General features: G+C 37.1%; 3 protein-coding genes across 3 annotated transcripts; all 3 read left to right on the top strand.

Annotated features, from left to right (window-relative positions):
- The first annotated feature begins 17,705 nt into the window (after positions 1-17,705).
- On the top strand, positions 17,706-18,644 carry LOC129085078 (olfactory receptor 6C68-like). Its single transcript, XM_054591493.1, has one exon. The coding sequence runs from the start codon at positions 17,706-17,708 to the stop codon at positions 18,642-18,644; it is 939 nt and encodes a 312-aa protein (XP_054447468.1).
- A 13,877-nt stretch (positions 18,645-32,521) lies between these two features.
- On the top strand, positions 32,522-33,466 carry LOC129085077 (olfactory receptor 6C2-like). Its single transcript, XM_054591492.1, has one exon. The coding sequence runs from the start codon at positions 32,522-32,524 to the stop codon at positions 33,464-33,466; it is 945 nt and encodes a 314-aa protein (XP_054447467.1).
- A 34,948-nt stretch (positions 33,467-68,414) lies between these two features.
- On the top strand, positions 68,415-69,350 carry LOC129084519 (olfactory receptor 6C2-like). The gene has a single exon (XM_054590715.1). It carries the CDS (start codon positions 68,415-68,417, stop codon positions 69,348-69,350), a length of 936 nt encoding a protein of 311 aa, XP_054446690.1.
- Positions 69,351-72,089: the final 2,739 nt, after the last annotated feature.

Genomic DNA, 72,089 nt, shown 5'->3' with positions numbered 1-72,089 from the left:
TATATACCACATTTTCTTTATTCAATTCTTTATCAAAGGACAGTTTGGTTGTCTCCATGTCTTGGCCACTCTGAATAATGCTGCAATGAGCATAGGGATGCGTATATATTTGCAAATAAATGTTTTTAAGTATTTTGGATAGATACCAGGAAGAGAGATTGCTGGGTCATGCGATAACACTATTCTTAATTTTTTGAGGAACCTCCATGCTGTTTGCCATAGTGGCTATACCAGTTTACATTCCTACCAGCAATGAATGAAGGCTCCTTTTTCTCCACAACTTCTCTGAAGTGTGTTATTACCTGTCTTACTGATGACAACCATTTTAACAGGGGCAAGGTGGTATTCCATTGTAGTTTTTTTTTAATCTTAATGTTTTATTTCTATGCAAAATGCAACAACTAATTTTTACATATTTATTTGAGTGTGGTAAACATTCAAGTTTATTCACTTCCTCTGATGTCAGAAAAATGCAAAGTGCATCACTTTTCATTTATAAGAGCAGTGAATCTGGCAGTGCAATTGTACAAAAACATTTACACCATTTCTGTCTCTATCTCCACCTCTATCTGTACCTATATCTGTGTCTAAACAGACCAAAATAGAGATAACAGGATAAGTCACATTGCCTGTAAGTGACATGTAAAATCAGCATTGTAAGGTCACAAAACACAGTTAATTTTTTTACATTTTCTGCCCAAAGTACCCAAATGTTTAACAATTCCTATGTGTAAAATATAGGTGTTTTTTAAAATTAGTATCATGTAGCTTTTAACTTTTTAATGTGAAATAATACACATTTGAAAAGTATACAAACCATAAATGCATAGTTTAACAAACCATTGTAAACACCCATGTAACCATTACCCTTAATGAGCATTATACCACTGACCCCAGGAGCCTCCTGAGCCCCAACTTTTCCCTTTGTTCTAATGCTTTCCAGGGTAGAGACGCTATCCTGATTCACACAGTAATCACTTCCTTTCTCACTTTATATTCCTATCTTGTGTGTGTGTCCCTAAATATTACATTTTTGTTTTGCTTATTTTTTATCATTATATAAATATTTTAAAAATTCTTTTTCTCCTTGACTCTTTTAAATATTTTTTTCTTTAGTTGGTGCTCCATTAGATGTACACTTTGTTTTTTTAAGTATATTTTATTGATTATCCAATTACAATTGTCCCAATTTTTCCCCTTTGCCCCCCCTTCTGCCAGGAACACCCCTTCCCTCCAGCAATTCTCTTCTTTGTTCATGTCCATGGGTCATGCGTATAACTTCTTTGGCTTCCTCATTTCTTATACTGTCCTTAATATCCCCCTATTTTTTACCTACCAATTTTGCTTCTACATCCTTATACATTTTCCCCTATTCTTCCTCTTCCCCCTTCAAGCGTATAACCCTCCAAATAATCTCCATATCTATGATTCTATTACAACTCTAATAGTTTGCTTAGTTTGTTTTTGTTTTTGTTTTTTAGATTGTTGTTGATGTTTGTGAGTTTGTTGTCATTTTAATGTTCATAGTTTTGATCTGCTTTTTCTTAAATAAGTCTCTTTAACATTTCATGTAATAATGGCTTGGTGATGATGAATTCCATTAACTTTACCTTGTCTGGGAAGCACTTTATCTGTCCTTCCATTCTGAATGATAGCTTTGCTGGAGAGAGTAATCTTGGTGGTAGGTCTTTGCTTCTTTTCATCACTTTGAATACTTCATGCCAGTCCCTTCTTGCCTGCAAAGTTTCTTTTGAGAAATCAGCTGATAGTCTTATGAGAACTTCTTTGTTGAACAACATGATGGGTAAGGTATGAGGTGGAGACTCAAGAAGACTGGCAGGGCATCAATAGGCAGGAACACCAGAGGGATATTTAAATGGCCAGCTGGATCCCCCTGAGAAGAGTGGAGTTTAAACCATTAAGCAGGAACCCCCAGCCAAGAACACCAGAGACCAAAACTGAGAAAAGTGGCAGGGTTGCTCTCTGCCAGAGACAGGCGGCTGGAGATGCAAAGAGCCATTTAAAGGGCCAATGCATAACTTTTTATTTGCAGCTACTTACCCTAGGCTCTGGAAAAGGCAGGGGCAGAGTGGGCTAGAGATGCCTGAGGAGAGACTGGGGACAGAGGCTTTAAAGAGAGAACTGAGAAAGTAGCCAGCAGGATCCCAGTGCTATTTCTCATACTGCAGCAGCCATCTAGCTCAGACAGACCACTTCCCTGAGTGGCAGCGCTCGGAGTGGAAACAATAGCCCCACTCCAAAGAGGAACTCTGCCCAGCTCTGTGGTTCCTAAGTCTGACTGCTGAGTACAGAATGACTAGATTAACAACTGCAGGAGACAGGCACAGACAGTAGATTCCTGGAAGTCTCAAACAGACTGCTTAAGGTCAGATGGGGTCACATATGACATCATCAGAGGCAGATCCAGAAAGAAAAAAGAGAGAGAACCAACAAAAATGGCATAAAATGCACCCAAAGTGCAGCAAGTTCAGGAGATCAAGGAGACTGCACTACTGTGTCTCACAGGTTTCTTACCATAGAAGTTCACACTACAAAGTCACGAAGTCAAGACAGATCAATTTAAGAAGCAGAAGCAATTAAAAAAAAAAAGAGTCTCACAAATACTGGGAAGACAAAGAAACACCCCCCAAACGAAGAGAAAGGAGGAATCTCCACAAAGAGAACTAAATGAAATAGGAGCAAGTAAACTATGAGACACTGAGTTCAAAACAACAGTTCTAAGGAAGCTCAATGAGCTCAGTGAGCTCAGACAGAATTACAAAAAACTACAGGGAAACTACAATGAATTTACTTCAAACTATATCAGCATGAAAAAGACATAGAAACTATCAATAAGAGCAAGGAGGAAATGAAAAATACAATTTCTGAATTGAAGAACACAGTAGAAGGAATCAAAAGCAGGCTTGATGAAGCAGAGGATTGAATCAGTGAGCTGTAGGACAAGGTAGAAGAAAGCTCCCAGAAAGAGCAAGAAATGGAAAAAAGACTCAAAAAGAATGAAGAGGCATTTAGGGAAACGTAGGACAACCTGAAATGTAATAATATCCATATAATAGAGATACCAGGAGAAGAAGAGGAGGAAGAGCTAGAGAACCTATTTGAAAAAGTAATGATGGAAAACTTCCATAATTGGAGGAGAGGAGAAAGTTACACAAGTCCAGAAAGTGCAGAGGGTCCCATTCAAGAGGAACCCATATAGGCCCACTCCAAGATATATCATAATTAAAATGGAAAATATCAAAGACAAACAGAGAATCCTAAAGGTAGCAAGGGAGAAACAGGTAGTAACATAAAAGGGAGCTCTCATATGGCTAGCAGCTGACTTCTCAACAGAAACAGGACAAGCCAGAAGGGAATGGCAAGAAATATTCCAAGTCATGAAAAGCAATGGCTTGCAACCAAGATTGCTCTACCCAGAAAGGCTCTCAATTAAAATGGAAGGTGAAATAAGGAGTTTCTCAGAAAAAATAGAGCTAAAAAAATACACTTCCACCAAACCAGCATTGCAAGATATGCTAAAGGGACTGCTTTACGATGATGAATAAAATGAATGAGAAAGAGAAACACAAGCTCAAAGGGGGAAAAAATGAATAAGTACTTATCAATAATAACTTTAAATGTAAATGGATTAATTGTTCCAATCAAAAGACGTAGGGTAGCTGAATGGATTTGAAAACATGACCCACACATATGCTGCCTACAAGAGACCAACCTCAGAGCCAAAGACCTACACAGACTGAACGTAAAAGGATGGAAAAAAATATTCCACACAAATGGACAGGAAAAGAAGCAGGGGTAGCAATACTTATATCAGACAAAATAGATTTCAAATCAAAGGCCATGGAAAGAGACACAGAAGGACACTTTATAATTCTCAGAGGAAAACTCCATCAAGAAGATACAAACATTGTAAACCTATATGCACCCAACATGGGAGCACCCAAATATATACGGAAAACCTTGGAGGATGTCAAGAAAGATATAGACAGCAACATGCTGATAGGAGGGGATTTTAACACCCCACTGTCAACAATGGATAGATCTTCCAAACAAAATATCAACAAGGATATTGTGGAACTGAATGGTACATTAGGTCAAATGGATATAACTGATATAGAGAGAGAACTTTCATCCCAAAGAAGCAAAATACACATTCTTTTCAAATGTACATGGAAATTTTTCAAAGGTAGACCACATGATAGGACACAAAAGAAGCCTCAACATTTCAAGAAAATTGAAATCATAACATGCATTTCCTCAGACCACAAGGGCTTGAAACTAGAAATCACCCTCAAGGAAAAAAACTCAAAAACATTCAAATTCATGGAAACTGAATAGCATACTATTGAATAATGAATGGGTCAATAATGAGACCACAGAAGAAATAAAAAAGTTTATGGAAATGAATGGAAATGAACACAGAACAGTCCAAAACCTATGGGGACACAATGAAGGTAGTCCTGAGAGGGAAGTTCAGAGCAATACAGGCCTACCTGAAAAAGATAGAAACATTACATGTAAATGACCTAACCCTCCAGCTTCAAGAACTGGAGATACTACAATAAACAAAGCCCAAAGAGGGTAGAAGGAAGGAAATAATCAAGATCAGAGCAGAATTGAATGACATAGAGATTAAAAGAACAGTTCAAAGGATCAACAAATCCAGGAGTTGGCTCGTTCAAAAGATTTTTTAAAAAATCCTCTAGCTTTTAAGGAGACTCATCAATAAGAAGAAGAGGACCCAAGTAAATTATATCAGAAATGAAAGAGGAAAAATAACAACTGAAACCACAGAAATACAAAGGATTGTAAGAAATTACAATGAACAATTATATGCCAAGAAATTTGAAAATCTGGGTGAAATGGACAAATTTCTAGAAACATATAACTTTCCATCACTGAATGATGAAGAAGCAGGAAGCCTGAACAGATTGATAACAGCTGGTGAAATTGAATCAGTAATCAAAAAACTCCTGACACACAAAAGCCCTGGACCAGACAATTTCACAGGAGAATTTTAAAAAGCATTTAGGGCAGAGCTAACCCTTGTCCTTCTCAGACTATTCAAAAAAATCCAAGAAGAGGGGAGATTCCCAAACTTTCTTTATGAGGCCAACATCACCCTAATCCCAAAACCAGATAAAGACACAACAAAGAAAGAAAACTACAAGCCAATATCACTGATGAACATAGATTCTAAAATCCTTGACAAAAAATGTTGGCAAACCACATCCAGTGATACAGTAAAAAGATCATCCACCACGATCAAGTGCAATTCATCCCAGGGATGCAAGGATGGTTTGATATTTGCAAATCAATGAATGTAATACATCACATAAACAAAAGGAAAGACAAAAATCACATGATCACATCAATAGATGCGGAAAAAGCATCTGAAAAGGTATACCACTCATTTATGATAAAAACACTCAGCTAAATGGGAGTAAGGGGAGCATACCTCAACATAATGAAGGCCATATATGAAAAACCTACAGCAAACATCATACTCAATGGGCAAAAATTAAAAGCTTTCCCACTAAGATTGGGAACAAGACAACGTAGTCCGCTTTCACCACTTTTACTCAACATAGTGTTGGAAGTCCTAGCCACAGTGATCATACAAGAAAAAGGAAATAAAGTCATCGAAAAAAGGAAGTAAAACTGTCATTGTTTGCAGATGGCATGACGGTGTATATAGAAAACCCTATAGACTCCACCAAAAAACTACTCAACCTAATAAGTGAATTTGGCAAAACAGCAGGATAAAAGTCAATATTCAGAATTCAAAGTCATCTTGTACACCAACAATGATATAACAGAATCAGAAATTGGCGGGGGGGGGGGGGAATCCCATTTGCTATAGCAACAAGAAAAATAAAGTACACAGGAATAAACTTAACCAAGGAGGTTAAAAAAACCTGTACTCAGAAAACTACACAACACTCAAAAAAGAAATTAAGGAAGACACAAATAAATGGAAGCATATACTGTGTTCATGGATTGGAACAATTAACATCATCTAAATGTCCATACTACCCAAAGCAATGTATAGGTTCAACACAATCCCTATATACATACCAATGATGTATTTCACAGATACAAAACAAATATTTCAAAAATTTACATGGAAACATAAATGATTCTAAATAGCTGCAGCAATTTTGAGAAAGAAGAACAAGGTATGAGGGATCACAATAATTGACATAAAATTATATTATAAGGCCATTGTAATCAAAACACTCTGGTACTGGAATAAGAATAGACACATAGATCAGTAGAACAGAACAGAGAGCCAAGAAATAAACCCATGTCTCTAGGGTCAATTAATATTTGATAAAGAAGGCAGAAGTTTAAAATGCAATAAAAATATCTTCTTCAACAAGTGGTGTTGGGAGAGCAGGACAGCTACACGCAAAAAAAGAAAATGAAACTTAACCACCAACTTACAGCATACACAAAAATAAACACAAGAGGGATAAAAGACTTAAATATATGTTGTGATACCATAAAAGTCCTAGAGGAGAGCACAGACAGGAAATTCTCAGATATTCCACACAGCAATATTTTCACCAATATGTCCTCTAGAGCAAGGGACAAAAAGGAAAGAATAAACAAATGGGACTTCATCAAAATAAGAAGCTTCTGCTCGGCTAAAGAAAGCATCAGCAAAATGAAAAAGGATCCAACCGTATAGGAAAATATATTTGCGAATGATGTCTCGGACAAGGGTTTGATCTCCAAAATATATATAAAGAACTCACATGACTCCACTCCAGGGAGACAAAAAATCCAATTAAAAAATGGGCAAAGGACATGAACAAACACTTCTCCAAAGAGGACATACACAGGACCCAGAGACATATGAACGGATGCTCAGCATCACTAGCCATCAGAGAAGTGCAAATTAAAACCACAGTGAGATACCACTTCACACCAGTTAGAATGGTCATCATAAACAAGTCAACAAACAAGTGCTGGTGAGGTTTTGGAGAAAAGGGAACCCTAGTGCACTGTTGGTGGGAATGCAGGCTGGTGCAGCCACTGTGGAAAGCAGTATGGAATCTCCTCAAAAATCTAAAAATGGAAGTGCCTTTTGACCCAGCAAATCCACTTCTGGGATTATACCCTAAGAATCCCAAAATGCCAGTTCAAAAGAACCTATGCACCCCAATGTTCATAGCAGCACAATTTACAATGGCCAAGTGCTGGAAGCAACCTAAGTGCCCATCAGTAAAGGAGTGGATCAAAAACCTATGGTACAGTTACATAGTGGAATACTATGCCACAGAAAGAAGGAAGGAACTGCTTCCCTTCGCAACAGAATGGATGGAACTGGAGAGCATTATGCTAAGCAAAATAAGCCAGGAGGGTGAAAGACAAATACCATATGATTTCACCTATAAGTGGAACCTAACCAACAAAACAAACAAGAAAAACATAACCAGCAACATTGAAAGAAAAAATAAAACCAACAGTAACAAGAGGGGAGGAGAGAGAGTGGTAACACGGCAAAGAAGGGGAATGGTCAAGTCAAGAAACATGTATATAGGACCCATGGACAAAGCCAAAGTGGGTAAGGTTTCAGAGTCGGGGGTGGTGGTGGGAAAATGGAGACAAATGTATTTGAATAATAAAAAAAAATAAAAAGATTCTCTTTATCTTTAACCTTTGCATTTTAATTATGATGTGCCTTGGTGTGGACCTCTTTGGGTCCAAATTGTTTAGGACTCTCTGAGCTTCCTGGACTTGTATGTCTATTTCCTTCGACAAATTAGGGAAGTTCTCTTCCATTACTTCTTCAAATAAGTTTTCAATTTCTTGCTCTTCCTCTTCTCGTTCTGGCATCCATATGATTCTGATGTTGGCTCTTTTGAAGATGTCCCAGAGTCTTCTTAAATTCTCCTCATTTTTTTAAATTCATTTCTTCATTTTGTTCTGGTTAAACATTTATTTCTTCCTTTTCTAAACTGTTGATTTGAATTCCAGCTTCCTTCCCTTCACTGTTGGTTTCCTATGGATTTTTCTTTATTTCACTTAATTGTATGCTTAATTTCTCTCCTTATGTTTTTGCTGTATTCAGTGGGATCTTTGAGCATTCTGATCACCAGTGTTTTAAACTCTGCATCTGATAGGTTGGCTATCTCTGCATTACTTAGTTATTTTTCTGGGGTTCTGTTTTGTTTCTTCAATTAGCCATATTTCTTTGTCTCCTCATCTTGGCAGTCTCCCTGTGTCTGTGCACTAGGTAGAGCTACTTTGATTTTCTGTCTTAGCACTCCTGTTAAGTTGTATGGGGCAAAGCTTTATATATTTACCATGTCTGGACAACCTACTTCACTACTTTATGGCTCTGTGTGTGGAGGAGGGGTTGAAGAGGAGACAATGCCGCTGCTGGATGACTCCTGGGGGTTTTCCTGGCACTCACCCCTTTTCCAGTCACTTAACCCACTTCCGTATGCAACTGGTGCCTCTCCAGCTGCTTTCCTGATTGTGGTTCCCAGCGTAGGTGAGTTTTTGTACATTCTGAGCTCTCCTGAGAAACCAGCAGTTTCTTCTGCATTGGGTTTACAACCATAAGTTATGAGGTCTTATTTTCCCCATCCCTGGAACCCTGGGCTCTACAGTCTGGCCTAGGGCTGGGGTAGCTAGCTCACAAGGTGTCACCTTGATTTTTATCCACCACGCATGAATGTGGCACCACCTGTTGTGCCAGCTACCAATACCATGCCACCCCCGGCTCACCACGACACCATATCCACTCTACCTGGACTCCCCATCTCTGCTCCTCCTACCCATCTGGATGACTATAGCTTCTTTAAACCCTTGGTTGTCAGACTTCTGTACAGTTTTGGGTGTTCTTCTGAGTGACTTTCTAGCAGTTTTGGGTGGATTTTCATTTTTAAGTTAGTTGTGTTCTTTTATATGGTTGTGCAATAAGGCAAAACATGTCTACATATGCCTCCATCTTGACCGGCAACCTTAGATGTAGTCATTGTAGTTTTGATTTGCATTTCCCTAATAGTTAATGAAATTAAACATCTCTTCACATATCTCGTTGGCCATTTGAATCTCTTCTTGAGAAAACTGACAGTTCAGGTCTTCTGCCCATTTTAAAAGTAAACTGTTTGGTGTTCAGTTTTATGAGTTCTTTATATATTTTGGATATTAACGCCTCATCAGAGATTTTGTTTGCAAATATCCTCTTCCATTTTGTGGATTGCCTTCTTGTTTTGTTGGCAGTTTCTTCTCCTGTGCAGAAGCTTTTTAGTTTAATGTAGTCCCATTTATTTATTTTTGTCTTCACTTCCCTTGCCTTTCAGGTCAAATTCATAAAATATTCTCTAAAACTAAGGTCCATAAATTTAATGCATATGTTTTCTTTGATGTAATTCATTGTTTTAGGTCTTATATTTGACCCATTTTGAATTAATTTTTGTACATGGGAAAAAATTATAATCCAGTTTCATTGTTTTACATGTGGCTTTCCAATTTTCCCAGCACCATTTATCGAAGAGGCTTTCTTTTCTTCAGTGTGTGTTTTGGCTCTTTCATCAAAAATCACTTGCCCATATACCTGTGGTTTTATTTCCAGGCTCTCATTCTGATCCATTGGTCTGTTTGTTTTTCCCCCAATACAATGCTGTTTTGATTATTGTAGCTCTGTAGTATAATTTGAAGTCAAGTAGTGTGATAACCCCATCTTCATTCTTTTTTCCTCAGGGTTGCTTTAACTATTCAGGATCCTTTATGGTTCCATACAAATCTGATTATTGTTTTGTTCTACTTCTTTAAAACATGCCATTGCGATTTTGATGGGGATTGTATTAAATCTGTATATTGCTTTGGGAAATGTGGCCATTTTAACTATGTTGATTCTTTCAATCCATGAATACAGAATATCTTTCTATTTTCTTGTATCTTTTCAGTCTTTTTTAATTAACACTTTGTAGTTTTCAGTATATATATCTTATACATACTTCTTTAAGTTTATTCCTACATGTTTTTGTTGCAATTGCAAAAGGAATTTTTTTATTTCTTTTTCTGAAGTTCCATTGTTAGTATATAGGAAAGCAATGGATTTTTGTACATTGATTTTGTATCCTGCAACTCTATTTGTTTATTGTTTCTAATAGTTTCTTGGTGGGGTCATTAGGGTTTTCTGTATACAGAATCATGTTATCTGCAAAAAAGCGATACTTTTACTTCTTTCCCATTTTGGGTGCCTTTTATTTCTTTCTTTTGCCTGATTGCACTGGATAGGACTTCCAGAACTATGTTGACTAAGAGTGGTGAAAGTGGGTGCACTTGTCTTATTCCTGATTTTAAAGGAAAAGCTTTCAGTTTTTCAACATTGAGTATAATATTAGGTGAGAGTTTGTCATAAGTGGCCTTTCCTATGTCAAAGTACTTGTTATCAACAAGTACGCTGCTCCCACCAAAATTATCCTCCTCCCTGTTGGTTCATGTCCCTAGTTTGTATATATAAGTACTTTGGCTTCTCCATTTCCTGTACTATTCTTAACCTCCCTCTGTCTATTTTGTACCTACCATTTATGCTTCTTATTCCCTGTACCTTTTCCCCCTTCTCTCCTCTCCCCCTCCCTCCTGATCTCCATTTCTGTGATTCTGTTCCTGCTCTCATTGTTTGCTTTATTTGTTTTTGTTTTTGTTTTCATTTTAGATTCAGTTGTTGACAGTTTTGAGTTTGTTGTCATTTAACTGTTCATAGTTTTTGATCTTCTTTTTCTTAGATAAGTCCCTTTAACATTTTATACAATAAGGGCTTGGTGATGATGAACTCCTTTAACTTTACTATATCTGGAAAGTACTTTATCTGCCCTCCAATTCTAAATGATAGCTTTGCTGCATAGAGTAAACTTGGGTATAAGTTCTTGCCTTTCATGACTTTTAATACTTCTTGCCAGCCTCTTCTTGCCTGCAAGGTTTCTTTTGAGAAATCAGCTGATAGTCTTATGGAAACTTCTTTGTAGGTAACGGTCTCCTTTTCTCTTGCTGCTTTTAAGATTCTCTCTTTATCTTTATTCTTGGGTAATGTAATGATGATGTGCCTTGGTGTGTGCTTCCTTGGTTCCAACTTCTTTGGGACTCTCTGAGCTTCCTGGATCTCCTGGAAGTCTATTTCCTTCACCAGAATCGGGAAGTTCTCCTTCCTTATTTTTTCAGATAAGTTTTCAATTTTTGCTCTTCCTCTACTCTTTCTTGCACCCCTATGATTCAGATGTTGGAACATTTAAAGTTGTCCCAGAGGTTCCTAAGCCTCTCCTTTTCATTTATTTGAATTCTTGTCTCTTCATTCTGTTCTGGTTGAATGTTATCTCTTCCTTCTGCTCCCAATCGTTGATTTGAGTCCCAGTTTCCTTCCCTTTGCTGTTGGTTTCCTGTATATTTTTCTTTATTTCCCTTTGCATAGCCTTTATTTTTCCTTGTATTTGCAACAATACTCAACTATTTTTGTGAGCATCCTGATTACCAGTATTTTGAACTGTGCATCTGATAGGTTGGCTATCTGTTCATTGCTTAGTTCTATTTTTGGAGCTTTGATCTGTTCTTTCACTTGGGCCATATTTCTTTGTCTCAGCATGCCTGTTAGGCTGTAAGGGGTGAATCCTTAGGTATTCACCAGGGTGGGGCAACCCAGGTCACTGTGTTGTGACTCTGTGTGTTGGGCAGGGGCCACAGAGGGAACAATCCCACTGGCTTGGCTCTCGGTTGGCTTTCAATCACTTCCTCTGCTACCCACAAGCAAATTGGGCCTTTCTGGTGCTGATTTCTAGGTGGGTGGGTCTGGGTACATTCTAGGACCCTGTGGGTCTCTCCAACAAACTCTCCTGTAAGACTGGGAGTTCCTCCCACTGCCACATCCCCCTCAGGTTTTTACAGTCACAGGTTTTGAGGCTTTCTTTTCCTGCACTGGAACCCTGGATTGCATGGTCTGTCTCACTCCCCAACTGTTCCTTCTGGTTTATCCAAACATAAATGTGGGACCACCCGGTCTACCAGCCGCCATATTGCCACAAGCCTTCTCTGCCCCAGCTGCCTTCTCTGCCTCCTACCAGTTTGGATGAATGTTTCTTCTTTAACTCCTTGATTGTCAGACTTCCATACAATTCAACTTTCTGGCAGTTCTGGTTATTTTTTGTTTTTAAATTTGTTGCTGTCCTTTTTTTGATTGTGCAAGGAGGCAAAGAGTATCTACCTATGCCTCCATCTTGGCCAGAAGTCCTATTTGTTCTGACATATCTCCTTGGGCAAAAGAAACAAAAAAAATAAACAAATGGGACTACATCAAACTAAAAACTTTTGTACAGAAAAAAGACATAAACAAATGGAAAGACAACCTACTGAATGGGAGATGATATCTACCAATGATATATCTGATAAGGAGTTAATATCCAAAATGTATAAAGAATTCATACAACTAAACACCAGAAAAACAAACAACCCAATTAAAAAACAAGCAGAGAACCTGAATAGACATTTCTACAAAGAGGACAGGCATGTGACCAATAAGCATGTGAAAAGATACTCAATGTCACAAATCACCAGATAAATGAAAATTAAAACCACAGTGAGATATCACCTCACACCTGTCAGAATGGCTATCATCAATAAATCAACAAACAACAAATGTTGGTGAGGATGTGGAGACAAGGAACCCTAGTACACTGTTGGTGCAAATGCAGATTGGTGCAGCCACTATGCAAATAGTATGGAGGTTCCTTAAAATATTTAAATTAGAACTACCTTAAGGCCCAGCAATTTCACTTCTGGGTATATATTGAAAGAAACCCAAAACACTAATTCAAAAAACACACACACACCCTTATGTTCAATGCAACATTATTTACAATAGCCAAGATATGGAAGCAATCCAAGTGCCCATCAATAGACAAGTCAATAAAGGAGAGGTGATACATATATACAATGGAATATTACTCAGCCATAAAAAAGAATGAAATCTCACTATTTATGACAGCAGGAACTAGAGATTATTATGCTAAGTGAAATAAGTCAGACAGAGAAAGACAAATGCCATATAATTTCACTTATATGGGGAATCTAAAGAAAAAATAAATGAAGGAACAAAATAGAAACTAACTCATAGATATAGAAAGCAAACTAATGGTTGACAGGGGAGGAGGACTGAAAGGCTGGGTGAAACACTGAAGGAATTAAAAAGTACAAATTGATAGTTACAAAATTGTCATAGGGATGTAAAGTACAACATAGAGAATATAGTCAATAATATTGTAATAACTAAGTATGGTACCAGGTGGGTACTTGAAATACCAGGGGGATCACTTTGTAAAGTATGTGGTTGTCTAACCACTACACTGTATATATGAAACATATAAAATAATATAGAATGTCAAAAATAAAATACATTTTAAAAAGTTACACCTATACCTGACCTATAAACCAATGATTCCACTTTAGTCTAAGATATTTACCCAAGAGAAACGAAACCATATTTCTCTACAAATCTAGTATACAGCCATTTGTAGGGGCATTATTTGTCATAGTCACACACTGAAATCATCAACATTGGTCCATCAGCAGTGAATCCTAATCAAAAGTATAAAGGGATGAACTATTGGCACAGATAAAAACAGGGATAAATATTAAATTAATGCTCAGTGGAAGAAGCCGGGAGGGGGGGCAGGAATCTTGCATTATTATATTTAGTTAAACTTGCACAAGAAAACAAACTAATCTCTAGAGACAGAAAATGTATCCATGGTTGCCTAAGGAATGGAGGCATGCAGAAGGAGGGCACAGGGGTTTACAAAGATGTTTAAGGACTCTTTGTAGGGGAGGGGGTGATGGACACATTCACTCTTCTGATGGAATTAATGTTTCCACAAGAGTGTTTATATGTCCAAACTTATCAAATTGTATACTTTTAATATGTGCAATTTTTTTTAATTTTTCCTTCAATAAAGCTATTAAGAAAAGAAAATGAATTAAATAACCTTATACTTGTCCTCTTGTCTCCAAGGACCCTGGAGCCAAAGCAGCTTTTGTTAGTTATTTTGCTATGCCAAAGGACATTACTCCAAAGATTCATTAGTGACTCTTGAGTGTAAATCACCAAGGACTTTTTGTTTATTCATTTATTTCTAAGTAGACAAAACTAAAAAAAGTCAGGGTTGGAATCATTTGTACCTCCATCCCTGTCTAGAAATATCGGAATATCAGCTCTTTCAAAAGAAAAGAGAAGAGAATTTCTGGCATTCCACTTTGAGATGATTTTTCCTCGCCTATATATTAAAATATACAAGAAAATATTTCTTAGCCCTTTCATAAAAAAAAAAATCAATCCAATTTGTTGGAGACCACAATATCAGAGAACTTTCTACATGTTCAGAAAAACTCATTGTGAACATGAGTGGATCAGCAGAACCTGCTATTTTCAACTACGTGCCTTTAAGAATTACTATTTTTAAACTATTTAAGGACATTATGATTGACTAACAGAAAAGTAAGTATAACAAGTTTTGCAACATTAGTAATATTTCCCTTTGTAAAACTTTCAACATATTTCTCTCTGAGGGAAAATATTTCACTGGTCCACATTAAAATCAGATATATGAGTTATAACATAATTTTTTGAAGCTCTCAAAAATATATATCTTAATAGGATATACATGGATATATAAATAGGAATCCTAATATAAGAAATATCTAGAAATTACATCAGTTTCTTATTGACCTCAAATTGTAAAAGTAAAACACCCAGTGAGTGTGTGTGTCTGTATGTGTGTGTGTGTGTGTCTTCATCACTACCAAAAGATTGGCTGCAGTAACATCACTCATTAGAAATCTCTGCTGCTTTTCAAATAGTTACTGAAATATTAACAGAAGTCAGTTGGTTATAAGTCATTGTCCATTAATTTATTGAATTCTGTTTTATAATGCTTTGTAATATCTTGTAAGAAAAAATTTTTGAACCTCAAGTAATGTCCATAGCATGTTGAGCTGAGTAACGTTACATAGTGATGCACACGTGGCCTAAAAGACAAGGAGAAAGGATGACAGAAAAGTAGGTAGATTACAGCAATCACTCTTCACTACTTCTGAATTTAACTTAATATATGCATTGAATATGTCCCAGAATTCCCTAGTAGGGTTCTACTTTTCAGGCAAACCATGACTGTATGTCAGCACCTCTTTCCCAGGCAGATGACTACCACTCTGTGGATGTAACAGTATAAATTAGGCAAATCATAAGGTGTGGTTCTTCACTTACCTCAGTATGAATACAATACAATTAACAAACAATGAAAAGTAACTTCTTACAAATAAATTGTGATTTTGAAAAGAATTTTATTCATTCATTGATATAGAATTACAAGCATTGAAACACTGATTGAAAGCTAAAAATACTCAAGCCTCCGCTTTGTAATTAATTCTGATGCATGAGAAAATTACTGTGGAGCAGCTTTTCACATAAACTCAGCATCAAAAACACATGATCTCTGGATTTAACATTGCATTAATGGATTACAGTGAGGGTGGAAACACACTATCAATAAAAAATTCAATAACACTTTTGAAAACCAAGGAAAGAAATGAAGGTAGCTATTATTTTTGTCACAGTTGTAAAGACCACTTTATAAAATTACAATAATAATAGCTCTTCTTTTAAAAAAGAAGCAAAAAAACCACAAAATTTTTAGTAATGGATTCATAAATATAGAAAATTTAATAAGCATATTCAGTATCAGAGCATTATGAATTTAGGTCAAAGTATGAAGAAATCACTTTGTGTGTGCTTGGTAATTTTGAGATATGTACAAGGGAGAAATCAAAAAACACTGGAATTTATTTATTTTAAAAATGTGTATTTATTCTTACATGTTAAAATTTTAGTCACCTTCAAAGTATTCTCCATTTGATGAAATACACCTATGGAAGCTTTTTTCCACTGCTCCAAACAGTTCTGAACTCCTTGATTTTGATGCTTTTTACTGTTTCTGCCATTTTTTGTTTCACTTCTTCCACATTGGCAGAACATTTCCCTCAGAGGGCTTTTTTCACCCGGGGAACAAAAAAAAAATGTTGCTTGGGCATATTTGGGTGAATAGGAAGGGTGGGGCATGGAGGTTATGCTGTTTTTGTTCAAAAACTGCTGAACACTCAGTATGGTGTGGGCAGGTGTGCTTATAAATCACCCATAATGAAATGGGCAAGCATGTTGAAAAAATCTTCAAAAAAATTCACTGAAGCCAAACACAGCCTCTCCCAACAATATCAGCTGGTACACTGATACAGCTGGGTTCCCAGAACACTCGCCTAGCAGGGGAAGCCTGTATTACGAAGGGCCTGCCTTCCAGAAGATAATTCCAGATTTTTTTGGTTCTCCCTTAAATTTATTCACAAAATATTTTTAGACACTAACAATGTATGTAGAAATGTGTTACTTATCATTGCCATCAGAGTGAGAAAAACATGATCCCAACAAAGATATTCTCTGGCTAAAGCCTAAAATTGTGGCAAGTTTTGTTTGCTGTGGGACACAGGAGTGGGTGTATAGGCTAGGATAGTCATCGGAATTCCAGAAAACTTCCTAGGAGAAGCAGTGCTTCAAATGAAAATCAATGACTTGGTCTACTCAATTTAGTTAGGGAACATGGGAAAGAATGTAAAAGAGAACTGCTTACCATAAAAACTGGCACAGAATGCATGGTTCACAGTTGGAAACTGCTAGCACACAGGAAAAAAGAGGAGGTGGTTTACCATGGGGAAGATCATGACTTCTGTTTTAAGCATATTGAAATGGACATGCATGTGATTTGTGCAAGCAGTTATGTTTGGGAGGAAGTTCAATACATAAGTAGATATGTTTGGTAGTTAATTTGATATGTAAGTCAGAAACAATCCATTACTAGAAAGAGAAATTTAGGATTCATTAAGTGACAGTGCTATTTAAAATTGTAGGAACTGTGGAGAAAACAGTGAGAATGTATACTTAGAAGTGAAGAGGAAATAAATCCAAGGAATCAAAACAGGCAAAAAGATAACAAAAAAAAATTGTGTGTGTAATTTTTAAGTTAACTTATCAAATTAACTTAAATATAAATTTCATAAATATAAATGCAAGAAAGTTGTGTTTAAAACACCATATCCTGCATAACAGCTTACATATTGATAGAGAAATGTAGAACAGACAGAGGAGGGACCATGTATGCACTCTTGTGCATACGGTTTAGCCTTGCTTAAAGGAGAAAATACACTTATAACAAAAGGAAAAAAATCTTATTGTAAAGCTGGAACAGAGACTCCAAGTTCTGGCAAGATCTCTATAAAGCAAGTCCACATTATATATCATGCATTTGGACAAGGACCAAATCATTAACCAAAAACATAAATAATGCATTTTTTATCTTAGCTCTGAATAAGAAAATATTTGGGGAGAAGGAAAAGGACACTTTTGTTACAGATGAAATCACATCACATTAGCAAATAAATCCAATATCCATAGTATGATTCAAAATATAATATTAATAAATAAATAAACATAATATGAAATATAGGAAAGGTTAACAACTGATTAATTAAGTTAATTAAAATTACTTTTTTTTTTTTAAATACAGATATGTGATCTATATACTAATCTCTCCGAATTATTGGGCATGCACATTGGACAGAAATAATCACTAATGAAAAACTGTACAATAACATTCATTCTACTGGGACTGACAGATGACCCTCAGCTGCAAGTTCTGATTTTTATCTTTCTATTTTTCACCTACATGCTAAGTGTCACTGGAAACCTGACCATCATCACACTCATCTCTGTGGATCCCCACCTTAAAACACCCATGTACTTTTTTTTACAAAATTTCTCCTTCTTAGAGATCTCATTCACCTCTGCCTGTATTCCCAGATACTTGTATAGTATAGCAGCAGGTGACAAGGTCATTACCTACAATGCTTGTGTCATCCAAGTGTTTTTTACTGACCTCTGTGCAGTAGCAGAATTTTTCCTTCTGGCTGCCATGTCCTATGACCGCTATGTGGCCATCTGCAAGCCCCTGCATTATGTGAGCATCATGAGCAGCAAAGTCTGCAGGAGACTTACTTTTTCCTGTTGGTTGGCTGGCCTGTTGGTCATAATCTCCCCACTTAGTCTGGGGCTAAATCTGAAATTCTGTGATTTGAATGTCATTGATCATTTTCTCTGTGATGCTGTTCCCCTTCTGAAGATATCGTGTTCAGACACATGGTTCATGGAACAAACTGTTTTAATCTGTGCTGTGCTGACCTTCATTTTGACTCTTATGTGTGTAGTTCTATCCTATACTTACATTATTAAGACAATTTTAGGATTTCCATCTGCCCAGCAAAGAAAAAAGGCCTTTTTCACCTGTTCTTCCCATATGATTGTGGTTTCCCTCACTTATGGTACGTGTCTGTTCATCTATATGAATCCTACAGCAAAAGAAGAGGTGACTATTAACAAAGTGGTTTCACTGCTCATTTCTTCTATTTCACCTATGTTAAATCCTTTTATTTACACACTGAGAAATAAGCAAGTGAAGAAAGCCTTCAATGACTCAATAAAAAGATTTGCATCATTCTTGAGTATAATAAAGTAGCAGTCAATAAAGTTAAAATAAAAAATGAATGGCTGCTAAATCTTCCCATTGAAGTTCATAATTTGTTTACCTGTTAATAATCTATATTTCAGTTACATTATGTTTCTCAGTCCTCTTTAAATTTGCTTACATTGTACCTTAATTCACTCATTTGTTTCCTTTGGCTTTTTTCTCAATTTCTTGTAGGAGATTTGTCTCAGTAAAAAAACAAAATGAAGTATACTTCTCATACATTCATTTGTAGATAAATACAACCCCATATAATTAAATTTTATGGTATAATAAAAACCATTATTTAGTCTTCCATAAACTGGTAGCATAATACTACTGATTACTGTACTCACATGTGCATAAAATATTATACAACAAAATTTCAAGTAAGAATTATAATTTTATGATAAAATATTGACTAGGATGAATGCTAGCATGATGTAATAATACAAGAAACAATAGAGAGAAATGATAATAGCACTTTTGGTAGTCTAAGTAATTACATTAAAACAAGAATAACATATTAGATAAAACCTCACAAATATTATAGCTAAGAGTATATATATATATAGCTAAGAGTATATAGGTAAGAGTAAAGGTTAAAATGTGGGCAATCACAAGGTATCATAGATACAAATTTATCAGAAATGAAGATGAAAAATTCCATCTATGATCTGTGGATTGCCAGGAAAGCAAAGAAATAGAGGATGTAGAAGAGGAGCCAGTAGTTGAATTATGAGTTAAAGGGAATTGGGTTAAATGTCCATATGGAGATGGGAGTTGAAATGTCATAATCAAAGTGGTGAAAGCACATGAAACTAAAAGAATAGCATAAAGTCAAGGCTTTTAAAGTATTATTCAAGGGAGAAAAAATTGCCCACTCTTGTGAAAAGACAATATTCTCTAAGAAATTTTTCTGTCTCTTCTTGAGTTATGAGCTGTGAATAAGAAGGTGGAGACAGTTATGTTCCTCTGCTTTTACAGTCCAAATTCTATTTTTTAATTTACTAATATTATATATAAAGAATTAAATAGTGAATCCAATGTAACTCCATGGAAGATAAGACACACATATGTAATGAGATAGACATACTTCATAACAATTCATATAAAGCATAAAAAGCTGTACTCATAAGAATCCAAGAATAATTCAACCACAAATATATTCATTATTTTTTTAATTATTGGAACAAAAAATAAAGCAATACATGCTCATTGTATGACTTTTTATTTATTGTTGTTCAGTTCCTCATGTCTTGTCCAATTCTCTCTCTGTTCACTTAATCCTGGAAAACCTATCATTGCATTTCTATCCTACATTTCTGTGAATGACACTAAAATTATATCAACTGTTAAACCAAAGAACCTGAATTTCATCTAAAACACTTCTATTTTTCACTTTGGTTTTTAGTTACCAATACCTTGTGATTTTATATTTACAATATGTGAAAATAAAAGGAATCTATGATGAATTTTAAAAGAAATATCCAAAATGAGTATGAAGTAGAAAAGGAGATCAAAAAAATAAATAAACACGGCTCTTACACAGAGCTTCCATCAACTCCAAGCAGGAAAGAGCTGACCCTTTTACACAGATTGACCCCTCACATGAAACAGATAGCTAACTCATCAGAAACTCTTCACTAATGGAAAAAATCTGGGACAGACCAAGATGTGTGGCATGGAGGTGGGGGAACATACCCACCATCTTCCCTGGAGTCTGAACAACTCCTCCCAAGGGAGATCCAGGGTTCTCACCCTCCCAGTTGCAACAGGAGCCATTTCAGAGCCATCTCTTAGCCTGATCAGTGGCCAGGCTAAGACTAATGGCAGGACCACAGATAGAGGCAGGTGGAGGCAGTACATATGGTGCTTTTGGCCATTAGATGACCCACTCGTGGGGTTTGTGCAGATAGAAAGCTAGCAATGCAGAGCAGTAAGACTTGGATGCTCCAAAGTCTGAAAAAGATCCCTGCAGACAGGGGATTGTTTGTAGCTTCAAACAGGCTGCCTAGAGCTAGACAGGGACAACATCCGACATTGGTTTACACCAGCTTCAGGCAATACCAGAGCCATACCCAGAAGAAGAAAACAGCAGGTAAGAACTAACCTCTGCTAAGACAAAATCCACTTCGTTCTTTTTCTTTTTAATTTTTTTTATTGTTGTTCAGAAGGGTAGGAGATCCTTCTTTCTTTCTGCTGCATACTATTCCATTGTGTAAATGTACCATAGTTTTTTGATCCACTCATTTATTGATGGGCACTTAGGTTGCTTCCAGCCCTTGGCCATTGTAAATTGTGCTTCTGTGAACATTGGGGTGCATATGTTCTTTTGAATTGGTGTTTCAGGATTCTTAGGGTATAATCGCAGCAGTGGAATTGCCAGGTCAAAAAGCAGTTCCATCTTTAGTTTTTTGAGGAAATTCCAAACTGTTTTCCACAGTGGCTGCACCAGTCTGCATTCCCACAGTGTACTAAGGTTTCCTTTTCTCCACAACCTTGCCAGCACTTGCTGTTGGTTTATTTGTTTATGATGGCCATTCTGACTGGTGTGAAGTGGTATCTCATTGTGGTTTTAATTTGCATCTCCCTGATGGCTAGTGCTGCTGAGCATCCTTTCATGTGTCTCTGGTCCCTGTGTATGGTCCTACTTGGAAAAGTGTCTGTTCAGGTCCTTTGCCCATTTTTTTAATTGGATTTTTTGTCTTCCTGGAGTGGAGTTGTGTGAGTTCTTTATATGTTTTGGAGATCAAACCCTTGTCCAAGCTGTCATTGGCAAATATATTTTCCCATATGGCTTGTTCCCTTTTCATTTTGCTGATGTTTTCTTTAGCTGTGCAGAAGCTTTTTATTTTGATGAGGTCCCATTTGTTTATTCTTTCCTTTATGTCCTTTGCTCTAAGGGACATATCAATGAAAATATTTCTGCATGGAATATCTGAGATTTTCCTGCTTGTTTTCTCCTCTAGGACTTTTGTGGTGTCCTGATTTATATTTAAGTCTTTTATCCATCTTGAGTTTATTTTTGTGTATGGTGTAAGTTGGGGACTCTGTTCCTCTTGAACAGTTCTACTCACGCACAGTATGCTCAATGATCCACATTCCAAAGATGTCCTAATCCTTGGAACCAGTGAATATTACCTTACATGGCAAAAGAGACTTGATAGATGTCTTAAAGTTATGGATCTTAAAATGAGATTATCCTGGATTATCCAAGAGGCCCAACGTAATCACAAGGAAACAGAAAAATTAAACTATTAGTAGGAGATGGAAACAAGAAGCTGAAATAATACAAAGACATGACTGGGAGCAAAAGAATCCAAGTGACCTCTAGAAGCTGAAAAAAATCAAACAGCTTCACTCCTAAAGTCTCTAAAAGAAGTGCACCCCTGCCAACAACTTGGTTTTAGACTTCTGATCTCTACAACTGTAAGAAAAGACATTGTTGTTATTTTAAGTCACTAAGTTTCTGGTAATATGTTTCAGCAGCAGTAGGAAACAAATACATCAACCAAGAAAGGGGGGGGAAAGCATATATTTCAAAACAGTTGTGTAAGCACATCCAGATTAATTTTGGCTATATTTGTTTAATTAAATTTATTGGGGTGACATTTTGTTAACAAAATTATATAGCTTTCAAGTGTACAGTTCTATGATACACCATCTGTATATAATACTGTGTGCCTACCACCCAGAGTCAAATCTTCCATCACCATATATTTGACCCCCTTTAGTTTTTACTACCTCCCCTGTCCCTTTTCCTCTGTAACCACTATACTGTTGCCTGTGTCTTGAGTTTTTTTTTTGTTTGTATTTCTTGTTTGTTCATTTGTTGCTTTTAGTTTTATATCCCACATATGAGTGAAATCATCTGGTACTTGACTTTTTCTGTCTGACTTATTTCACTTAGCATGATATTCTCATGATATTTGATTGTCTCAAATAGCAGTATTTCATATTTTATTATGACTGAGTAGTATTCCATTGTATATATGTACCACATCTTCTTTATCCAGTCCTCTATCAAAGAACAGTTTGGTTGTTTCCATGCCTTGGCCACCATGAATAATGCTGCAATGAGCATAGAGGTGCACATACCTTTGCAAATAAGTGATTTCAAATTTTTTGGATAGGTACCCAGAAGAGAGGTTTCTAAGTTATATGGTGACTCTATTCTTAATTTTTTGAGGAAACTTTGTACTGTTTTCCATAGTGATTGTACCAGTTTACATTGACATCAGCAAGGAATGAGGGTTCCTTTTTTCCACAACCTCTCCAATAGTTGTTATTATTTGTCTTGTTGATAACAGCCATTCCAACAGGTGTAAGGTGGTATCTCATTGTAGTTTTGATCTGCATTTTCATAATAGTTAGTGAAGTTGAGTATCTTTTCATATATCAGTTAGTCATTTGTATGTCTTTTTGGGAGAAGTGTCTATTCAGGACCTCTGTCCATTTTTTTAATCAGATTGTATTACAAAACATCATCAAATCTGTAACAAACCACAGAAGACTTCAAATAGTCAAAGTTATCCTGGGGAAAAAGAACAAAGCCAGAGGTATCACACTCCCTGACTATAAAGCAATAATAATCAAAATAGCATGGTTTGGCAGAAAAACAGACACAAAGACCAATGGAACAGAATTGAGAGCCCAGAAATAAACCACATGTACCCAGGTAAATAATATTTGACAAAGCCAAAAATGTACAGTGGAGATAAGAAAGCCTCTTCCATAATTGCTGCTGGAAAAATTGGAAAGCCACATAGAAAAGAATAAAACAACTACTGTTTGACCCCATATATAAAAATTAACTCAAAATGGGTCAAACACCTAAATATAAGACCTGAAACAATAACTTACATTGAAGAAAACATAGATACTAAACTTATGGACCTTGGTTTTATAAAGGATTTCATAAATTTGACTCAAAGGCAAGGGAAGTAAGGGCAAAAACAAATGAATGGGACTATATGAAACTACAAAGCATCTGCCCAGCAAAAGAAACTGTCAACAAAATACTCAGCCAACTTAATGACAGAAGATATTTGCAAACAATAGCTCTGACAGGGTTTAATACTCAAAATATATGAATGTTTTATTAAATTGTAAAATATTGTTGATTTGCAACCTCAGGAGCTTTCCAGGTGAAATCTGAAACAGGCCCCCATACACAAGGGAAAGGAAAGACTTAAGAAAGAGATGGACCACTCCAGATTGGTAGGTAAAAGTTTTAATAAGCAAGAGAATTTACATATAAGACTTGCCTTAGGAGGCCCCAACAGGAGGACTTTGCACATGCCCACCAGAACCTTAAAAGTTCAAATAGAGACCTTAACTGGATTTAGTCACATGTACTATCTAGGTGATCTCAACAACACATTGCTCTTTCAAGGCCATGTCCTTGAAAATGAAAAGCAAAGGCCTGCAACCAAGACTGCTCCACCCAGCAAGGCTCTCAGTTAAAACGGAAGGCGAAATAAGGAGTTTCCCAGGCAAAAGAAGGCTAAAAGAATACACCTCCACCAAACCAGCATTGCAAAATATGCTAAAGGGACTGCTTTAAGATGAAGAAAGAGTCTATTAATACCCAGTTCCTTTCACAGTTGCCATACTTGATATTACCAATATTTTTTTAATACGTATTAATCTGATTGTGACAATGATTTGTTATTTTAATTGTTCCATTATTATTTGTTGAAACTAAACCTGGTTTTGTATAATTCTTACCTATTTCTATTATTTTTTAAAAAGCTTTAAATGACTTTTTGGTATTCTTTATCCATTTTTTAATTAAATGTTTGTAGAATTTTTTCCCTAAAAAAAAAAAAACCATTAACCCTTTTTTAGATGTGCTGCAAATACTTTCCTATCCTATTACTTGTCCTTTAACTTTTTTTATGTGTATATTATTGTACAGTCTTAAATGTTTAATATAGTCATTGTCAATGTTTTAACTTATAGCTTCTGGGTTTGAGTATTTTCAGAGTAAGAAAAATATAATTTTCTCCTAAAACTCCTTAGATTCTACATATTGATTTTTAACTCACCTGAATATTTCTTGTATAATGTGTGAAATAGGGCTCTATATTTGTTTCATTTCAAGTAATAGTGGTCCATGCACCTTATTTGTTGAATAAGCCTTATTTTCCCCATTGATTTGAAATATCAACCTAATCATATATTACATTGTTAGACAGATATATATGTTTGTCTCTAGAATGCTCATTTATATTTCATTGATCTACTTAATTATTTCTGTGCTGGTGTCATGGTTTAATTGCTGAGACTTTATAACGGTTTTAAAGTTTTTAATATTTTATAATTAACACTGACATTTAAAAAAATAAATAAAATCAATCTGCATTTAGGACAGAAGGAAAAGGAAAGAGAGAGAGAGATGAAACTCCTACTTTTTGTGACAACAATGGATGGAATTGGAGAATATTAAGTTAAGTGAAATAAGCCAGCTGATGAAAGACAAATACCATATGATCTAACCTATGAGTGGAATCCATTCAACAAAATAAACTAATGAACAAAATAAACCACAGGCATGGAAACATGGAGCAGACTGAAAGTGACCAGAGGGGTTGGGGAAGGAGGGCAATGGTGGAAAGAAGGGGAAGGGACTAGACAAAGAACATGTATGAATGACCCATGGACATGGACAATGGAGTGGGAATTGACTGTGGAAGCAGGGGTGTGAGGGTGGGGTGGGTGGAGGGGGGTAAAGGGGGAAAAATAGAGCCAACTGTAATAAAATAAACATGATTTATAAATTTAAAAATATATAAAAAATAACACAAATTTAAAAAATGATTCCCTCTGTGGAACAGTAGTCAGAACATACACTCCAAGGGCTGGGGAGCAGATGAGGAGCCTCTAATTGCCTGGGGCCAGTTCACCATCAATTGACAGTCACATCCTCTCCGTAACCTTCAAAAAAATGGACATAAATATAACTTTGCTTTAGGTATTAGTTAATCAATGGTAGCACATTTCAAGAGCAATTATTTTTCATTTTAAATTATTCCTTTCAGCTTTATTGAGGTATAATAAAAAATTATATTTAAATGTACATCCTGATGATTTGATATATGTATACATTGTGAAAGAACTCCTCCCATCTTATTAATGAATACATTCATCATTATATATGAACAATAAAATTCTACTCTCTGAGCAAATTTCAGTTTTACAATACAGCATTATCAACTATAGTCACCGTGTTATACATTAGATTCTCAGGATTTATTCATCTTATAACTGAAGGTTTATATTCTTTTACCAACCTCTCCCTATTCCCCCTACTCTCTTCCTCCTGGAAACCACTTTTCTACTCTCTGTCTTTGAGTTTTACTTCTTATTTAGGTTTTACATAAAAGTGATAAGTGGTATTTTGCTTTCTCTGTCTGACTTATTTAGCATAATGCCCTCAAGTTTCATCTATGTTGTCACAAATGGCAGGATTCCTTTCATTCTGATAGCTGAATAATATTTCATTTTATGTATATATCACTTTTTTTTAATTCATTCACATGTTGATGACTTTTTTCCACAACTTGGTTGCTGTGAATAATGCTACAATGGACATGGGGATACAGATATCTCTTAGATATTCTTGTTTTACATTTCCTTTGAATATATACCTCATGTAGTAGTGTGATTTTTATATTCTTGAAGATCTTCCATATTGTTTTGAATAGTAGCTGCACCAATTTACATTCCAACCAAGAGTGCGCAAGGATTAATTTTTCCCCACATCCTCACCAACACTTGTTTTCTTACCTTTTTGATGCTTTCCAATTTAACAGTTGTGAGACGATGTCTCATTGTGGTTTTGGTTTGCATTTCCCTGATGATTAGTGATATTGAGCGTTTTCTATATGCATGCTGGTCATTTGCATGCCATCTTTGGAAAATATCTATTCAACTTGTTTGCCCATTTTTTAATTGAATTTGTTTGGGTTTGTTTTTTTGTTTGTTTTTGAGTTTGTTGTTGGTTTTTTGTTTTTGTTTTTGTTTTTTTGATGTTGAGTTGTTTTGTTACAGAACAAGTCAATGCTGTTCCAGAACAGCAGTGGGTTTCAATTGCTTACCACTAAGAAGCATAACTCTAGAGACAAGAGTTTGGTGAAAAAGGACAGGAGTTTTTTATTTAAAGGCTATACAGTTTTAGAATAATGCCATATTTCTGCTATTAAGTCCCACTCCCTTTAAAACACCCAAAAACAAATAACCTTGCCACCTTCTGCCAAGCCAGACCAGTTTCAGAATACAAGGTCTGTCGGGAAGAAGTTGTTAATATAATAAGAACATCACAACATCAATGTAACATCAATGTAACCTGGCGGCCAAGGAGAGTGGACTGGAATGCTCATGTATGAACAATGATGACTAGTCAGTAGGGGCTGCAGACGCTGCTTAGTGAGTATGTGTACTGTGTGGTCATCACATTCAAAATGACTAAGCAAGTAGAACAATGAATCTTAATCACATTTTGCATTAAGTTGGAACATTCCTCCACAGAAAATATTCAGGTGATTCAGAACATCACAGGTATGGGCAACTGGTGATGGCAGCTTCATCACGACAATGAGCTCACTCACGCATCACATCTCATGCAGAGTTTTTTGGTGAAATATCAAATCATCCAGGCGACTCAGCCTCCCTACAGGCCAGATTTTATGTCCTGTGACTTCCGGCTTTTCCCAAAATTAAAATCACCTTTGAAAGGAAAGAAATTTCAGAATTGATGAGATTCAGGAAAACAAGCCAGAGTAGCTGATGATTATTGTGAGAACTGTGTGAGATCCCAAGTGCCTATTTTGAAGGAGACTGAAGCATCACTGTCTTACATGCAATGTTTCTTATATCTTGTATCTTCAACAAGTATCTATTTTTCATATTACATGGCTGGATACCTTCAGCAAAGACCTTGTATGCTACTTAAAGTTACTATCCTTCAAGAAATTCAAAAGTCTGTAGCTCAGCATTCCCAGTCACAGTTTGGCTCCAAGCATCTTTCATGAGTCTATGTGCAACTGGCTGGACAGGGTCCCACCACACAGCCAGCACTGCCACTACCTTCTGTGGTCGAAGGGTGCTGAGGATATTTCCAGACCACATGGTCTCCAGGGATTCACTGGTCTCAGGACCCCAGACTGCCTGCAACTGACAGGGCTAGTCAAGGGAAGGGGAAAAAAGCCTCATGTTTCTCAGTGCACTCCAGTTTTAAACTCAGCCCAGAAATCCCTACATGACTGAACATCAGGTTTTTTCATAAAGGTGCATCAGTTTCTGCCATTTTTGTCAGCTCCCCAGCATCTTTGACCCTCTTTTTGGCTGCCATTTTTAGTAAGGGCAAAAGTTTCCCAGCCATGCACAGGTGCACAAGCTTCTGTCTGGGGTGGGGCATCTGCCCGCAACCCAGCAGGCACCCTGTGAGCTTCCCCCCGGCTATATGAAGAGTGGCTCAACTGCTGGCAGTTACCACAGTCACCGTTGCTTTTGTTTACAGTTTGCTGCAGGCAACAGCCTCCTTCCAAAGCCCCACACTTCAGGAAGGTACAGCCACTTGATTGCTTATTAACCTGCCATCCTGGGCGCCTCCTAGCCACTTGCACTTTTGCAACTCCATCCCTTCTGATGAGGAGGTACTGGCTCTTGTTGGGTCTGGGGTCCTTTGCCTGAACTGGGTTCTATGCTTTACAGCGATTTCTGTTCCAACCTACCCCATTACAGTTAGAATACTTTATATATTTTGAATATTAACTCTTTGTCAGATATATAATTGAAATATATTTCTCCCATTTGGTAGCTTGCCTTTTCACCTTGCTAATGTTTTCCTTTGCTGTGCAGAAGCTTTTTAGTTTGATGTAGTCCCACTTGTTTATTTTAGCTTTGTTGCCTTTCCTTTGGTGTCAAATTCAAAATATCATTGCCAAGACCCATATTAATGTACTTACACCCCGTGTATTCTGGGGGTTTTAAGGTTTCATGTCTCACACTCAAGTTTTTAACCTACTTCAAGTTTATTTTTGTGTATGGTATAAGAGAGACTCAGTTGCATTTCTTGCTCTATTTTATATTTTTGTTCCTTTGCCATAAATTAATTGACCATAATTAGCATGAAAATTTTAAATGACATGAATATATAGTATATTAAATTTTATTTCTGATGAAACATCAAGATATTAAACATAAATATCATGACATGTTTAGAAGTTTAAGGATATTGATATATATATCCAGTTATATATATTATATTGTTATTTTTAAATAGTACCCATAAATATCGTGATATATCTGAAGAGAAAAGCCTGAAAGTTTAACACTATAATTAAACAGTATAGGTTATATTTTACATATTTTTCCTTTTTCTTGTCGAAGTAAAATTTCCCAAATATAGTGTTATTCATATAACAAACCAGTAAATGATAAATGTGATTTACATATGATCCTTCCATATGGTATATCTTAGTTCATGCTATGTACCATAAAAAGGAGCTACAGTTGTGTTTTACAACCAGATTCTTTGATTGTCCACCTTTTTCTGTGGCTGCATCCTCCAATCTCCAAGGTCACTGTCTCTGAAGAAACCATGGTAGCATACCTTTTTTACCCCAATTTTATTACACAGAAGTTTCATTAGTGACTTTGTCCTAGGGTCACCAGGGACTCTTTGTTTATACACTTAGTTGAATTTTCATCAAGTAAAGCAATGCCAAACTAGATACAGTGAATGTGCTCGAAGTCCTGAGCCCATAATAGCCCCGGTAACAACTTTCCTAAAACTGGAGAAGATTCCTGACATTCCACAACTCTTATACTAGGTTGTTATTATTATTATTATTATTATTAGATTTTTTTATTTTTTGAGGGGAGTTAAAAATAGTACAACAAGGATTTTCATGTAATTGGTTGGAGATGGATACTTCTGAGAAGTATATGTACATTAGAGTTGCTGTGAATATAAGAGCAGATTCATAAGCAAAAATGGCCCATAGTTCATACAAAAATTTTCATCCCAACTATCATTTCCAGTTTAGGAGTTTTAAGATTTCACGTGTTTCCACAACCAACAGAAACTAGGGCTGACAGGCATAACAGTAAGTGAGATAAAATTTGCCATTTTAATTATATTTAGTTTTGTGTGGATTTTTATTGAGTTTTATTATGCTTGAGGAAACATAATTTACCTATTGTTTTAAAATTGGAAATGTAAATGATAATTTCTATATTGATGAAGCGTACATGTTTTTACTGTTTTAAAATTAAGTTTCTTTGGATATATAAATGTCATCTACTTGGAGATTTTTATGCACAAAAATATACTGGGATTTAAAAAGATTAAAATTGGATATCTATATATAAATATATTACCTATCTCATCAACCTTCCATTAAAAATGAGATATATATTCATCAAATTGCATAAGCATACTTCTTAGACTCCCAAAAGAATGACATTGACAGAACTGCATCACCTCGTCAGAGATCTCTGTCCTCATTTCAAACACGCCTTTTGAAACAATCAGTCAAATTTCACTATGAATTATTTTTTTAAACTTGTTTTATTATGCTTTGTGATACCTAAGAAAGAAAAACAAACCAATGTTGTTAAAGCATGAATAGTCCACGGTGACAGAGCTGAGTAAGTTTACTCAGTGAGATGATGCATGTGTTGCCTAAGAGATTAGAAAGAGGGTTGAAGTAACATAGTAGGTGGAGAGCAGAAATCTTTCTCCTCAATCTCAGTTTTATCTACTATATTCATTGAATGCATCTCCAATTGCCTTAGTGTGTTTTGTCAGGCAAACCATGAGCCTAGTTTAGCTCATCTTCCTTGTGTTGAGCACTGCCTCCCAGAGGCCTTAACTGCATTCTCTGCTAGATAGTCAGAGCTGGCCCCTGTCCCACACCAGCTGACACAATAAAGTGAGCCCACATACAAATAAATTGAGGTCTCCAGGGGAAACTTTTCACAGTTCACTGCTTTGGGGAATTTCTAACCTAGGGACACTAATTTTAAAATAAAAACATTTGCGATCCTACTAATGTAATTGTCAATGCCTTAAAATGTTCTGTGAAAAAGATTTTAACACAAACTCAGAATCAAAAAAGTCCACACACTCGGGATTTGACATCTCCCAGATAGATGCCCTTAATGCAAGGAAAAAAAATTACATCAACAGAATTTTACTGGAACACATAGCAAAGAGAAGGTGATAAACAAAAACAAGAAAGTTGACCCTCTTTGAAAGCAAAAGAAAAAAATTCAACAGCAGACTCTAACATAGAAAGTTATTTTTAAAATTCAGTAACTGTTTATTCCAAATTCCACATTTTAAGATTAAAAAAGAAAAAATTTTGGTTACATAACCAGCCTCAATTTCCTTAGCCAGTTCAAGACAAAAATTAAATTTATTGGTGTGATACTGGTTAATAAAATTATATAGGTTTTGAGTGTGCAATTCTATGATACATCATCTGTATATTGCATTGTGTACCCTACAGTTATATCAAAGTGCTTTGAATTATAAGCCCAAAAACAAAGAAAAATAGCTTCATAGGTGTCTGGAAAACATACACAGATAAATTCATTTAGAAACATTTATAAAATAATTGACAACATATCTGGGGCTCTGTTAGTTGTGTGGTGAAAAAGACACACATTTATGATTCCCACAAGTTAGTATTGTTTGTTACGTGTTAAAATAATAGCAAACATCATGTTCTATGGCAACACAGTGACAAGGATTAGAAGGAACACAGTTAGCAGACTTGCAGGAAAACTTCCAGAGGGTTTAAAGATGAAGTTGAAAACCAATGGAAAAATAGAAGTTATTCAGGTAAATTAAGGACAGAAAACAAATGATTTGTGAGAAATATTTACTAAAATACCTGTCACATGAAATGCGCTCAATAAAGATAGTCTACATGTATTATGTTTATTGAAAAGATCACACTAAGAGGAGGAGGAGGAAGAGGGATAGAGAAGATCATCAGTTGCATTTGTGATATAGTGGATTCAAAGTCCATGTGTAATGTTCAAATAGATATTTCAGTTTGCATCTGAAAATCAGAAAGGACTATTGCAAAATAAAAATACAGATTTAGTAATAATCACCTGGAATATGATACTTTAAAAAAATAGAAATTGATGAAAATACAGAATAAATATCAGTATGGTGAGACATGAAAAGGGATGAAGAAATCACCAACAGACAGATAAGAGGGCTAGAAAAACATATCATCTGTGATATCTTTGAAGTTTATCAGAGAACTTCATAAAAGTATAAATGTATACTGGGCACAACTATAAAGATATTGTGCATTAACATAGTTTATATTTTGTACCACTGTGAATTATAAGTGATTACTTAGGGACAGATAAACTGCAGAAGGAGGTAATGTCAGGAGGAGAGCTGAAAAAGTGTGTGCACATGCGTGTGTGTGTGTGTGCGTGAGCATGCACACATGACAGAGTTTAGAGGCTCTTGGGAGAGAAGCACACATGTGTGCAATAAACAAAAATAGAAAACAAAATTCTTTAATTATAGAGCTGGAACAGAAACTTCAAGTGACTACAGACTGTGCATAGAGAAGCCATGTTGTCATATATATATCAATACTTTAAGGAACAAAGTGACAAACAAATACATTAAACAGAATTCTTGAAAGTCAAGACATTTTGCTCCTATTAAATGACAGACCCATAGGAGTCAAATGTAGTCCTTTATAGAATATGCATAGAATTGTAAAAATTTTTAAATAATGAATTTTTAAAACCTAACTATGATAGATTTCATACTTTTAAAATAATCTACAACACAATATCTCAATGTTATATGCAGATTTAACAGAAGTCAAAAATCAGCAATGAGAAATAGCACTGTGACAACATTCATTCTGCTGGGACTGACAGATGACCTTCAGCTGCAGGTTCTGATTTTTATCTTTTTCTTTCTCACCTACATGCTGAGTATAACTGGGAATCTGACTATCATCTCCCTCGTCTTACTGGATTCTCAGCTTAAAACCGCCATGTACTATTTCCTACAAAATTTCTCCTTCTTGGAGATCTCATTCACCTCTGCCTGTATTCCCAGATACTTGTATAACATAGCAACAGGTGACAAGGTCATTACCTACAATGCCTGTGCCAGCCAAGTATTTTTTACTGACCTCTTTGGTGTAACTGAATTTTTTCTCCTAGCCGCCATGTCCTATGACCGCTATGTGGCCATCTGCAAACCCCTGCATTATGTGACCATCATGAGTAGCACAATCTGCAGAAGACTTGTCCTTTGTTGTTGGGTAGCTGGTCTATTCATTATAATCCCCCCACTTAGTCTAGGCTTAAATCTGGAATTTTGTGATTCTAATGTCATTGATCATTTTATCTGTGATGCATCTCCCCTCCTGAAAATTTCTTGTTCAAATACTTGGTTCATGGAACAGACTGTTATAATTTGCGCTGTGCTGACTCTCATTATGACACTTATGTGTGTAGTACTGTCCTACATTTATATCATCAAAACAATTTTTAGATTCCCTTCTGTTCAGCAAAGGAAAAAGGCCTTTTCCACCTGTTCTTCCCACATGATTGTGGTTTCCATCACCTATGGCAGCTGCATCTTCATCTATATCAAACCTTCAGCAAAGCAATCAGTGGCCATTAACAAGGGTGTGACAGTGCTCACTACTTCCATTGCTCCAGTGCTGAATCCTTTCATTTACACCTTGAGAAACAAGCAAGTAAAACAAGCCTTCAGTAATTCAGCCAAAAGAATTGTGATATTTTCCAAAAATAAGAGAATGTGAAGCCATGTAAACATGTATATAATGAACCTACCAAATCTTCTAGTCAGGTTAACTTATTCAAAACACTCTCATTCATCCTAATCTAGTGACATCTTTCTCATAAAACTCGTTTAAGATCCTGCTATACATAGGCTTTTAAATTTAAATCCTTGCCTCACCTTCAAATTAAGAATACCCAAAAATAAAAATAAAAAAAGTAAAACAGCAGTATATTTCCAAATTAGAAATATCAAAAGAGAAACACACAGGTTAGTAAATCTTTACATTTACCAGCAAAAGAATAAGTAACAGTCACCATTGTTTCATCTAATCCAAACCTTTCAAGTGATTTATTTATTGATTCACTTAACACCGATGTATTGGTTACTTTCTTTAGTACAGGTACTGTTTTAAGCACTAAAAATAGAGAAGGGTCAACAAGCCAGCAAAAAAACGTATTCCCATATACCCTCAGGGGTAAATAAAACCAATTCTATGTAAAATAAAGCAAAATGGCTAACTTGTACTCAAATAAATGTTCTTTTCACAAAAGGAAATTATAGACCTCATCATGATGGAAAACATCTAAAATATTGAGACAGGATAGTAAAAAACTAGCAAAATTCCTTGGCAAGTGGAATAGGGAAACTGAGACAGAGCTGAACACGTTACCTCCCTAGAGATAATATCTACGCCTCAGCTGTATTTCAGCCCCAGGGCCAGAAAAGCAGCGAAACCAGGTAGGCAACTCCAGGACCAACTGCAATGACTAAAAGATCCTCAGCCACTGACCAATCAGAGACTATGACCCTGAAAGGGCACACGTGGAGAACTGATGAATATTCTGCTGAAACCCTCCCCTGAGATCTCCCCTAAGATTCCCACTTGCAAGGAAGAGATAAAAGCCTCAAGACAAAGGCTCTGCGAGCCCTCTGTCTCTGGGGACAGCAGCCAAGGCCATTTCCTTCTCCCCTACCCCTAACTTCTTTCCTCTCAGGCACACATCTCTTAAACTCTAAGGCAATGGCAGCTAGCAGCTTGACCCGGGCTAACCCCCTGAACCAGCCCCGAAAGCCCCCTTTCTCTGACTTAAGGCAGCCCAGCCTAGGCTCTCCTGTTGCTTCTTCTATGTAAGCCTTTCTCACAACTCTCCACTCTGGGCAGGCCCGTTCCCTTTCTTGAGGATGTATCAATAAAACTCTTGCTCATCCACTTTCATCTCACTAGTCTGTAATTCTTAACTGCATCAGTGGGAAGAACCAAGCTTCCAGTAACAATACTAAAACTTAAAAATTATAAGACTTGTGTCATACATCAAATCACTAATAACCAAAGCTTTTAAATGTTATAAGCTTTTCTCAAAAATGCGTGAAGTGAAAAGATAATGAAAATAGAATAACTACTTTGAGAAATTTAAATATTTTAGTATTGCAAAAACTGCCCAATGTAAACACTTATACTGAAATGTCAACAGAGAATGTCACTAAAACAGAACAGTATTCAAAAGGAATATGAAAAGCAGTAGTAAAGATATTGTATATTTTTATATCAAAAGTTATACATTGGAAGGATACAAACTCTTTACCACATTTCCTCCAAAAAAAAGAATCTCATACAGTTTATCATCTGTAATGATTTCCCCCATCCCACTACATTTAAGGCTCCAGAAATTTGAACCTACATCTCCCTTGTTTTTGTGTCTAGTATTTTCCATACACTGTTTCTTTGTCAAAAATATTTTCCTCATTCTTTAACTCACCTTTTTTCCTTATTTTTTTAAATTTAAAAGCCACTCAGTTTGTTCAAAATTAAACATAAAACTACCATATGATCCAGGAATTCTACTTCTGGGAGTAGTCCAAAAGAATTAAAACCAGGATATTAAAGAGATATCTGTACTCCCATGTTCATTGCAGCAATATTCACAATAATTAAGATGCAGAAACAACCTAAATATCTATCAACTGATTAATGGATTAAAAAAAATGTAACATAGACATACAGCAGAATACTATTCATCCTTTAAAAAGAAGGAAATTTTGCAATATGCAACATGGATGGACTTTATAGACATTATGCTAGGTAAAATAAGCCAGATACAAAAGGCAAGAACTTAATGATTCAACTTATATAAGATATCTAAAAAGTCAAATTCATAAAATCAAAGACTAGGATGGTGGTTACCAGGAGCTGTGGGATGAAGAATTATTAATAAACAGGCATAAGGTTTCAGTTAAGATTTTAAAAGCATTAAAGATGTGCTTTAACAAGGGACATAAGGGAAAGAATAAACAAGTGGGATCTCATCAAAATAAGAAGCTTCTGCACGGCAAAAGAAAACATCAGCAAAATGAAAAGGGAGCCAACCATATGGGAAAATATATTCGCTAATGATACATCAGATAGAGGTTTGATCTCCAAGATATATAAAGAACTCACTCGACTCCACTCCAAGAAGACAAATGATCCAATCAAGAAATGGGCAAAGGACCTGGGCAGGCGCTTTTCCAAGGAGGAGATACAGAGGGCCCGGAGGCATTTGAAAGGATGCTCAGCATCACTAGCCATCAGAGAAATGCAGGTCAAAACCACCATGAGGTACCACCTCACACCGGTCAGAATGGCCATCATAAACAGATCCACAAACAACAGGTGCTGGCGAGGCTGTGGAGAAAAGGGAACCCTAGTCCACTGTTGGTGGGAATGCAGACTGGTGCAGCCATTGTGGAAAGCAGTGTGGAATTTCCTCAAAAAGCTGAACATGGAGCTGCCTTTTGATCCAGTGATTCCCCTGCTGGGACTATACCCTAAGAACACCAAAATGCCAATACAAAAGAACCTATGCACCCCAATGTTCATAGCAGCACAATTTACAATAACCAAGTGTTGGAAGCAACCGAAATGCCCATCAGTAGATGATTGGATCAAAAAGTCGTGGTACATATACACAATGGAATACTACGCAGCAGAAAGAAAAAAAGAACTACTAAACCTCGTGACAGCATGGATGGAACTGGAGAGCATTATGCTAAGCGAAATAAGCCAGGGGGCGAAAGACAAATACCATATGATCTCACCTAGAAGCGGAACCTAACCAACAATACAAAGATGCAAGGAAAATAAAACCAGCAACACTGAAAGGAAAAGAAATCAACAGAGACAAGAGGGAAGGAGGGATGGGGGGCGGGGAAAAGGAAGGGGAGGGGAAAGTCAAGGAACATAGAGCAAGGACTCATGGACAAAACCAAAGGGGAAGAGCTGAGGGAGGGAAGGAGGAAGGGGGCAAGGGAAAGTGGTGGGGAGTAGGCAGAGACAAATGTATTTGAAAAAATAAATTAAAATAAAAAATAAAAATAAATAAAAAATAAAAAAATAAAAAAACCTTGGACTGTAACTGTAATCCACTTATGTTTTCCAATAACTCTCTAGCAGAATTCATAGTACAAAAGAGTAGTAAGTTCATAGGGCTTGCTTGCTTTCTTTCTTTCTTTCTTTCTTTCCTTCTTTCTCTTTTCTTTGCCATTTACTATGGTTTGAGTTCCAAGATATTTCTGAGGTGGTTAATCTTTCAAATCTATATTCAAGAAGTATAAGGGCATGAAAAAACAGGAAGAAAGAAAAAAAACTTGCATCCTAAGTATTTACTTAATTGAAAAATGTGATCAAATAAATGATGAATAAAATGTAGCTATAAGAAAAAAAAAAGATGTGCTTTAAAACACAGTACTTTTAGTCAACAGTAATGTACAATTTTTTCATAGTTTTTCCTTGTTGTTCAGTTACATTTGTTCCAATTTTTCTCCCATTGCTCTCTCCTGCCTTACCCACCCCCCACCTCCCACATTTAATCCACCCCATTGTCCTTGTCCATGGATTCTTTATACATGTTCTCTGACTTGACCCTTCTCCTTTCCCCCATTATCTCCCTCCCCTCTTCCCTCTGGTTGCTGTCAGTTTGTACTTTATTTCAATGTTTCTGGTTCTATTTTGCTCATTTGTTTGTTTTGTTGATTAGGTTCCACTTATAGGTGAGATCATATGGCATTTCTCTTTCACCGCCTGGTTTATTTCACTTAGCATAATACTCTCCAGTAATGTATAATTTTTAAAAGGAAAGATCTCATGTTCAGTGTAAATTTTTTAGGAAAATATGGAATTTATTAGATATAGGATACAAAATAAAACCAATCCAGAGCTCCCTTCCACAGGCTCCCTTCACACCAGCAAACGACTAGCAAAGAATAAAAAGATGCAAAGCTTCCGAAAATGATAGATGCTCAGCTTGAGAGTGATGACTGGGTCAGATGAGCTGATTTCTGAAGAAGCCCACTGCCGATTCTGCTACAGCAGCAAGCCAGTACTACAGCCTTTTGGATCAGAGGCTAACATCAGGGACACTCTGAGCGTTTCAGTGGCTGGAGCTGCTGATCGGTAAATAAGCAGACCCTTTACTCCCACCCTGCATCATCCTTCCGTTGCTACACTACCAAATTCTGCTTCACTTCTGCTAGTGCCTGAGAGAACCAACACAGGGTGGCTTTTAGGCAGAGGGGCTTATCCAAAAAGGTAAGGTGGAACTGGCCAGGATCCTTAGACATGCAAGACTTGCCAGGGGACAATATCAGCTTGTTGTCCCGGAAGTGGTGATAAAGGAGCAGCTCTTCCTCAAATGTGCATGGGTCAAATTAATCCAGACATAGAGGCTAGAGCCACAACTGAGAAGATAGGTCTTCGATGACTTCAACCTGTGAGCTGCCTGCTCAAACCTCTTTTATGTAGCAAACAGATGCAAGTCAGAAGGAAAAATGGGGAACAACAGGGAGGTTCTAAATTTGGGGTCAAAAAGTCCCTGAGCTTCTATGGATTTTTGTCAAGCTCCATTCTTTGGTTCCCAGTGAGCAGTTGCTGTTAGCAAGGACTCCAAACAGCATAGTGAGAAAGGCCACCTAAAGAGGACCTGTCAAGTGTCTTCCATGCATTGTCACTTAATCAAAAGTAATATCCAACTTTATACTTATTTACAAAATTAATATGTAGTCCTTATAAATTTATGAATAGAAGAAAAATACAAAGAAAAATAGAACTCATAATTCCAAAGAAAATCCCTATTAACCGCTCTTTTCCACTGTGAACATTTCCCTTTTTATTATGGAAAATGTTCAGGATATACAAAGTAAATAGAACAGTATAAATTTTTTAAGAGGAAAGGTATGTTAAATGTTCTTAATACAATAATTTTTTTAAAAAGACACATTTTTCATATAAAAAAATAAGCCCATATAAATATGATTTTAAGGGAATACCAAAATCTAGCTTGATACTAGTTGATATTTCTACATTTGATTACCAACTCATCATTTAGCAATACCTGTTGCTACAAGAAAAACCATTCCTTTGAGGTTTCCCATTTTTATAATGTCCTTGGTCCATGTCTATGCTTCACTCTTGAAAATTAATGAAAAGATTATTAGAATGTCTAATGTATATTTGGACATTCAGAATGAGCTCAGAACACATTATTCATAATTACAATATTAATACTTTTATCATGCTCTGGCTGGTGTGGCTCAGTGGATTGAGCACTGGCCTGCAAACCAAAAGGTCATCAGTTCAATTCCTGGTCAGAGCACATGCCTAAGCTGTGAGCCAAGAGGCAACCCATCAATGCTTCTCTCACACATTGATATTTCTCTACCTCTCTCTCTTTCTCCTGTCCACTCTCTCTAAAATAAATAGATAAAATTAATGTAAAAAACTAAAAATACTGTTATCAGGAACAATAAAGATCTATCAGTTTGGAGGGAAAAAAAGTCATGACTACTATCAGTTTGGAGGAAAAAAAGTCATGACTTTCCTAAACTATAGTTAGGAAAGTCATATGTTCAACATATATGCAATGCCAAACACTTCATATCACAGGGAAAAATATTAATGAAGTGGAATTTTTTCCTGCCAAATCTCAAATACCCCCAAAATACAAAAGAATTGCCATACAGTAAGAACCTATGTTTCCCTAATCAAAATATGGTTCTCCAATCAAAATATGTTTCCCCAATTTTTTTTCTGTCTATATCCCTTAGTAGATTGTTAATATTGAAGTCAGACACTTTGTTAATATTTTCCCCTGTGATATGAAGTGTTTGGCATTGCATATATGTTGAACGTATGACTTTCCTAACTATAAAAACAACATCGAATGTAGTTGAATCATTATAACAGAAAATGAAGCATTTGACAAAATCTAACATCCATTTATTCTCAACAAAGTGGATATAGAGGAGAACATACCTCAACAAAATAAAGGCCTTATATAAGCCAATAGCTAACATTATACTCAACAGTGAAAAACTGAAAGCTGAATATACAAGAATGCTCATTTCATTCAATATAGAATTGGAAAACCTAGCCAAAGAACTTAGGCAAAAAAATAAAAAGCATCCAGATCAGAAATGAAGGAGTAAAACTGTCACTATTTGTAGATGACATGATATTATATATAGGAAACCCTAAAGACCACCAAAAAAACTGTTAGAACTAACAAACAAATTTACTAAATTTGCAGAATTCAAAATCAATATACAAAAATCTGTTGTGTTTCTATACACAAAAAATGAACTATCAGAAAAAAATTAAGAAATCTATCCCATTTACAATTGTATCACAAAGAATAAAATACTTAGAATAAATTAAATCAAGATGTGAAAGACCTGTACACTAAAAACTGTAATACATTAATGAAAGAAATTGAAGAAGACACAAATAAATGGAAAGTAATCATATACACACATAAAGAATGAAATTGTACACTTACAAAATACCATATATACAAAAATTAACTCAAAATGGATCAAGAGCCTAAATGTGACACCTAAAAAAAAAAAAGAAAATAAATTCAGAAAATAACATAGGACAAACTTTTTTTTAGATTTGGCAATGATTTCATGGATATGACACCAAAGGTACAGGTAACAAAACAAAAAAATAGACAAATTGAATTTTATGAAAATTTTTAAATTTTCTGCTTCAAAAGACATTTCGATATCCAAATATATAAAGAATTCATACAACTCAAGACCAGGAAGACAAACAATTCAATTAAAAAATGGGCAAAGGACCTAAACAGACACTTCTCCAAGGGGGACTTACAGAGGACATAAAGACATATGAAAGGATGCTCAGCATCACTGGCCATCAGAGAGATGCAAATTAAAACCACAATGTGATACCGCTTCACACTGGTCAGAATGGCCATCATTAATGAATCAATAAACAAGTGCTGGCTAGGATTTGGGGAAAGGGGAACCTTGGTGCAAAGTTGGTGGGAATGCAAACTGGTACAGCCACTGTGGAAAACAGTTTGGAATCTACTCAAAAACTAAAGATGGAACTGCCTTTTGACCCAGTGATCCCACTGCTGGGATTATACCCTAAGAATCCTGAAACACCAATTCAAAAGAACCTATGCAACCCAATGTTCATAGCAGCATGAGTTACAACAGCCAAGTGCTGGAAACAGCCTAAGTGCCCATCAGTAATTGAGTGGATCAAAAAACTGTACACATTAGTACATTTGCATAATGGAATACTGTGCAGCATAGAGAAAGAAGGAGCTCCTACCCTTTGCAACAACATGGATAGAACTAGAGAGCGTTATGCTAAGTGAAATAAGCCAGGTGTCAAAAGACAAATATCATATGATCTCACCTATAAGTGAAACCTACTGAACAAAACAAAGAAATGAGCAAAACAGAACCAGAGGCATGGAAATAAGGAACAAACTGACAGTGACCAGAGGGGTGGGGAAAGAGGGATAATGGGGGAAAGAAGGGGAAGGGTCTAGGCAAGGAACATATATAAAAGACCCATGGTAGTAGACAATAGAGTGGGGACTGACTGAGGGTGTGGGAAGTGGGCAGACCAGGGGAGAAGCACAGAAGAGGTTGGGGATTGGGACAACTGTAATTGAACAACAATTTTAAAAAAAGACATTATCCACAGAGTAAAAAGGCAACCCACAAAATGAGAGAAAATATGTGCAAATCATATATCTGCTAATAGATTAATATCTAGAATATATAGAGAACTCCTAAAACACAAAAACAAAAATAAAACAATTTTATAAAGAGCAAAAGACTTGAATAAACATTTATCCAAAGATATATAAATGGACAAGGGCTTAAAAAGATGCTCAACATCACTAGTCATCAGGAAACACAAAACTACAATGAGCTACCATCTCACACCCATTAGGATGGCTACTATTCAAAAACAAAACAAAACAAAACATCAAGTATTGGCAAGGATATGGAGGAGTTGCAACACTGGTGCACTGTTGGTGAAAATGTAAAATGATATGACCAAGGTGGAAAATGTTATGTTGGTTCTTCAAAAAATCAAAAATAGAAGTACCCTATGATGCAGCAATTCCACCTCAGGATATATACCCAAAGGAATTAAAATCAGGTTCTTGAAGAGATGATTGTACACACATGTTCACAGCAATATTATTCACAAGAGCTAAGATGAGGAAGCTACCCAGTGTCCATTGATGGATGAATAAACAAGTGTAGTAAATAAATACAATCAAATATTATTTAGCCTTAAAAATGAAATTCTGCAGTATGCTACATTCTGGAAGAAATTTGAAGACATCATACTAAGTGAAATAAGCCAATCACAAAAAGAAAAATGCTGTATGATTGTACTTACATGAGGTACTTAGAGTAGTCAAAATCATATAGTATAACAATTGCCAGGGACTGTGGGGAGTAGAGAATTACGTTATTGTTCAATAGGTATAGAGTTTTAGTTTTTCAAGTTGAAGACTTATGAGATGGATGTAGTGATGGTGCACAGCAAAGTGAATGTAACTTAATACCACTAAAGTTAACATTTTTAAATTGTTAAGATGGAAATAAAGGGAAATAAAAGGTACAAACTTCTAGTTATAAAATAAGTCACGAGTACATGGTAATGAACAGTAGATTAGTTTCATTCTTTTGTATGTGGCTTTCCAATTTTCCAAGCACCATTTATTAAAGGGGTTTTCTTTTCTCCATTATATGTTTTTTAGCTCCTTTCTCAAAAACGAGTTGTGCATATACATGTGGGCAATTCTGTTACATTGGCCTATGTGTCTGTTTTTCTCAGTACTATACTCTTTTAATTACACTTTGTAGTATAATTTGAAGTCAGGGAGTGTGACACCTCCTTCCTCATTCTTTTTTCTCAGGATCGCTTTGGGTATTTGGGGTCTTTTGTGGTTATTATTTTTTTTGTTCAATTTCTTTTAAAAATGCCATTGGTTATTGAATGGGGATTGCATCAAACCTGTATATTGTTTGCAATCATTCACCCTGGACTCCAGTGGAGGGAAATTGTGGAGCAGAGTGAAGTCAAATGAGGAAAGTCTTGGGTTTGTGGCTCTGGGGAGAGAGCTGAGGGGACAGCCACCAAGACCTCTGTGCTGAGTCATTCTCCCATACCACAGATGCCATCTTTCTTGGCTGGAGCGCACTTCTCCATGCAGCATCAACCTGGGGGTAAGCACCTACCATCTCCCTCTCACCCACTTATGTGGACTTACACCATGATGAGAAGTCAGCTTTCTTGGACAAAGAGTAGAGATCTGGGCAGACTCAAGGAGTGTCAGTGACTGAGTTGTGTTGCTTCGAGGTGGGGGCCATTCCCCCTACTTTCCCATGAATCTGACTGGCACTTCCTCCTCATGGGAGATCTGCTAGAATCACCCTCCAGGCTCCAGAAGTCCCACCAAAATAACTCCAAGAGACTTTGCCCTACTGAGATCGAGACAAAATCCAGAACAAACTGAGTGGTATAGCTCTGGGACAGGGGCCACACCCCCTCACCTTTTCCGAAGCCTGACCAGTATTTCCTTCTCACAGGAGATCTACTAGCCTCATCCTTCTGACTACCTGCAGCCACACCCTGCTCTTTTTCTCCTCCCAACAAAATCTAGGAGAGACTGATCTGTGTGGCACTAGAACAAGTACAATTTTCCCTTGCACACACCATCATAGAGCAGAGCCTTCCCCTCACATGGCCAGATCTTGACCTGTTTGGGCCTGGTAAAATCTGCTGTCCTCACCCTGGTGACTACCTGAGACCCAGCCCCAACACAAAGGTTTGTGAGCACCCAGTGGATAGCAGCTAGACTTAGGATACTGCAGGACATTTGCCAAGTGTCCTCAGACCTAGCACTAGAACTGAGTTTGAACTGAAATCAATCTGGTGGACACCACTCGCCCCCACCTAGTGACTCACTGTGAACCTAACTCATGGATTGTAAGTACAACAAGAAGCTCTTTCAGTGGCTGAGACTAACAGACAGCCAGTGGCAACAGGCAGAAGTGGATCTCAGGGTGTCTTGAAATTTTGCTGACATGATCCCAGTCCCAGTGCTGGTAAAAGCTGGCCTTGGTGCACAGCTTGGTCCTCCCTCCACACACCCAGGCCCAGCAGAGGAAGTCATAAAGTGTGGAACATTAATAGCTCCAAACATGTTGCCCAAAACCAGTCACAGGCAGCATATGACATTGGACTGTACCAGAGCTCCTCTCAAGAGACCCAGAACCAACACAACCAGTGGCCAACTGCAGACAACAACAGAACGGGATGCAATAAACTTCACAAGCAGTATATCCAAAGGGAGATCTCAGCGGGCACCAAACTCCCTGAGGTGAATTTTGGTTCGTGTGGTCAACACCTACACAGCAGCTCATACACCGTGGTTGGGATTGAGCCTCAGAGTCAGCCAGCCTGAGTGTCAGTCCCATGCACAAAATGGTCAATAGCAATCAAGACTCAATTATACTGGGAGGACCAAAATGATACACAAAAGAGACACTCAGCTCAGGTGAACAAGGAGACTGCACAACTGGACCCCAAATTACACTTTCTACAAAAGACCACCCTATGAAGACTGGGAGTCATAGCAGATGTAACTTATACACAGAAACAAAAACAAAGAGACAGCTAAAATACAAAGACAAATAATCCCCAAATAAAAGAACAGGAGAAATCTCTAGAGAAAGAGCTAAAGGAATTTATCAGATATCAAATTCAAAGTAATGATTATAAGGTTGGTCACCAACATAAAAAAAGACACAGAAATCATAAAAAAGTCAAAAATAAAGAATAAAATATCTGATATTAAGAATACACTGGAAGGAATAAACAGTAGGTTGGATGAAGCAGAAGATAAAATCAGCAATTTGGAAGACAATGTAGAAAAAAACATTCAATCAGGAAAAAGAAAAATGGGACTACATCAAACTAAAAAGTTTTTGCACAGCAAAGGAAATCATCAACAAAATAAAAACACAATCCACAGAATGGGAAAACATATTCTCTGATACGTCTGATAAGGGGTTAATATCCTAAATTTATAAAGAACTTACAAAACTCAACACCAAGAAAACAAACAACCTAATTAAAAAATGGGCAAAGGACCTAAATAGACACTTCTCCAAAGAGGACATACAGATGGCCAAAGACATATGAAAAGATGTTCTACATCACTAAACATCAGAGAAATGTACATTAAAACCAAAATGAGATATCATCTCACACCTGTCACAATGGCTATCATCAATAAAACAATAAACAACAAGTGCTGGTGAGGAGGGGGGAAAAAGAGGAACACTTTTACACTGTTGGTGGGAATGCAGATTGGTGCTGCCACTGTGGAAAGCAGCATGGAGATACCTCAAGAAAATTAAAAATGGATCTGCCTTTTAACCCAGGTCTCTCATTTTTGGGAATATATATAAAGGAACCCAAAACATTAATTTGAAAGAACATAAGATCAAAAGATGAGTGGATAAAACTAAGGGACGTTTACACAATGGAATTCTACTTCACCGTAAAAAAGAAGACAATTTTACCCTTTGCAACAGTATGGATGGACCTGGAGAACATTATGCTAAGTGAGAAAAACTACAGAGCAATCAACCTAAACAACAAACTGAAGGCTAGCTGATGTGAAATATTATAGCCAAGGATTACAGAAGAATCTACAGAGACTGGTAAGAAGGGTAAAGATGTGGAAAGGGATAGCCCCTACATGGAGGCATGGCAGCAGATGAGAAGCCAGAGGGATAGCATGTCTATGAAACTCCCGCCCTCTAGGAGTGCAAGGTCAACCTCATGCAGGGATCTCCAATCCAGAGAAATAGAAATGGGAAGAGTTCAAGTAGCATCTGGCAATGGGAATCAGCGGGTATTCACTCTGTCTGGGAGACTCATTGCACCCTCTCAGGAAAGAGCACTATTGTTACAAGACCAGCCTAGGGAGTTCACGGTCCAGGCTCTGACTGATGGAGGGGCCATGCTGCCATACCTGGGACCCTGGATGGAGCTCCTGGCTATACCCAGCAGTGACTTTTAAGGGGCCCTCTGTTTTCTGAGAAGGCTTTTGGCAAAGACCCAGGCAGTGACTGAATTGTGTGGCTTGGAGAAGAGAACCAGTCTCCCCTACTTCAAGCACACAGCTGGTGCCCCTACCTCACCTAGTGAGCCACTCAGCTTGCTCATTCCTGCTGAGCTTGGTGGCACAGGCAAGCTGCACAGGGCTGGGGCTTTTGGCCCTGTTCTGCTGTGTTTGGCAGTGTGGGGTAGACACACCAAGCTGGGACTTTCGGTCCTGACCTGCTAGGTTCAGAGTCTTGTGCAGCTGGAACTTTCAGCCCACCTTGCTTGGTTCATCAGTGCGGGGAGACTGGAGAAATGCACAAAGCTGGGATTTTTGGACTGTGTCTTCCAGGGAGGCTTCTGTCCAGCGGCCAGACAGGTAGGTACTGAGCTGCATAGCTATGTTGCAGGGAGGCAAACCTAATCTCCCTTGCAAGTTCAGCCTGCACCTCTCTGTGAAGGGGAAGAAGTGTCCATTGCCCTCCTACATGTTTGTGGGCACCACGCCCAATAAGAGACTGTTTAGATAAGCCCTGCGAAGTCCCAGATAACCTCTCTAGGTACAGTTCCATGGTTGCGGGAAGAAAAAGCAGCTCAGAATGGGGACTTTCAAAGTGTGAGACCCTCAGAGGCTATTGTCTGGGACCAAGACAGTCCCTTCCTGAGGGCTGGGGTGGCATCATTCCCAATGGGAGACCCTTTCGATCTATCCCTCTGAGCCCAGAGCAGCTGAGCTTGCCCCTGCCAAGGGAACAACTTCCTTTGCCCAACCTAAATGCAGCAAGCCCCTCTAGGGGAAACTATAGTTGGAGATTCTGGCAGAGACTGAGGAGTTTGGCTTTGAAGCAGGGGTTACTCTCCCCTCATTGAGTGCCTGGCTGTGGGACCCCCAAGTAGGGGACAACTAGGCTCATCTCAAATATCCTAAGCTCATTTTGCAGCTCTTTTCAGAAGGTTCCAGAGGAAGATCAGGCAACCTGATGGGAGGGGGAGTAGCTGAAAGGTGGAGAAGGACCTCAGAGAGCCTTGGTCCTTTTACAGATCTACCCCAGTTCTAGGCTGGAAAAAGGCAAGTCTTTTATACAGGTTGGCCCCTCCCACACACGTTCAGGTTCAGTAGATGCAGACACACACAGTGAACAGCATGATAGCTAAAGACAGGCAGCCCAAAGCAGGTTACACACAATAGCTAACAGCAACCAGTATCTAAACTCCACCCAAGTGAACCCAGGACCTATACAACCAGTGGTGGGCTTAAGAATACACTAGAGCTTGAACCAACTAGTCATACAACAGGTACACCCAAAGGGGTATTCCATCAGGCACCATGCTGAGAACCACCCCACCTTGGGGGCAGCCCCTGCACAGTGTCTCATACACAGTGAGAATGGTTTACTTTTATAGTCACCCAGCCTGAAAGGTTAACTCCACCCACAAAAGTACCAACAATATTCATGCCTCAACTACATCAGGCGGTGCACATACCTACAAGAAACATTTCAGGAGCACGATGAGATGAACTGTAAGATTGTGCCACTGAGCCCAACAAGACAATTTCATCATAAAACTATCATAACAGGCTTGGGAGTCATAAAAGATCTACCTAATACAAAGAGACAAAATGGTGAGGAAAAAGAAAAATGCCCCAAACAACTGAACAATAGACATCCCCAGAAAAAAGAATGAAAAGAAATGGATGAATGGAAACAACCAAACTACCAAATGCAGAGTTTAAAATAATGATTATAAGAATGCTTAAGGATCTTAGAGGAAGAATGGATGATCTCAATGAGAACTTAAACAGAAAGGTAGGAAGCATTAAAAAAGACACAGAAAGCATAAAAAAGCAACCAGTCAGAAATGGAGAATACAATATCTGAAATGAAGAATACACTAGACAGAATCAACAGCAGGTTAGATGAACACAAAGAATCAAATCACAAATTCAAGGACAAGATAACAATAACTACCCAAGGAGAGCATGAAAAGAAAAGAAAAATGACAAAACTCTAAGGGATCTCTGGAACAACATCAAGCATAACCGCATGTGCATTATAGGGGTACCAGAAGGAAAAGAGAGTGAGCAAGTGATAGAGAACCTGTTTGAAGAAATAATGACTGAAAATTTCCCTAACCTGGTGAAGGAAAAAGTCACAAGCATTCAAGAAGCACAGAGTCCCAATCAAGATGAACCATAAGACATGCACCAAGACATTTCATAATTAAAATGGCAGTTTAAAGACAAAGAGAGACTGTTAAAGGCAGCGAGATAGAGACAGTTACTTACAAGAGAGTTCCCAAAATCTTCTGATTTATCAGCAGAAACACTTCAGGTGGGATTGGCATGAAGTATCCAAAGTGATGAAAAACAAGAACATGCAACAAAGACTACCAAATGTGGCTATGATTTAAAATTGAAGGTAAAATAAAGAGCTTTCCAAACCAAAAAATAAAAAAAGGCTAAAGGAGTTCATTACAACCAAACCAGTATTGCAAAAAATGTTAAAAGGAGTGTTTTAAGAGTAGAAATGGAGAGAGACAAACATAGATATAAAGAAAAAATAGCAATAAAGTACCTATCAATAATAATCTTAAATATAAATGGATTAAATGCTCCAATCAAAAGACATACAGTAGCAGCCAGCCAAGATGGATGCATAGGTAAACACACTTTGCCTCCTCACACAACCATAAGAATGATCACAACTAACCTCAAAACAAAAAACAACCAGAACTGCCAGAAAATCAAACTGTATGGAAGTCTGAAAACTAAGGATTTAAAGGAGAAATATTCATCCAGATGGATGGGTAGGAGGTGCAGAGACAGGGATCCAGGGCAGAGAGGACATGGTATGTAGGTGGCGAGGAGGCAACAGCAAAGCAGCGGCAGTGGAAGATGGTGGAATAGTCAGTCCCACATTCATGTGTGGAAGATAAAAACCAGGTGGGACACCTGGGGGGCAAGCAATCCCAGCCTGAGCCCAGACCATTCAACCCAGGGTTACAGTGCTAGGAATACAAAGCCTCATAACGCTTGGCCATAAAAATCAACCTGGGCTGGGGCAGTAGAAGAAACTCCAAGTCTCTCAGGAGAGTCCATTTGAAGGGCCCCAATAGTCCTAGAAAATACCCAAACCAACCCACTCTGGGAACCACCACCAGGGCAACAGCTAGAGGGGCACCAGTCATGTAAGGGAAGTGGGTGAAGCAAAGTGACTGGAAATGGGATGAGGGCAGAACAAGGGGCATTGTTTCCCCTCTGACCCTTCTCCCACAGACAGTGCCACAAAGTGGCTAAGCAGATTGTCCTGCCCTAGCAGATACCTAACGTTCCGCCCCTTACAACATAACAGATGCACCAAGACAGGGAGTCAAAACAGAAACCTAATACACAGAAACAATCAGAGTGGCTGTCAAACTGAGGAGACAAAGAAATACAGCCCAAATGAAAAAACAGATCAAAACTCCAGAAAAAGAACTAAGAGAAAGAAGATAGCCAGAGTATAAAAAGACTTTGGGACATCTCCAACATGCCAACATCTGAATCATAGAGATGCTAGGAGGAAAAGATGAAGAGCAAGAAATTGAAGACTTATTTGAAAAAATAATGGAAGAAAACTTCCTTGATTTGGTAAAGGAAGTAGACATGTAAGTCCAGGAAGCACAGAGTCCCAAGTAATTTGGACCCAAAGGAGCCACGCCAAGACACATCATAATTAAAATGCCAAAGTTTAAAGATAAAGAGAGAAAATCTTAAAAGTAGCAAGAACAAAGAAGAAAGTTACTGATAAAGGAGTTCCCATGAGGCTAGCATTGATTTCTCAACAGAAATTTTGCAGGCAAGAAGGGACTGGCAACAAGTATTCAAAGTGATGAAAAGCAAGAACTTAAAACCAAGATTACTCTATCCAGCAAAGCTATCATTTAAAATTGAAGGGCAGACAAAGTGCTTCCCAGACAAGGTAAAGCTAAAAGAGTTCATCATCACCAAGCCCTTGTTATATGAAATATTAAAGGGACTTATTTAAGAAAAAGAAGATCAAAACTATGAGCAGTAAAATGGCGACAAATTCACAACTATCAACAACTGAATCTAAAAAACAAAAACAAAAACAAACTAAGCAAACAACTAGAACAGAAACAGAATCATAAGTATGGAGATCATTTGGAGGGTTATCAGCAGGCAGGAGGAAGAGGGAGAATGAGGGAAATGGGATAGGGATTAAGAAGCATAATTGGTAAGTACAAAATAGACAGGGGGATGTTAAGAATAGGGGGAAATAGAGAAGCCAAAGAATTTATATGCACAACCCATGGGCATGAACTAATTGCAGGGATTGCTGATCAAGCTCTGCAGATCAGTGAGACCAGACTCAGAAGCATCCTGTTAGGCACATTTCCACAGGAGAAAGAAGAAAAAGCTCTGAAAGGGCCCTTAACCAGACACTGCGAGCTACACTGATCCTCTGGTCTTGATCCACTAAACCCAGTAGAGCAGAGAGAGATTAGAGATAGGTGTAACAAGGGGGATTTAGGGCTGCACCCAGCCTCAGCATCGAGGCAGAGCTGCTCCCTGTGTCAATCAGGAAAGAGCCCCCGCTTCTACACAGATTGGCCCCTTACAGGAAACAGTCAGCAAATGCACCAAAAGCCATACATTCTTGGAACAAACCTAGGGCAGACCAAGATGTATGGCAAGGGGACTGGAAAACCCTCTCACCATCTTCCTTGAAGACTGAATAGTGCCCCCCAGGGTTTAGCTAGGGTCCCCACCAACTCAATTGCACCTGAGGCCCCCTCTGGAGGCAGGTGGAAAAGGTGCTAGCAATCCTCTTAGGTCATTAAAGGAACCACTCTTTGGCCCAGGGCTGATAGGAACCTGGCAGAACAGAACAGTGGTGCCCAGCCAAATCTGAAGGTGACAGCCAGAGACTGTGGATCACCTGCAGCCTCAAAAAGGCTGTCTAGGGCAAGAGTTGACATCACCAAGGGTGGATCCAGAAAGAGAAGACAGTGGTAAACACGAATCTACTGAGACAAATTCTACCACAGTCTTCATGATTTGTGTTATTTTCTCTCCTGCATATATTGTTAATATTCATTTCTTTTCCTTCAAGTTTGTGCCTATTAGGTCACTAGTGTTTATATTATAGTTTATTTCAAATCTCCTGCTTGCTCCTCCCTTCTTTTACTCCATTTTACCTTCTTCCCTCTTCTTATTTTTGTTTTAAATTTTTTTTTCTTTCTTGCTACGAACTTGTTTCTGTTCTGCACTCTTACTATCTCTCCCCTCCCCAGGCCCTCAAAACCATTTTTCTTGCCATGAGTCATCTCACATTCTTTTCCTCATTCTTAAATACCCTTATTCTCCTTCCACCTATATTAACCTTTGCTTGTTGGCTCTGGATACAGTGGTCGTTGTTGTATCTCTTCTATTTTATTTCTAGACCTTCACTATTTTTGTGTTTCAAATCTCAAATTTTACCATCCCCCTCTCCTATTTCATTTTGCCTTACTTTTGCCCTTTCTTTTATTCATTTTAAATTTCAGTTTTTCCCTTTATAAGCCTGGTTTTAATTCCTCACTCATAGAATTCCTTCTCCCTCTATCCTCTAAAAATCACTTTTCTTTCCTCTAGACATCTCTTAAGCTGTTCTTTCTTTCTTTTTTCCCTCTTACTCCCATTCCACCTATACAAATACTTGTTCATTTGTTGTTGATATTGCTGTGGTGAATCTTTTTCTCTAATTTAGTTCCTATTTTTGTCACTATATTTTTAAAAAATTTTTGTCTAAACCTAATATTTTATGCTTCCCTTCTCTTATTCCATCCTGCCTTCTTCTATTACTTTTTTATTTATGATGTAAATTTTATTTTCTCTCTCTCTGTTTTGTTTTTATTCCCTACTCATTATTTCTCCTCCCTCTACCTTCTCAAAATCATTGTTCTTTCAGTTACTACTAATGACATCCATTACTCCCATGTTGAACCCATTCATTTACACTCTTAGAAATAAGTGAGACAAGCCTTCAGTGACTCAGTCAAAAGAATTGTATTACCCTCAAAGAACTAAAAGAATGCTGAATTCTAGGAATCAAGTTTTCAAAAAATCATAGGTTCCTAAATATAAATTCTTTATATTACAAAATCATTCTGTCTTCCTCAACTGTGCTCTAGTTCAGGTTAACTTCTTCAAAGCACCCTAAGACCCTAAAAGAGTTCATTTTTTACTCTTCTTATAAATGAACCTCTATTAAGATTACCTCCCTTACGAGACAATGTGACTACATGTTCTAGTAAATATATTAAATATTTTACCTCCCTCAGCTTAACTAATACTTCAAAATGTTAAGTGATAGGAAAAAACAAAACAAAAATTAGTGCCCAATTTATAAGAGATATGTTTGGGGAAAAAATGATGCTATTGTATGATAGAAAAGTTGTATTCTAAAAATAATCTTAAAAGACCCAGAATCACTACCTCAGGCATACTTGATATTTTAAGGTCTAGATGGTTGGATAGAACTGTGCCCTATCATAAAATTACCAATAAGTTTTATTGATTTGGCCAAACACACAACAGCACTAAAATAGACATATGACAAAAACCTCCAGAATATTTTTGTTATTTTTTCTACATCTCTGCAGATCTACTTTCAAACCTTCTCTATTGTTCTCTATGCTCATGAGACTCACTTTATGAGGTTCATATGTGGATTCTCTTGACTCCTGGCTTAAAGGAGAGTTTAATCAAAGAAAGATCTGATTAGAAATTAGATTTCAAAAGGAAAGTAAGGTTGGGTATCTATTTTGTCCATTTATTCTTGGAGTTGACAGGAGTTGGCTGCATCCTTGTAACAAAAGCCAGAACTGCTGTAGTACAGCTCTCCTACAACTGGAAGTACTTTCTCTACATTTCAGAAACTATTACTTCACCTTTTCACTTCGGGTATTAATGGCTCTTCATGTTGCTATACCTGCACTACTACATCACCTCTTTTTGGTTTCCTTTAATAACAGGTACAATTTTATAAATAGTCTTTTAACAAAGTGTGCTCTACATAAATATCCTCTTTTCTAGTACATTCTCTAATACATCACACAACTGACAACACTTTAATAGTTTTTCTTGATATCTGAGTCCCTGTTACCAAATAATTTACACCTAGGTTTTAGATGAATAAATAAGTTAGGTATCTGGAAAATGAATGAATATACTTTATCCCTAGATAGTCTCAGTGATCATGAAGAACATTGAATATTAATTCAAATTTCTTCAGTCATCCCTGGAATCTCCTCTTAAAATACTGATTATTTCACATCAGAAAAATATCACATAATATTATTTAATCTCTGTTATTTCTGACAGCCTTGGTAATTTAATGTTTTGATGCCTATATCTAATGGTTTTAAATCTTTTAATGAAAATATCTATTAAATCCAAAAACAAACACTATTTTTATAGTCTATATAGTAGTCTGTACTCTGGACTATTTCTAAAGAAAAAGCAAGTGGGGTAGTCTAACTCCTGCTTAAGATTTCAAAAGTGTTTATAATCCTTGAGACTAACAGCCTACCACCATCCATTAAAACATGTTATCTTTTTGGTTCGAGAATTACTGATAATGTAACTTATAGACCCATATAATTAAAGGCAAAGGATCAAAGACTTTGGAAAACTTCAGAAGATAAAGTTGACTGATTTGTAGTGTGTATTTTGATTGCCACTTTTTTGGAGTCAGTAAGAAGGAATGTGATGCGTTAATAATTGGTATTTATGTCCTCAGTGCTGTCACTATCTAGGACTATATCATCTGACACAAATATTGTCTGATAGACTATGACATCATAATGGACACTTTTCTGAACATATTTAAAACTAGATTTTTATCATATGTGTAAAGGAGGCAAATAAAATTTGATTTACTTGATGAACCAGAAAAAAATAAGGAGATATAACCAAAAGTGAGATAAAAATTTATATAGAGGCTTTGTTAATAGTAAAAATAGAATGCTTTCATACTAATATCAAGGACAAAACAATGATGTTCTCACTCAGCATATCTTTTAACACTACACTGAAGGTTCTTGCCCAAGAAATAAGGACAGAAGTTACTCATTAAGAAAGGATAAGAAGTAAAGAATCTATCTTTATTTGCAGACCACATGGTTGTCTATGTAGAAAATACTGTGGAATCTTTTTAACAACTACTAGAACAAATAAGTGAATTTAGTATGTTTCAGAATGTAAAATCAACATACAATAATCAGCATTATTTCCATGTACTGACAACAATCAAAAACTGAAGTTTTAAAATACCATTGAAAATTGTGTTAAAGATATGAAATACTTGGGGTAAGTCTGACAAAATATGTGCAAGATCTGTACAGATATACAGAACATGGCTAAGAGAAATTTCAAAAGATTTAAATAAATGGAGAAATATACATTTTTCACAGCTTGCAAAACTCAATGTTGTTAAGATGTCAACTTTCCCCAAATTTTTCTGTAGAATAAATGTAACTTTTATCAAAATTTCAGCAGATATATCTATAAAAAATGGCAAGCTGATTCTAAAATTAGTTATAGATACAACATCTGAGGACAAAAACTCTTTAAATTCAAGATTTATAATGCTACAGTAATCCAGACATTTTTTTGCATCAAGATCAAAAAGCTAGAAATTGAAATAAAAAGATATTCCAGAAATAAACACACATATATATTGTCATTTTACTTTTGAAAAGGGTCCAAATACTACTATGTATATCATTACAGATCCTAGAATCATTATAAAGAAATGAAGTGGCATTCTAAATGATTCATGTCAATGAATTTGGACATATATTTGAGTGGAAAATCTTTTAGAAAATCACAACTCACAAAAAATGACATATAGTTAATTCAAATATTAGTATTTCCATATTTCTAAAAAGCAAATGCATCTTTTTGAAAAATCTTCCCACAAGGTAAATTCCAAGTGCAAATGGCATTCCAAGCAAATTACACTAAATATCGTCAATCTCATACAAGCTCTTAAAAAATAGAAAAAAGAAAAAAACACACTCATTTTAAAATCCCAGAAAAATCTTGACATGAAAACTTGGTGAAGGATACCACAACTAAAAAAAAATTTATTCTCCCTCATAATGATAGGCACAACAATCCTAAATAAAATATTAGTAAGTTATCAAATTGAATCTAGTAATGTATCTTTGAGGAAAACACAAATAACAGAAAGATATTCCATGCTTATGGACTGAAAAAATTAATAGTGTTAAAATGTCCATATTATCCAAAGCAATCTACAGAATCAATGCAATTTTTACCAAAATTCTAATGGCACTTTTTCACCAAAATAAAACAAATAATCTAAAATGTGTGAGGAAAAAAAACCTAGAATAGCCAAAGCAATCTTAAGAAAGAATAACAAATCTGGAAGTATCACGCTCCCTGATTTCAAACTATATTACAGAGCTATAGTAATCAAAAATTGTATGATATTGTCATTTAAAAGACAGACATATAGATTAATGAAACAGAATAAAGTGTCCATAACCACACATATATGGTCAATTAATTTATGCCAGTAGAACCAAGACTATACAATGGGGAAAGGGAAATCTCCTCAATAAATCATGATGAGAAAACTCTACAGCCATATGAAAAAGAATAAAACTGACCACTTTCTTACACCATAGACCAAAATTAACTCAATATGATTTAAATTTTGTATGTCAGACCTGCAACCACAAACCCTAAAAGAAAACATAGGTGGTAAGCTCCAGACATCAGTCTTGCCAATGATTTTTTTGGAGTTGACACCAAAAGTAAAGTCAACACAAGTAAAAATAAACAAGTGGGGTTACATCAAACTTAACAGTTTCTACAAAGTAAATTAAACCATCAACAAAATAAAAAGGTGATTTACTGAATGAAAAAAAGTATTTGCAAATTGTATACCTGAGAAGATGTTCATATTCAAAATATAGGGTCTGGCACAAATAATGCCACTTTTTAACTACAAAATCATAAGTATGTAATTCTGTTAACAACAATATCTCACTCAAGAACACCAAATGAAATTTTAGGTGAAATGTTCAAATTAAAACTATAAGTTATTACACCTATATTATTACCATACCAACCACACTCAAGCAGGTGTTACTTCTGCCAGACTCTGTATATAAAGAACTCATACAACTCAATTGTAAAACAAACAACCTGACTAAAAAATGGGCAGAAGATCTAAATAAACATTGTTCCAAAGAAGACATGCAGCTGTCCAATAGGTAAATGAAAAGGTGCTCAACATCACTAATCATCAGGGAAATGCAAATCAAAAAAAGTGAGCTATCACCTCATATCTGTTAAAGTAGTTATTATCAAAAAGACAAGAAAATGAAAGAAGAGGATTCCAAGATGGCTGCAGAGTAGATAGAAGCTACACTCACCTCTCAGAGCCAAAAATTCACAAAAGAAACCATATAGAGACTAGTTAGAAGGGCTCAGAATAGTGGAAAAGGCTATCCTCTGCATCCACTTGTGGCAGCTGAGAAGCCAGAGGGATATCTTGACTGAAAAATTCTGTCCCTCCAGGAGTGTGGGGTATCAACCCCACATAGGGATCCCCAACTCAGACCTACAGAAATGTGAAGAGGAGCCTATAAAACATCCAGTGGTGAAAATTAGTGGAGATTCAGTCTGTCTGGGAGAGAAGAGAGTCTGCCAGAGACTCAGATGTCACCTTCACAGGGTTGAGCACTCTTACTGTTACAGCACCAGCCTAGGTAGTACAGTGCTAGGTTTTCCAACTACTGCCAACACCACTCTGCTATGCTTGGATCTTACAGAGGGATCTGATGGCTGCACTCAGCAGAGACTTTAAGGGTGTTCTTTCTCTGCTGAAGCTCTTGGCAAAGACTCAGACAGTGATTGAACTGTAGCTCTAGAAGGGAGACCATTGTTTCCCACCTCAAGCATATAGCCAGCACCGCCTACACATGCACACACACATACACACACACCTGTTAAATCACTAGGCCTGTTCTGCTGCTCTGTGGCTCTGTCCTACTGTGTTTAATCACACAGTGGGATTGCCATGCCATATAGAGCTGGGACTTTCAAATGCCATCTCCAGGGGAAGTTTAGGTCTAGGAATCAGATAGGCAGGTGCTGGGTTGAATTTTGTGGCTGCATCACGGGTGAGCCATTCTTGTCTCCCCTGTGAACTGAGCTTGCACTATCTTGGGGAAGGAAAAAAGTGCCCATCCTCCTCTATAGGCTACCCAGCACAACTACAAATGGCAGACTGTTTGGATCTCCCCACCCTCAAGTTCTAGTGTCCCCAACTGGCTGAGCTCAGTTCTGCAGTGGGGGAAAGGAGGGCTGTTCAGAGATGGGACATTCAGAGTGTATCTCCCTCCGAAGTTATTTTTTGGGACCAGGAAAGAGTGTTTGGCCCTCTCCTACAGGACCTGCCAGCACTACTCCCAATAGGAGACATGATCTGTCACCCCCACCAACCCCAGTGACTCCACCCACCTGAGCTACTCCTTGCAGATGGGACTGCTGGCTACACCCAAACTGAACCTGTGGCCCACTCCTCCTGGGAAGTGAGAGTTGGAGACTCTAGGAGAGAATGAGTGGTTTGGCTCTGGAGTAGGGGCCACTTTGCCCTCACTGAGTGCCTGACCATGTGGCCCCAAAGTAGGGGATCCACTAGCTCCATTTTCCTGATCTCATCACCCCTCCCTACTGAGCTGAGTCTGTGGAAGAGTCTGTCAGTCATGGCCAGCCTGGGCCCAATCAACAGATTTTCTTCAAAAGACTCTGAAAAAAAACCAGGCAACTTCATGAACAGGCAGAAATAGGTGGAAGCAGACCTCAGGAAGCCTTGGTCCTTTTAGACATTTTCCCCCAGCTCCATGCTGGAAGAAGCCAACCTTTGTACGCAGATCAGCCCCTTCCATGCACACCCAGGCCCAGTAGAAACAGTCACAAACAGTGAATAGCATGGTAGCTCCAGAGAGGTTGCCCAAAGCCAGCTACACCAAATGTCTGACATTGACCTGTACCTGAACCTTGCCCAAGTGGACCCTGAAGAAACACAACCAGTGGTGGGCTTCAGAACACACCAGAGCTCAACCCTATTAGCTACAGAAGCAGCATATTCAAAAGTGGATTCTGGCAGGCACCAGACCCCACTGGAAAGAACTCTGCCAAAAAGGACAGCCCCTGCACAGTGACTCATTCTTGGAATTGAGGTTTATCCTTAGAGCCAGCCAGTCTAAAGAGGTAGCTCCAACCATGAAAGGGCCAACAGCATTTAAAACTCTACTACTACATGAGAATGCACTTAGCCCCCAAGAAACATATCCAGAGCATGGAGCTCAGGTGATCTGAAGGTTGCACCACTGAGCCCAACAAGACACCTACATCATAAAACCATCATAACAATTTTGGGAGTCATAGCAGATCTACGTAATACACCACAGAAAATGGGGAGACAAAGAAATATGTTTCAAATGAAAGAACAAAGATATCCCCCAAAAGGAATTAAATGAAATGGAGCAACCATAATGCCAGATGCAGAGTTTAAAACAATGGTTATAGTCCTAGCAGGGGAATCACTGGATCAAAAGGCAGTTCCATTTTCAGCTTTTTAAGGAAATTCCACACTGCTTTCCACAGTGGATGCACCAGTCTGCATTCCCACCAACAGTGTACTATGGTTCCCTTTTCTCCACAGCCTCGCCAGCACATGTTGTTTCTTTGATCCAGTGATTCCCCTGCTGGGACTATACTCTAAGAATCCCAAAACGCCAATTCAAAAGAACCTATGCACCCCAATGTTCACAGCAGCACAAGTTACAATAGCCAAGTGTTGGAAGCAACCTAAATGCCCATCAGTAGATGATTGGATCAAAAAATCATGGTACATTTACACAATGGAATACTACACAGCAGAAAGAAAAAAAGAACTACTAAACCTCGCGACAGCATCAATGGAACTGGAGAGCATCATGCTAAGCGAAATAAGCCAGGGGGCGAAAGACAAATACCATATGATCTCACCTAGAAGCGGAACCTAACCAACAATACAAAGATGCAAGGAAAATAAGACCAGCAACACTAAAAGGAAAAGAAACCAACAGAGACAAGAGGGAAGGAGGGAGCGGGGGCAGGGGAAAAGGAAGGGAAGGGGAAAGTCAAGGAACATAGAGCAAGGACTCATGGACAAAACCAAAGCGGAAGAGTTGAGGGAGGGAGGAAGGGAGGGGGCAAGGGAAAGTGGTAGGGGGTAGGCAGAGACAAATGTGTTTGAAAAAATAAATAGATTTTTATAAATAAATAAATAAATAAATAAAACAATGGTTATAAAAAGGCTCAAGGACCTTAGGGGAAAAATGGATGATCTCAGTAAGAACTTAAACAAAGAACTAGTAAGCATTAAAAATGGCAGAGAAACCATAAAAAAGAACAAGTCACAAATGAAGAATACAATTATCTTAAATGAAGAATACACTAGATGGAATCAACAGAAGGATAGATGAAGCAGAGAATCAAATCAGTGATTTAGAGGACAAGATAACAGTTAGCACCTAAGAAAAGCATCAAAAAGAAAAGAAAATTTGGAAAAAGAAAGAATGTCCTTCACAACAGCATGGATGGAACTGGAGAGCATTATGCTAACTGAAATAAGCTAGGCGGTAAAGACAAATACCATATGATCTCACCTGTAAGTGGAATAAGTGGAACCTAATGAACAAAATAAACTAGCAAGCAAAATATAACCAGAGACATTGAAATAAAGAACAAGCTGACAGTAATAACCAGAGGGGAGATGGGAGGGGAATAATAGGGGCAAGAAGGGGAAGGGTCATCAAGGAACATATATAAAGGGCCCACGAACAAAGCCAAAAGGAGGTAGGATTGAGGGTGGGAGGTGGGAGTAGGTGGGGTGGGGGAAAGTGATGGCAAGAAAATGGAGACAACTGTACTTGAACAACAACAAAAAAAAGCAGAAAAGAAAAAAAAGAAAGAGATGTAGCAATAATTAGCCAAAAACATATGTGTAGTAAGTGATGAAACACTCCTAAAAGGGAAAATAAAACAGACAAAAAGAAAATTTTATTTTCTTTGATGGCAAAACTGATTATCATAAAGAATTTATTGAGATATTCTTTGTAACCTCATTTTGTCCATTTTGGTGACTGTACTATGGATACTTGAAAAGATATATATTTTCTGGGTGTTAAACATTAATTTATCTCCCTCATAATTTTATTTAGGCCTTCTATGTACTCACCCTTTTTGGCCAATTTTATCTCTCATAGATGGAGATGAAGTAAAGCCTCCTACTAAAGACATGATTTTCTTTTATATTGTCATACTGACTATATATGTATACAAAATTAAATAGGTATGGATAATTCCTGAATATTAGTTTTATACTATACTCCTTTACTGGAGAAGTTTTTTCAGCTGATTTTTGTTGCATGTCAGGAAACTGCAGTCAACTTCATAGCACCCGGCAGTCCTGAGGAAGGTGGGGGACAGGAGATCCTGGAGGTCCCTGCAAAGACTCATGGCAGTGATAAGCTCACTCATCTGCTTTCACTCCTGGAAGAGAACATGGTTTTTGCCTTCTTTCCACCTCCTAAAATCTTAAGACATGCATTTTATTCACACAATGTAAATTGCACTTGGAGGGAGAAAAAGTCCAGTAAATGCACTTTTTAGCTTCCAACTCCCATGACATAATAGTGAGCATAACCAAAGTGAAAATGAATTCTGGTGGCCAAAAAACATATCCAGCATGATAGAATATATTACAAGTTTACAAGATGTCTCTTAGGTATAGAAAAATGGCAAAAGTTATAACAGCAGAAAAATAGGCAAAGGTATGAACAGACAAGTTCATAGAAAAGGATGCCTCTTTAATACCTTTTAAATATATAAAAGGATGTTTACGCTCACACAGTAAGAGAAATGCACATTGAAAGTAGCCTTAGATATCAACTGATGACAGGAAATATAAAGTTAGCAACACACTGTATTGGTGTGGCGTGAGGAAACAGAAATTCTTGATATATTATAGCAGGGGAGTACAATTTGGCATTATCTATCAGTATTAGAATTTCATATATATTTCACTTGATATAGAATTTTTTACTCTCAAGAATTTATCCTCCAGATATATTTACACACGTGAAATTATAATAGCAAGCATCTACATACAATCCAAGTGTCCAGCAGTGGGGGTTAGTTAAACAAATTATGGTATAGTCATACAATGGATAATGGTGCGTGTTACAAAAACAATTAAGAAAAACTTTGTGAACTGCTTTGGAAATATTTTCGAGACTTTAAGTGAGAAGAGGTGAAGAAGTTTATAAAGATAAATCTAACATTTATTTTTAAAAAGCGCAGCCCTGGCTGGTGCGGCTCAGTGGATTGAGTGCCAGCAGGCGAACCAAAGGGTTTCACGGTTCAATTCCCAGAGAAGGGCACAGGCCTGGATTGTGGGCCGGGTCCCCAGTCGGGGTGCACGAGAGGCAACCACACATTGATGTTTCTCTCCTTTTCTTTCTCCCTTCCTTTCCCCTCTCTAAAAATAAATTTTAAAAAATCTCTTTTTAAAAAGTGGAGAAAGCATATGTATTGCATTGGATTTTATATGAGAAAAATTCCAGAAAGGCAAATACAAAACTAACAATAATGGTTACTTTGAGGAGTGGAATGTGAAAAATGGGCAAATGGAGGACAGAATGCAAAGATACTATTGGTTTTTATGGTTGAATTATGCAAATGTATTGCCTAGTCAAAAATAAATAAATGCCTTTTAATGGGAAAAAATGATTTAAAAAACAAGTGATGAGGATGTGAAGAATGGAACTCTTGTGTCCTTTTGTTTGGAATGTAAATTGGTGCAGCCACTATGGAAAACAATATGAACGTTTCTCAAAAAATTAAAAATAGAACTACCATATGAGTCAACAATTTCACTACTACATTTATCTGAAAAAAAAAAAGGTAACTCAAAAAGATATATGCACTTATATACACCATTCATTGCAGCATTATCACAAAAGCCAAGAGATGGATACAACCTAAGTGCCTGTTGAGAGACGGATGGATGAAGAAGGTGTGAGATATATATATATTAATATATATACATGTGTGTACAGGTACCAATGGAATATTATTCATCTGTAAAAAAGGAAGAACTCTTACCATTTGTAACAATATGGATAGACCTCAAGGGCATAATGCCAACTGAAATAAGTCAGACAGAGAAATACAAATAACTGTGTGATCTCACTTATAAGTGGAACTTTTTTTTAATTAAAAAGCTGAAAAGAAAACAGGCCTGGTCGTTATCAGAGGTGGTTGCCAGGGTTGGGGATAGGGACTGGAAAAATGGGTAAAGGGAGTCAAAGGTACAAACCTCGAGTTATAAAATAAATGTCAAGGGGATGGAATGTACAGCATGGCAACTATAGTTAATAATACTATATTGGATATTTAAAAATTACTAAAAGAATTGGTCTTAAGAGAGTTCTCATCACAAGAAAAAATTTGTAGTTATGATGGTGACAGATGTTAACTAGAGACATCGTGATGATCATTTTGCAGTGTAAACAAATATTGAATCATTTTGTTATACATCTAAAACTAATATAATATTGTATGTCAATTATATCTCAATTTTTAAAAATGATGACTCACGGTCTACAACTAGTGATTTTAAATAGTTTCATGTTAATTAGTTGACAAAATAAGTTGCAAAAATTATGCAAGAAATATTTATATAATCTTAGACATGTATGTAAAAATGTTGACATTTGTGCATAGGAAATGTTGAAAAGATTAGGTATAGAAATAACACAAGTACTTATTACGAGATTTGTGATTATTTATATATTTTCTTATGATTATCTGCATTTTACCTCTTTTAATTAAAACATGATAAGGCAAAAAAAAAAAATAGTCCTGTTGAACTTGTATCAGCCATGGGAGGTGTGGAACAAATGCAGGAAATACAGACGTGTACCTACCATCTGATTTTTGATGCTGTGTGTTGGTCTGTATTTGATGTTATTGTTGCAGCTTCCTTTCTCTGAGGACACTATCCTCACTGCTATACATCTTTCAGGATTTCTGCCAAGTTCATTACACAGAAGATTCATTAGTGATCTTTTGAAATTGGGTCACCAAGGTCCCTTTTGTTTATTCATTTTATTTTAGCTTTGGCAATAAAACAACTGTTAATGTTATTCATGCAGAACCTTCTCACTCTGCCCATAAGAATCAGAATGTCAACCTTTTCAAAACGAGAAAGAGCTCTAATATTCTAAAATCTTTAAATATTATATTGTTGTACTTTCAACCTTAAAATTTTAAAGTGAGATGAAGTCCACGAGGAGTAAATTTGGCAATGTGCTGGAGATGAAAACCTCAGAGATCAAAGGCATTCCACGGTGCCTGTTGGGGGAGTGCTAGTCGGTGGGCATGGGTGGCCAGAAGTTCAAACTCAAGCCTCCACTAACAAGGTCTGCTCTTCTTAGTATCTGCAGGAAAATTATGGTTGAACATGCTGTGAAAGCTATTACTGACTCAGAGTAAGTGTAACATTGGTGACTTGACTTACTTTTCTTTTTGAGAAATTAGATCAAGAACAAATTTGACTTCCATTTATCAAAATCAGTGATGTATATAACTACTTCAAATATTGTAAAAAGAATGAACTTTATATCATAGTTGTATTTTCTGTAGAAAACATGACCCATAACTATATAATTTAGCCAAGCTAATGTATAAAAAGTGTAACCTAGATGGTTACCTGTTATCTGACATGAAGTCACCATCCACTTCAAAGTAAAAGCGATGTATGCTTATATGAACTACCTCTAAGCATGATTCATAACTAAAAGTTAATAATGTAATGAATGGCCTCAACAATCTTAAATTGCTGTAATTCTCTGAAAGACAGAGAAAACAGAAATGTCAGTTACAGTTCTATTTCAATAACTTTTTTCAAATTTTGTCCCTTAGTATTCTGCACAAGAAGAGAGCATCAAGAATTGGGGAAAAGATAGATATTTTAAGGCATAAATTCTGTTCAGTGTGGCCAGGACTGGGTTTGTACATACTCTACTAAGTTCTTAGAAGCTGAGGAAAAGGATCGGCAGCGGGATGGACAGGCTGCAGAGGTGACCCTCCAGTGCATCTTAATTTGACTGACAGTTATTCCCAGCGTGTGCCTGCAGTCCCTGGGAATGTCATGTCTCGTCAAAAAGCCCTGGGACTGTCTTCCTTCTCTATTATGGTGACTGTATAATCTATCGACTTTACTGTGGGCTAGAAACATCTGGTAGCTGACCACGCTCTCAATTCTAAAGGAAGGAAAATTTTTTAAAAAGGAAAACTATTCACAATCTAATCAGAGCCTCCTGGGAAAATTCTTTTCCATTCGCTAATATAAATTAATCTCAAATCCTATAGAAATTGATTCAGGATTGAAAATATTTGAGATTATAATGTTGTTAATTGATAATTACTGAGAAAGAATTATGAAAGAGCTATGAGCACAAACTTAGAACACAAAGTCCCCAACCTGATACTAATACATTACTGAAAAATGAACTGAAGAGGTATAAATGACAAGAATGAGAGGAAAATGATATATTTGCCTGACACAGGGAGAAGCGCCCAGGTATCATTTTTGTTCTTTGGTTTAGGTATTATGACTAAGGTATCAAATAGATGTGCAAGTATATTCACGTGATATTTTAAGTTGTATGGCATGACAAATTACATGTTAAATTACACATGTTTTATATTTAATGTTTATATTTCTATATTATTTATATTGCTATGTAGGTATATTTACAGAAGGAAAATCTAAAAGTGCATGTTCCAAAATATTTGCTGTTATGGTATTTCACATTTTTCCTCTTTTTACATAACAGACAAAATTTTCTAGTTTATAAATTATCCACGGACAACTGCGTGGGGATTGCATAGGTGAGGGGTGAATGGAGATGGAAAAGGGTATGGGAGGATAAATAGTAATGGAAAAAAATACAATAAAAAATGAACTATTCAAAAATATAAATAAAAACAAATAAAGAATAAACTGGTGGTCTTATAATTTTCAACTGCCTTAGAATACATGAAAATAAAAAAAAAATAAGTTAGGCTAGTACTTTAAAATTTTGTTCTGGTGGCCTGTGATTGATGTTATTGATGCTTAATCTTCTCTCTGAGGGTACTATCCTTCCTTATTATTGTTAGAGATTTTTTTTTATATTTTAATGCACAGAAGATCCATTAGTAACCTTTGAACCTACATTAGAAAAGACCTTCTGATCTTTTAACTTAATCACAGATTACAAATGTCAAATTAGAATTGTAATAATCTCTCAGCTCAAGAATTTCAACGTTAGGTTTTTCTCCCAAATACATCACTCATATTGAAAAGTTTTTCGTCTCAATAATGAAAAATATTAGAGAATATTGAAGAAAATATTGCCCAGATATATAATGACAGAAAAGCAATTGAATGCATGATTTTGTACTATATTGCAAACAAAAAACTCATGAATTCCCAGGGCTGCATGTGAATGTGCATAGTAAGGCTAAACAGTATGCTCATATACAAGTCTCAGCTTCATTTTTATTTTCAGTTTTGTATTGTTAAGAATTTTTGTGCTGTTACAGTGAATAGAAGTAATATGTAACTTTTGAAAGCATGAAAGTGCTACCATCAGATACATTGTAGTCATTAAGAGCAGTAATTAAGAGAGGTCATCAAAATGTCATATTATTTATTTTCATGCAGTAGCATCATGTGCTACACCTTTAAACTAAGAGGACCTTGGGTGGGTGATATCATTTCATTAGGGATCGATACATGCATTATAAATGTAAAATATTTTATTTTGGGTGTTGGGCACATAATGCAATATACAGATGATGTATCACATAATTGTACATTTAAAACCTATATCATTTTATTAACCAATGCCATCTCAATAGATTTAATTTTTAAAAAATATCAATTAGTCACACTTCAGAGTCAATTGTTTTGCCAAAACTTAAGATTGCTTTTGCATGGACTGATATTATTTGTAATTGTAATGAAATAATAATATTTCTAGAGCCTCTAATATTTTCCTAAATGCTCAGGACTTTGTTTAATATCATATTGAAGCCTTTGGTGTCTGTGAGCTGAAGAGAATGGGATTCAAAGGAAGTAGGTGAGTTCTGAAGATGGGTCTTCACTACATCTTAGGTGACCCATTGGTGTTGTTCCCTAAGTGACTTTGCTACCTTTCAGAGTTCCAGCTCTCAAGACAACCAGGAACCTGGTTAATGACATTTGTATGAGATACTGGCATAAATGTGAGAACTGGGCACATGCTTGGAATTGATCCTGTACTCACCCTGGTAAGAAAAGAATACTTTAATCAGTGAACTGAATCTATTCTTGTAATATGTAGTTGGGGTCTCCTGGGGAAATCCATTTTCATTCACTAGTGTGTGAAAACTAGCAAGCCCTAAAGACCTGTAAATATTTAATGTATTGCTTTGTACTTAATTTGAGGTAACACAAAAAATTATAAAGGATCTATTAACTCAAACTTAGTATTGCAAAGTTGATCTTATTATCTTTTTTAAAAAGATTTTTCATTTACTTATTTTTAGACAGAGGGGGAAGAAAGGAGAAAAAGAAACATCAATGTGTGGTTGCCTCTCATGCATCCCCTACTGGGGACCTGGCCCACAATGCAGGCGTGTGCCCTGACTGGGGATCAAACCAGCGACCCTTTGGTTCACAGGCCAGTGCCCAATCCACTGAGCCATGACAGTCTGGACTGATATTATTATCTTATTGGCAGATATCTCAAGGAAGCAAAATGAAGATTTAGTACTATTTATACACTAGACAAAGCAAGGAAATCAGTTATCTTTGATAATAAATATTAACAGAGAACATGGCAGCTTTGTGATATGACTTAATTCAGTAGCCAACATTTTACTTTAATGCCAAAAACACACACACAATTTTTTAGAAACACAAAATATAAGGGCCATGGGCATAGATTTTTTAAAATAAATTCAGTGATAGAACAATATCAAGAAGCCCAAATGGAAAAAAGAAAGTTTTATATGCTTCTGGAGAAATACTGATGTTGGCATTCAATCACTAATCATTGGTTAGGCATTGACTACAGGCTTGGGTTGTGTTAATTTTCTTGAGGAAAAAAAATGCAGTTCCTAATCTAAAAACTTTAATAGAAATAAGAATTGTTTACCCTTCCCCCTTTTCCAAGGAACATGTATAAAAAAGACATAGACAAAGCCAAAAGGGGATAGGATCAAGGGTGGGAGGTGGGGGTGGGAGGGGTAGGGGTAGCGGCGGGGGAAAAATGGACAACTCTGTACTTGAAGAACAATAAAAAACTAATTTCAAAGCCCCTAAAAACAAAAAAATAAGAACTGTTTGACAATGGTGCATATATAGGGCTAGGGAAATCCAACACAGGCAAGAGGTTTTAAAAGACTTCCCAAAAAAAAATAATGCTTAGGGTGAGAAGCAAAAAGAAATCAGTGTCTTCAGGGTGAATTCAAGAAATTTTAAAGAAAGATGAAGTAGAAAAAGGAAAAGGATTGGAGGTGAGGTTGGTCCAGAGAGGTGCTTCCTTTGAAGTTGTTATACAACACCTTCTATATTGTGTGAGTTCAATTACTATTACCAGTAAGTTTTATTAAAGGAAACACATGGGCAGAAAAAGATAGGGATACAGAGTCCATGCATCCACCTTTTCATGTGTTCAGTATGAAGTATGTGTGGCTATACTCACTGAATTTCAGGAAAAAAAGATCACTATGGTATACAGATAAAATAATTACCATGTATGCATTTTATTTGAAATTAGAGGACTTAATGCATATAACCCCAAACCATATACACTCTTTATACATGAAATGGCCAAAAACATTATTTTATAAGGGTTGAACATAAAGTTATAATTGATGAATGAATTTTGGAGAGCCTCCATTGCAAGTCCAAATTACTTGTTATGTAACTGCGTTCTATCAAGGACCAAGATACAAGCAAAGATATGAAACTGCTAATGAAACTTAAGATTTCATCTTCAAAATAGAGAAGGCAAAAATAGAGAGTAAAAGAAAATTTTAATATTGATGACAATACAACACACTGTCAATAAAACCAATCCATAATATAGAAAAAAATTTTAAATAAATTTGGGAAAATGCAACAGAGATATAGAATCAATAAATTATTGGATTTTGAGACAGTTAAGTTTATCTCCATGAAATTTCTCTTCAAAAACTACAATAAGGATACTTACGAACTAAATCCATCAGTGTATTAACAATATTAATCACCAAATTAAAAAATAAATTTTATGTGAACCAGTTACCTGCTTGAGTTTAGTTGTCACTGTTTATCACTGATGAGCTTTGACATCCCTTTAGGACAAAAATCAGAAGTCAGATATGAGAAACCATACAGTAACAACATTCATTCTACTGGGACTAACAGATGACCCACAACTTCAAGGTCTGCTTTTAATTTTTCTATTTTTGATGTATTTACTGAGTGTAAGTGGGAACCTGACTATCATCTCACTTACATTTGTGGATTCTCACCTTAAAACACCAATGTACTTTTTTCTACAAAATTTTTCCTTCTTAGAGATCTTATTCACATCAGCTTGTATTCCTAGATACTTATATAACCTATCCACAGGTGACAAGACTATTACCTACTATGCTTGTGCCATTCAAGCATTTTTAACTGATCTTTTTGGAGTAACTGAATTTTTCCTCCTGGCCACCATGTCCTATGACCGCTATGTGGCCATCTGTAAACCCTTGCATTACATGACCATCATGAACAGCAGAATCTGCAGAAGACTCATCATTTGCTGTTGGATGGCTGGCTTGTTAATCATACTCCCACCATTCAGTTTGAGCCAAAATCTGGAATTTTGTGACTCTAATGTCATTGACAGCTTCCTCTGTGATGTATCTCCATTCCTGAAGATTTCATGCTCAGACACCTGGGTCATTGAGCAGATGGTTGTTGTTTGTGCTGTGTTGACTTTCATCACAACTCTTCTTTGTGTAGTTCTCTCCTACATAAATATAATCAAGACTATTTTAAGATTCCCTTCTGTCCAGCAAAGGAAAAAAGCCTTTTCTACCTGTTCTTCCCACATGATTGTGGTTTCCATCACCTATGGCAGCTGTATCTTCATCTATGTCAAACCTTCAGCAAAAGAATCAGTGGCTATTAATAAGGGTGTAATAGTATTGATTACTTCCATTGCTCCTTTGTTGAACCCCTTCATTTACACCTTGAGAAACAAGCAAGTAAAACAAGCCTTTAATGACTCAATCAAAAGCATCATCTTATCTTCCAAGAAGTAAAAGAATGCCGAAGTTGATGATTCAAGTTTTATAAGACATGGCTTTGTCTTCCTAAAGCATATAACGTTAAGTTTCTAAAATAATTTGTTTCCTCCTAATCTGAAGTCTATTCAAGGTAAATTTGTCAAAATGTTCTGTATCTAGACTGCCTGCGATTGAAACGCAGGCCGCACAGGTGGTGGATCCTTGGCCCAAGGGGTCACAGAACTGCCCAGAGACCCCTGAGGAGAGACTAGAAACGGAGGCGTTGGGGAAAGAATGGGAGGAGGAACCGGGGAGTCCCGACTCCTTCTCCTTGCCGTAGTCTCCATTGTGCGGGAAGAGGCCACACACCCAAAGAGCCAAAAGCCAAAAAGCACACATAGACACCCCAAAAACACCCAGTGCAGGCGCATACACTTGCGCCGAGTGACTGGCGAGGGTTGGCGAGTGTGTGTGTGACATGCGCGGGCTGGAGAAAGCTTGCACCGGCCGGCAAGGCCTCCCACAGATTGGCACCGATCCGGCCTGCGAGGGATTGCACAGAGCGGCAAGGGCAGGCATAAATTGACCCACCCGCCCGCAATTGCTGAGCGGCCCACAAAATTAGTAGATCCCCGGCCGAAGGGGTCACAGAGCTGCCCAGAGACCCTGGAGGAGAAACGGAGACAGGATTAACCGGAGAGTCCTGGAGCTGACTTCCTCCCATTTCCATAGTCCCCATTTGGCCAGGGCAAGCAACGCACCCAAAGAGCCAAAAGAGGGGAAAAGACACAATAGAAAACCCTAAACTGACCAGTGCCGGGGAGATCGCCTGTCAGGGGGGCTAAATGAGTACACGAAGCTGCGAATAAGCCCCCTGCTCTGGGGCAAGCACATGCGAGCCCAGGCAGACAGGGGATCCTGCTGCTCCACGAGCGCGCTCAAGGAGCAGGCGTCAGAGTGCAGAGCGATCCCAAAAATAGCCCAGCCCTGACCGAAGGGGTCAAAGAGCTGCTCCAAGCAGGAGTCAGACACAGACAGTAGACTCCTGGAAGGCTCAAACAAACAACCCAAGGTCATATAGGGTCAATAACTGACATCATCAGAGGCAGGCCCAGAAAGAAAAGTAAAGGACAAAAATACTTAACAGACTCTCACAAAAATGGGAAGAAAAAGAAGTTCCCCCCAAATGAGTGGAAAAGAGGACTCCCCACAGAGACAGCTAAATGAAATAGAGGCAAAGGGACTATCAGATATTGAATTCAAAACAATGGTTCTAAGGAAGATCAATGAGCTCAGCCAGCTCAAAGATAACTATGAGAAACTGCAAGAAACTATCAGGATCTTACAGCAAACTATATCAGCCTGGAAAAGGACATAGAAACTATCAAGAAGACACAAGAGGCTATGAAAAATACCATTTCTGAATTGAAGAACACAGTAGAAGGAATCCAAAGCAGGCTGGATGAAGCCGAGGATCGAATCAGTGAGATGGAGGACAAGGTGGAAAAAAGCTCCCAGAAAGAACAAGAAATGGAAAAACAACTCCAAAAGAATGAAGAGGCATTTAGGAAAATGCAGGACAACCTGAAACGCAATAATACCCGTATAATAGGAATACCAGAAGGAGAAGAAGAGGAGCAAGGGATAGAGAAGCTCCTCGAAAAAGTAGTGATGGAAAATTTCCCTAATTTGAGGAGAGAAAGGGTCTCATGGATCCAGGAGGCACAGAGGACCCCACTCAAGAGAGACTCAAAGAGGTCCACTCCAAGACACATCATCATTAAAATGGCAAATGTCAAAGACAAAGAGAGAATCTTCAAGGCAGCAAGGGAGAAGGAGAAAGTAACATACAAGGGGGCCCCGACAAGCCTAGGAGCTGACTTCTCAACAGAAACACTACAAGCCAGAAGGGAATGGCAACAAATATTCCAAGTCATGAAAAGCAAGGGCCTACAGCCAAGGCTGCTCTACCCAGCAAGGCTCTCAATTAAAATAGAAGGGGAAATATGGAGTTCCCAGACAAAAGAAGGCTTAAAGAATACATCTCTACCAAAGCAGCACTCCAAGATATGCTAAGGGGACTGGTTTAAGCAGATGAAGGAAAACAATGAGACAGAGAGGAACACAGGTACAAAGAGAAAAGATGAATAAGTTTCTATCAGTAATATCTCTCAATGTGAATGGACTAAATGCCCCAATCAAAAGACACAGGGTAGCTGAATGGATAAGAAAACATTACCCACACATATGCTGCCTACAAGAGACCCACCTCAGAGCAAGAGACCTACACAGATTGAAAGTAAAGGGATGGAAAAAAATATTCCAAGCAAATGAGCATGAGAAAAAGGCCGGGGTTGCCATACTTGTATCAGACAAAGTAGATTTCAAAACAAAGGCCATAAAGAGAGACCCAGAGGCGCACTTCATAATACTTAAAGGAAGAATCTATCAGGAAAACATCAACATTGTAAACTTATATGCTCACAATATAGGAGCCCCCAAGTTTATAAGGAAATTGTTGGATGACTTCAAAAAAGATATAGACAGCAACACACTGATAGTAGGGGATTTCAACACCCCACTGTCAAAAATGGACAGATCTTCCAGACAAAACATCAATAAGGATATTGGGGAGCTGAATGACACACCGAATCAAAGAGACTTAACTGACGTATATAGAACCTTACATCCCAAAGAAGAAAAATATACATTCTTTTCAAATGCTCATGGCGTTTTTCAAAGATAGACCACATGATAGGACACAAAGCAAGCCTC

The sequence above is a fragment of the Pteronotus mesoamericanus genome, unplaced genomic scaffold (genome assembly GCF_021234165.1).
Source record: "Pteronotus mesoamericanus isolate MK-2021 breed Mesoamerican mustached bat unplaced genomic scaffold, CSHL_Meso_final scaffold_21, whole genome shotgun sequence".
Lineage (NCBI taxonomy): Eukaryota > Metazoa > Chordata > Mammalia > Chiroptera > Mormoopidae > Pteronotus > Pteronotus mesoamericanus.
The sequence above is the reverse complement of the archived record's forward strand: the minus strand, read 5'-3'. Positions and strand labels throughout refer to the sequence as shown.

Bases quoted from the DNA above. Each gene is read 5' to 3' on its own strand.
- LOC129085078 (XM_054591493.1), top strand. From the start codon at position 17,706: ATGAAAAACTGTACAATAACATTCATTCTACTGGGACTGACAGATGAC.
- LOC129085077 (XM_054591492.1), top strand. From the start codon at position 32,522: ATGAGAAATAGCACTGTGACAACATTCATTCTGCTGGGACTGACAGAT.
- LOC129084519 (XM_054590715.1), top strand. From the start codon at position 68,415: ATGAGAAACCATACAGTAACAACATTCATTCTACTGGGACTAACAGAT.